Consider the following 72,089-nt stretch of genomic DNA (forward strand, 5'->3'; position numbering starts at 1 on the left):
TATTACACTGACACCACCGACATAGGTAGCTAGAGCTCCTTATGTACAATACTCTTAAAACCTCTGAGACGTTCATAGCACAGTCTCATTTTGCATACGAAAAAAAGTTGGCAAGGCCTTGTGGCTAGTTAGAAGTGAGAAAAGACAATGATGAATGGAAATACATATTGTTTTATAATGACTTTTCTGTTCACTGGAAGAAAACAGCATGTTAATTACTGAATTGAATGTGAACACGAAGTTGTTTTGTAAGACGCTTGCTATGAAAAGTTTAAGAACAGAATCATCCTTGTCTATAAAATGCAAACTATGAATTCATCTAAAATCATACAACCTATGAGAAACTATCTAAAAATATTCACTTCTATAAAAGATGGGTATTCCTGGTGGGAAAGAGATTTGATAACTAAATTAATTCTACTCCATCATTTAAGCCCATGACATAATAGATGACAACATTAAATGATCAAAATGTATGATTTTTCTGTAAAAACACTCAAATAAAAAAATAAAATGATTCTGGCAAATTAACTGGAAATAGGACACATCTTCTTTTATTGCCTTTCACTTGGCAGATACTGCTTTTTTACAAAGGGAAGATTTGTGGCCATCCTGCATCCAGCAAGTCTATCAGTACCATTTTTTCAACAGCACATGCTAACTTCCGGTCTCTTTGTAACATTTTGGTGATACTCGTAATATTTCAGACTTATTCATTATAGTGATCTTTGATGTTACTATTGTAAATTTTTGGAGTACCATGATTTGTGCCTGCTAAAATCAGAAAATTTAACAAATGTGTGTGTCTGGCTGCTCCACTGACAAGCCATTCTTTCTTCTTTCTCCCTCTCCTCAAGCCTCCCTATTTCCCAAGACACGACAATATTGTATTATAATTAGGCCAATTAGTAAGTAAATAATGACCTCTAAGTGTTCAAGTGAAAGGAGGAGCTGTGTGTGTCTCATCTTAAATCAAAAGCTTGAAATGATTAAGCCTAGTGAGGAAGGCTTGTAGGAAGACAAGATAGGCTGAAGCTAAGCCTCTTGCCGCAAACAGTTAGCTAAATTATCAATACAAAGGCAAAGTTCTTGAAACGAAAAGTATTACTCAATTGAACACATGAATGATAAGAAAGTGAAATACCCTTATTGTTAATATGAAGAAACTTTTAGTGATCTGGAAAAATGGCCAAATCAGCCAGAGCATTTCTTTAAGCCAAAGCCTAATCCAGAACAAGACCATACATTTCTTTAGGTTTATGAAAGCTGAGAGAGGTTAGGAAACTGCAGAAGGAAAGTTGGAAGCTAGCAGAGGTTGGTTCATGAGGTTTAAGAAAAAAAGCCATCTGCATATGATGAAAGTACAAGATAAAGCAACAAATGCTGACGTAAAAGCCACAGCAAGTTATTCAGAAGATCTGAGATTCTCTATGAACATGGCTACACTCCAGGGACAGAATTTCAGTGTAGATAAAACAGTTTTCTAATGGAAGAAGATGCTTTCTGGAGATTTCACACCTAGAGAGGAGAAGTCAGTGCTTGGCTCCAAAGCTTCAAAGGACTGCCCTTCCCTTTCCTTCCCTTCCTTTTCTTTCCCTTCCCTTCCCTTCCCTTCCCTTCCCTTCCCTTCCCTCCCCTTCCCTCCCCTCCCCTCCCATCACCCTCTCTCCCCCTCCCTCCTCTCTCCCCCTTTCTTTCCTCTCTCCTTCATGTCTTTTTTTTTTTCTCCTTCCTTCCTTCCTTCCTTCCTTCCTTCCTTCCTTCCTTTCTTCTTTCCTTCCTTCCTCCCTCCTCCCCTCCCTCCTTCATTTCCCTTTCCCTTTCCCTTCCCTTCTCTGCTTCTTTAGTTGTGTGAACGTTGACTCTGCTGCTAGGGGCTGTTGCATCTGGGGATTTGAAGTTGAAGCCAATTTTCATTTACCATTCTGAAAATCCTAGGGCCCTTAATAATTATGCTAAATCTACTCTGCTGTCTTTTATAAATGGGATAACAAATCCTGGGTGACAGCACATCTGTTTACAACAAGGTTTAGTGAATATTTTAAGACCATTGTTGAAGCCTACTTCCCAGCAAAAAATATTTCTTTTAAAATATTATTGCCCATTAACAATGCTCCCAGTCACCCAAGAGCTCTGATGATAATGTACAAGGAGATAAATGTTTTCATGCCTGGTAACACAACATCGATTCTTCGGCCTATGAATCAAGGAGTAATTCTGACTTTCAAGTTTTATTATTTAAGAAATATATTTCATAAGGCTATTGCTGCCATAAATAATGATTCCCTTGATGGATCCAGGAAAAGTAAATTGAAAACAGTCTGGAAAATGTTCACCATTCTAGGTGCCATTAAGAACATTCATGATTCATGAGAGGAAGTCAAAATTTCAACAGTAACAGGAGTATGGAAGAAGTTGATTCCAACTCTCCTAAATGACTGCGAGAGGTTCAAGACTTCAGTGGAGGAAGTAACTGCAGATGTGGTGGAAATACCAAGAGAACTACAATTAGAAGTGGAACCTAGAACCTGAAGAAGTGACTGAATAGCAGCAACCTCACGATAAAACTTGAAAAGATGAGGAGTTACTTCTTACAGAGGAGCAAAGTAAGTGCTTTCTTGAACTAAAATCTTTTCCTGGTAAAGACAATTTGAACGCTGTTCCTGTTCAAATAACAACAAGGAATTTAAAACAGTACATAAACTTAGTTGATAAAGCAGCAGGAAGTTTTGGGAGGACTGACTCCAATTCTGGAGGAAGTTCTACTGGGGGTAAAATACTATCAAATAGTATCACATGCTACAGAAAAATATTTTATGAAAGGGAGAGTCAATCAATGAGAGAAACTTCATTGTCTTATTTTAAGAAATTGCCACAGATAGATAGAATTTTTTCCTGGTAAAGACACTTTGAACACTGTTAAAATAACAACAAGGTATTTAGAACAGTACATAAACTTAGATGATAAAGCAGCAGCAGGGTTTGAGGGGATTGATTCCAATTTTGGAGGAAGTTCTACTGGGGGTAAAATACTATCAAACAGTATCACATGCTACAGAAAAATATTTTATGAAAGGGAGAGTCAATCAATGAGACAAACTTCGTTGTCTTATTTAAGAAATTGCCACAGATACCTCAACCTTCAGCAACCATCACCGTTATCAGTAAGCAGCCATCAAAATCGAGATGAGGTCCTCCACCAGCAAAAAGATTGTGACTTGCTGAAGAATCAAATGATAGCATTTGCAGCAGCAACATATTTTAATTAAGTAATACACATTGTTTTGTTAGGTGTAATCATATTGCACACTTAATAGACTTAATAACACACAGTATAGTGTACACATGACTCTGATACTTACTGAGAAACCAAAACATTTGTGTGACTCACTTTTTTGCAATATTCTCTTCATTGGAGTGATCTGGAACTGAACTTGCAATATCTCTGCCGTATGCCTGTATACCAAAGGAGCTCATAATAATTTCAGAAACATCCTGCTTCAGGACTACTAAAGCAGATCCCAAGATTACTGAATTCCATAGACACACCCAGTGTTGAGTTGGCAAATCACCTTCTATATTGAGTGGCATATTTGATAACTGGAGATCATACAACTATAAAATCAAGGCAAACATTGAAGTCCTTTTTTTCCAGGCTTGTTGAAAAGAAATGAAGACTTGCTCTTTTTTTCATGTATTCTGGGTTGATGTTTAAGGATTACAAGGATTTCAGCCAACAGAATCTTGTCAAAATTCCTGAATTGATTCTTCATGGCTGTGAGTCCTCATGCTGTGCAATGTTGGTCACGCTGCAGTGCAGAGCATGGCATGCTTCCCACTGGCAACAGGGTGTTAGACCACTGGCTTCTCTCCAGTATTAACACCATCATTTCTGCTTCTGGGGATATTGTGGCACCTTTTTATGATGGATGAAGTGTCTTAAATAGGCATTCAATTTATTCATTTTAACAGTTGCCTTTGTTGAATAAATACTAACTGCTTATTAGAAACCTATTTATTGAGGATGAGAAGTTATATCATAGACACATATCAAATTTATGGTTACTAAATCTCACTTAATATGCTTTGAATATTCTATTGGTCTTTAACACACTGTACCAAGATGACTGTATTTATTCTAACCTTTCAAACAAAAATAGCTGCTATTGAATAACAATGTACAATTTTTATTCTCTCAGGCTTATTTACACAATGTTAAAAACAATGTGATAGATATCTACTCTATATTACTTGTAGTGGTTAAGAATTTCAATAAATGTGTTTGTAATATTCATTTGATTTGTAATCAACAGAAATTATCTTATTAAATGTGTGAGATATTTATAATATCTATTGTAATATGTTACCCCAAATTCCTCCTAATCTATTACTAACTCTCTGGGGAAGAAGTGCAATCTCTGTTATTAGAAAAAGGATTACTTAATTTCTTCCACAGCAAAGCCCCGTAACAGGGCTAAACTATCTGGTTGGTGATTCAATTGACAAATTGGCAGCTAGGATTCTCACCCAAGTAACAATGAATGAGAAAGTTTGTTTTTTTCAAAAGTGACATGTTCTCTCATTCAAAAAGCTGACAGCAGTTTTACATGCTTCTGGTATACTGAATAATTGAATTCGGCCATTTTCAGAATACTACACTAGTGTTTTGTTATTATTATTTTGTACTATTGGTTATGAGATGAGTATAGTCTCTCTTCACTGAGGCTGATGAGGCTTTCAGTTGGCAGCTGACATTTCTAAACCTTTCATCAAAAGAAAGGGCTACCTAACATCTGGCATTTCCTATTAAAAAGACTGTGAATTGAGATATCTGTAATTTGAATTGTTTTCTACTGATTTTTTTTTTATTTTCTGATTTGTAAAAATGTTAAAAGACTTTTTTATAAATTTAATCCATCTTGCTGGATTCCTTTTAAACAAATGAGTTGTAAGAACAAGCAGCAAAATTTATAACTGTAGAATATATAGATTCCTGCTGTCAGAAACCATGTTATCTATTTGGGGAGTGCTTTAATATCTCAAAAAACAAACTTCTATACAAGATTGGTATTTTAAAATGTAAATTGGAATTGAATAACTAACAGGAAACAAGATACTTTAGGTAAGAATAATCAAGTTAAGTTTAGAGTCCTATCTGACCCCCATAATAACCCCAGTGAAGGTAACTACTTCCCAGTGGGCATTAGGATATTTTCATGAGGTCATCAACAATAAATAAATTATTATACATGTTGTTTTAAGTGCTTCCAATGCAATTTATTTTATTATCAAATGATTTGATTGGAGTCATCTTTTATAAACATCACGAAACATTTGTTATAGTTTTTCTGTTTTTATCTTCTTCTCTAGACAAGAGAGTCAGGCATGTTGTAAGCATTATCTGGGGACTTGAGCATTTCCCGGCAAGCCATTTTACAAAGGTCAACAGAGCAAGAGATTATCCCCTATTGGTTATAGAAGCTAACCGATCCACTTCAAAAGAGCCAACAGTTTCTTGCTCTTTGTGAAATCAGTTATAATCAATAGGATGTAAAGAGTACATTTCTGCCTCTAGTCACACACCCCATTTCTTTTGCATTAGTATTGATTTAGTCAAGAGTCTATTTAACCATTAAAGGCATTACTGTATTCCCAAATCCTGCATTTAAAGAAATCCAGAGTGTCTTACTGAGAATTGAGAAAACAGATGGGTCTATCTCCCTTAAGTTATATTGGATTGGATTATATTGAAAAAAATCATCATTGGGTAGTTATTTATGCACATGGAGGAATTGTCTATGATTTTTGAATAAGCAGAATAGTTTCAATTTTGAGATAATAATGATAAAATAAATAACAACATAGTTATTGATTAAATGAGTCAGGCCTTATAGTGAGCTTTTTGTATACATTATGCATTTAGTCCTCAGAACAAAGCAGTTTATATACCACTTTGCTGATTAAAAAATGGACACAACTAAGTAATTTATGCAAAATCACACCACTATTAAGTGTTGACCCTAATACTAAAACTGGAGTCTGTCTGAAGACAAAGCCAATACTTTAACCACTATGCTATACTATTTCCAATACTTTAAAATACATTTGGTGTTCTGAAAATTTAGTTGCTTTTACATGACAATAAAAGTTGTTGAAAGTCACTTCCTGGTGTGTTACTCAGTGTCTTACAGGAATCTGGCCTTTATCCAGCTTTCTTGAAACATTGAACAGCTAAACTACTTAATTGTATTTTGCAACGATAATTTCCAGCTCATTAGAAAAATATCCATGTTAAATAATATTTATCACAATGAGTGAAACCACAGTTACTTGCTTCTCCTGTTACTATGTGTTTTTTATTTGTTTATTTAATAATAAACTCGAAATGAAATAATACAAAACGTAGGATGTGTTTATAGAAAAAGGAACGAAGGAAGGAAAAAAAGAAGGAAGGAAGGCAGGAAAGAAAAAAGGAATGAAGGAAGGAAAGAAAAAAGGAAGAAAGGAAAGAAGGAAGGAAGGAAGGAAAGAAGGAAGGAAGGAAGGAAGGAAGGAGATTGAAAGAGAAAGAGAATGAGGAAAGAAAGCAGATGAGTTTTGGAGATATTGCTGCACCCTAGCACATGTTTTAATTCTTGAGGTCATTCTTCAAATATATGACTTAACTGTTTATGGCCATTTGTCTCTATTATTGCATGTTTGCAAAAATTAGTGAAAACAGATTTTAAAATAAAAATAAGCTATTGATTCATGCCAAATATGTATTTGGTATTGACAAAGAAACACATTAAGAGCTCATTTCTTTTAATTGAATGCTTATTCCCGCTTGGCACAAATCCATCTACTAATAGGTTCAATAATTATGTGAATGCATGTGTTAAATTTATATGAATAGCTCTATTGTTGGGAACACAATTAACCAAATGTCCACAACATTGTCTTATCTGATACTTTACAGTAATTCTGAAGGAGAATCGGTAGAGACATTGAAGCAGTGAAATATCTGAATATTAACAATATGATTTTGCATCAAATGCATTTCAGAATCTGAGTGAATTAAGAATATCAACAAGGTAAGAAGTCTTTTTAGGTTTTGGGCAAAATGGAAATTCTGAACAAAAAGACAAAAGTATAGAAGAAAATTTATTTGGGAAGTGTATATGTAACTCAAGAGTTGACGAGCCATCTAATAGAATTTATCTTTTTTTTTTTTTACCTGAACCAGATGGCCCCTCCTTAATTAAAATGAGTGCATGGTTCCAAAGCGTTCATTGCAGTCTCCCCACAGCCCAGTTGTACCACAAATGATTCTCACTTCTGGGAAAATATATTGTCTTCCTACGTAACAGGAACTTTTGAAGCAACCTTCCTTGCAACTCAGTCTCCTTCTTTTTCTTAGTCTAATTATCTTTCAAAAATAATCAGAATTGTAATTTAAATATTATAGTACATAATTAACCACACTGGTTGACAGAGAATGAGAAATTGTGGCTCCAGGCAAGCATCAAAATTAATATATACGATTGGGAATACATCTTGTTATGAAGGAGTGTCATCTGTCTAGTATGCAGAGAGAAGCTGAGCTGAGCAATCCGGGCCCTCTTCTGACCGGACCACTATCTTGGGTAAGGTTGATGAAATCCCATGCACAGTCTGCCCAGTCCTACTCTTTCTGATGCTTTGTTTTCTGTTTTTCTAGGTGAAATTTTTCTGAAACTCCCCAACGACCACCTCTTTCATCTTCTTAGAAGTTTCTGGCTTCTTTTAGGTGTGAGCATTTGTAGGTAGTTGTTTGCTCTTATTGTTTCTATTTTAGCTTCATGACCAGTTGTGAAGGGTTCTCAGGTCTGGCTCTTTCCCAGGCATATTGCAGAAAGGTGGCTTTGCTGTATAACCTATATTTTAATGCACTGGGGAAGATGTAATGGCAAATAAGCTGTAATTAAATCTTTGTGTGCCACAGGACCAATCTAAAGGCTGCTGAGTTGTGAGACTGAGCTAAAACATTGTTGACTCTTACAAAAGAAACAGGCACCCCATGCATGGCAAGTAGGTTCTTTCTGGTTTTCACCAAAAATTGGGCTTATCAAGATTTCTGACATATTGTTGTTTTTCAATACCTTTCAGCTAACGGACCGTGTTGGGCTGTGTAAAAATGATGGATGTCAAAATGTTGCCTCTCAGTTAGGAATTACCAGGATTTGCCCTCTGAAATTAATTTTAAAGGAAAATATATCATTCTCTCTTCCTTTTTTAAGAATGCAAAAAGCAACCCTAGGCTCTAGCCCAGATTTCCACAAGAAGCCAAAGGAATCAGCTGAAGTATTAGTTGAATAAAGGAGGATAATAAGACAAGGAAAGAAATAGAGAATTAGTGATGATTTCACAATCAAGTAGAGTCTTTTGGTTGGCCTCATTGTTAACTTCGTGAACTTTATGATAACATTTTGCCCACATTTGCAGTTTCCCTGCTGGTACAGCATGCTTACTCTTGTGGTCTCTATTCTTTTTGGTGGTGGTTGTTATTTTGTAATTCCCTTGTGTTGGTTTTTTCCTCCAGAAGAGGCATAATCACATGGATCCATTCACCAACTTTTTTAATTGGGTCCATTGCTTCTACCATGAAAGAAAAGCTGAATGCTGACATTTTTCATCGAAATCTTGTGTGCCTTTACTGAAAGGGAAAAAAAAGATAATGGCTCTGGCAGCTATTTTCTAATAAGGTCTTCCCCTTAATAGCCTTAGAAAGTAAATTAGAAAACATGGCTGTAGTTGGTGTTTCTTGATCGGATACATTTTTCTTGCCCAAAGGATGTAGATGCTAGGCAGCATTGCCTCAATTAGATGCCACCTTCTTTCCCAAAAATGGAAACTTTTTACGTAGCTTTCACTTGAAACTGCACAGGAACGTGGATGACTGCATCTAACTGTAAGCAAGTCTGATAATTAGCTGAGCTTATGATGGAAACAACCATTTGTTACATTTGCCTTTGATTGTAAATAGCACTAAATGTCTCTTTTCTTCCAGTGTTTTCCCAAAATTAAGATTTATGTGTTTAGAACTCAAAAAACATTTATTTATCTTTCTTTTTCTAAAACAGAAACAATGATAATAGATGAATACTTTTTCCAGTATTTAGCGACCAATTTTACAGATAATTAAATTACTCTAACAAGAAGATTAATCAACTTTTAATATGAAACTGCAATGTTGATTTCATAGTATATGTATTTTATGCTACTCTCATATATGCCAACTAGAAGTGTATGTATATTAAAATACCTATACCCACTCGCACCCATGGCTATTAAACAATTAACCCACTTTTCATGGGTAATCAACCCACAATAATTTGGTTTGGGTGTTCATTACCCAGATTAATTCAAATAAAAAAGACACAGTGAGGCAGAAATTGGATAAGTGGATACTATCTAATCCCAGCTGTCTTGATTTTCCATAGGGAAGTCTGAATTGGATTTTGACAAAATACCTCTCTTCATCACAGCCCCTCCAATCAAATACAATGTGATTTTTTTCTATTTCTTAAATTATTCTTCCATGAGTTGTATATAGTTAATAGTCTTCAAAATTCTGAAAGACTAAGTTTAAAAAAATCTCCAACTCCCCCACACCCAAATCCTACTCAATTAAAATTTACTTTATTTACATATATATTCATATACATAATATACAAAGCAATAAACATAAAACAGATAGTGAAGCCTTCTTAAAGGTAGAATGAATTGACTTTAAATTTTTAGCAAAAAAAATTATAAAATCTAGCAATGATGCTCAGTTCTTCTTTTTTTTTTTTTTTTTTTTCCATTTTTTAGCCCCCAGCTGCTGCTGCTGTCAGTTAATCAAGGGCCAAAAGAACTCAAAGTACAATATGTGTCACCTCAGGGTATTTGCTTTCTTTCATAATTTAACTACGGCTTAAAAGACCAAGACATATGTATCTTTATATGATAATCAGTACCCAGGAAGATTAGTTTTTTTTATATAATTGGATCTATCCACATTAAAAATATGACTGAAAATAACCTAAATATTCAAACTAAGGGAATTTAAAATAAATTTTGATATGCCCATGCAGTATGAGTACTCATTTAAAGTGATGTTTATGAAAACTGTTTAATAACACGGACGATGCTTATATGTTCCTTCAGTGATTCTTAACCCTGGCTACACTTTACAGTCATCTAGGGTGCACTTAAAAGAATAAATATGACTAGCGCCACCTCCAGGGATTCTGATTTAATTGGTTTTGACTGGGATCTGAGCTTAAGTGTATTTTAAAATCACAGAGGATTATTATTTTCCATAAAAATCATGATGCCAACTTGTAAATATAGTATAATTAAACTGTTTTTAAAATACTCCAAATATTCTTGTAGGCAAGAAGGAGATCTACAAATAAATGTTTTCAAATAATCTGTTGTTGAACTTAGGTAATGCAACTTTGAATAACAATTATTTTTCATTTGGATGTATTTTCACACTGGGTATGTGTTTGTTGAGCTTAAATTTATTTAAAATGAAATTAAAGGCAAATAATATTCAAATATATATTTGAAAAAGAAATTCTGTACATCCACATGCACAAGCACCCAGTCTCTTATGTTTAGACTATTCATCCACAGATCGAAGTATCACGTTACTCTTTGAAGGACTGAGCCATACCCTTTCACATATAGCTTTGTCAGAACATAGGAAGCCGCATAAGTGAGCATTATATGTAGAAAAACACTGGTGGATAAGCACTTAGATGGTTTTCAATCCTAGCTGTTCTACCTGGAGTGAATGTTACATTCTAAGACACAGAAAACAACCCCAGAAGAAAGCTTCAGAGAAATATTAGGAGAGTTTAAGGATAGCACTCAAGTCAAATCTTTTTTCTCCCATTTTAAGTTAAAGATACTTATAAAGAATTTTCTTTAAGAGTAGTGTAATGCAGATGCTTAAATATTTTGTGCATAGCATGAATATTATATTCTGTAACCACAATGAAGTCTTCTGGGTTTTATTTAGTGATTTAAAAAATAAAGCCATTTTTGTTGTGGTGGTGATTAGTTTTATGTGTCAACTTGACTGGGCCATGGGGTGCCCAGACATTTGGCCAAACATCATTCTGGATATATCTGTGAAGGTGCAGATTAAAAGTTGACTCTATGGACTGAGTAATGCAGATTGCCCTCACTGATGTGGATGGGCCTCATTCAATCAGGTGAAAACCTAAGTAGAAGGGAACTTCCCCTGCCTGATTACTTTGAGTTGGAACATAGGTCTTCTGATTTAAACCAAAACAATTCTTCTTGGGTCTCAAGTCTTTCAGTTTCCAAACCAATTTATACTATCAGTTCTTCTGGTTCTGAAATCTTTGGTCTCAGACTAGAACTACATATTAGCTCTTCCTCGTCTCCAGTTTGCCAAATTAAAATCTTGGGGATTCTCAGCCTCTGTAATCATGTGAACCAATTCCCTATTACACACACATACACACACACACACACACACACACACACCCCGTTGCCCTATTGGATTGTTTCTGCAGAGGGCTATAAACTAATGTTTAATGATTAATACAATTAGTATAGTCATGACAAATTATTTACTATGCAAATAAATAGTAAAATAGTGTGACCGGATTTTAGTTTAGTCTATGAGTTGAATATTACTCATCTTAGGCAATATGAAAGAGACTATTTCAAATAGTAAAAGCCTTACACAATTTTTACTTCTACTGAATTGCTTCATATGATGCAAAATTTTAGTTAGTTTCATATGTATACCATGGTTGTTTAGTAAATCCTTTAAAAAAAAAAAAGAAAAAAAAAACACTGGAACTTCTAATGGCTTTCACTTTTTTTTTTTTTTTCGAGACGAAGTCTCACTCCGTCACCCAGACTGGAGTGCAGTGGCGCGATCTCGGCTCACTGCAAGCTCTGCCTCCCGGGTTCACGCCATTCTCCTGCTTCAGCCTCCCGAGTAACAGGGACTACAGGTGCCCACCACCGCGCCTGGCTAATTTTTTGTATTTTTTGGTAGAGACGGGGTTTCACCGTGGTCGCGATCTCCTGTCTTCGTGATCTGCCTGCCTCGGCCTCCCAAAGTGCTGGGATTACAGGCATGAGCCACCGTGCCCTGCCTCCCTTTTTTTTTCTGTGTTTATATAATGAACACAAGTCTTCCCCAAAGCTTCAAGACTATTCACCTTTAATTGGAAATCTACTTATTTCCCGAAGACATTCTTCTCAGAGTCCCTTGAGTGTATGTTTTCTATACAAAATGATTGATTTCCAGGTTTAGTGCATAGCTACTATTCTCATGCCTCAATTTCATAGCATTCCTGAACTAGACCCACTGATCCTGAACTCAGTATCTCCAGATTTTGGATATTCTTACAATATTGATTCTACATATTCTCCAAGAACTCTTTCCCAAAGTATTTTAGGGAGATATTTTGGCAATAACATTCTTAAATAAAGCAGGCAGTGTGTTTTCTTTATCTTTATTGCTGAAATAGAATTCTGAGTGCACAGTGTTAGAATGACTTTTTAATTCTTTCTTGCCACTTTAAAGACATTGCTCTGATGCCTATTGGTTACTTACATTATAGCTGTTGAAATTCTAGTGTTTCATTCGTCATTCTCAAAGATATTTTATTTATTTATTAATCTATTTATTTTTGAGAGATGGTCTTACTCTGTTGCCCAGGCTGGGGTGCAGTGGCATGAACATGGCTCACTGCAGCCTCAACCTCCTGGGCTCAAGCAATCCTCCCACCTCAGCCTCCCCAGTAGCTGTGATAACAGGTTCATGTCACCATACATGGCTATTTTTTAAATTTTTGTAGAAACAGGATCTCTCCATGTTTCCCAGGCTGGTCTTGAACTCCTGGGCTCCAGTGATTCTCCTGCTTCAGCCTCCCAAAGTGTTGGAATGGCAAGCTGAGCCACCATGCCTCACTCTCAGAAGGATTTTAAACATTTGAGAATGGGAGCAGGGAGCTACTCTGAAGTTTACTGTGAATGAGTATTGATTTGAATTTGTTTTTACTTACTGCACTTAGAATTTGTTGGAATTTTTGAAATTGAAAGTTTATTTCTTAATTGGTTCTGAAAAATTCTCATCCATTAACTTTCTGGACATTGCCTTTTCTCCATTCTCTTTCTCTTTTCTATTCTTCTGTGACTTTGATTACAAATAAATTGTGTCTTTGGACTCGTCTCTTTGCTTCCTGTTACTTCTGCAATCTCTTTTTTATGTTTTTCATCCATTTGATTCCTTCTACTGCATTGCTGGTTTATTCTGCACATATGATAGTCACAAATTCTCTAGACAGCTGTGTCCAATCTGGTTCTTAAATCTTATACAGTGTTTCTGACCTCAATGATTATGAAATTTATTTCCAGTAGTTTTATTTGATCTTTTTTTCAAATCTGCTTAAGCATTTCCAATAGTCTCTGGTTCCTTGCTTATGTTTTGGACTCCATCATTTATTTCTTTGAATATTTTTATAAATACTTTTTTTGTGTTTGATGATTCTAATATATGAAGCCCTTGGGGATCTAAATCTAGTATTTATTGTTTCTGCTTTTAATATTTTTCTCACTCATGGTGATTTATTTCCTTGTGTACTTGATGTTTTCCTTTCTATTGTGAGTTCATACTTACCTGGACTTAATCCATAAAAACCCCATGGAGCCTAAATTGACAGGCTTCCCTCTTGAGTGTAAATGTGTTTGTTTCCATTGAAACAATATGTTTTGAATTTGATTTATTATCTTGGAGTTTCTTAGACTAGAGTCTTTTCGTGGTCACCACAATAAACAGACTCACATGAGATTAGGTCTATAATCATAATTCTCAGACCAGGCTATTACTGCCATTTCTATGATTAATTTCCCAGCTGTACCTTGGCAACTGACATGATTTCCCTTTAGTTCTCCTTGCTACAAACAGAATATATATAGCATCCTCACCTTCAATGAGAGGGGAACACTATTGAGGTATCTAACTTTGTGTGGTGAAAGGAATCCTCTCCTTCATCTCCTTCCCCTACCTTTTGGGGATCATCTAATATTTCCCAAGTGTTAAACTTAACACAAAACTGTAGCTCTCAGTATCCATTTTCGCCCAGGGATACCACACCTTCTATGTTTATTTAAAACTCTGGCTTCAGAATTCTGCTTATTTTTTTTTTTTTTTTTTTTTATTTTTAGTCCCCAAGAAATTAATTTTTTTATTTTGACATTAGCACATTTAAAGAAAGTTCATTACAATTTACCAGTATCTAAACGTTTTGGAAATGGAAGATTTTTCAAATGATTTATCTACCATAATGATGTCATATGGAATCATTAATACTCTTTCTACACACGGGTGTTCTTAAAATAACTGTTCCTTCTTCTCTAGACCGCACAGCCCTTTATGTACTTGAACGTAGCTACTGAGATTGAACCCTTTATATCTTTGTGTGTGTGTGTTAGGCATCCTCCTGACCTGTTCAAAATTTCCCATTTGACATCATTTCAAGTCCACTTAACATACTGAACTATTACCTCTGAGTGCATTTCCATTGGCACTGTCTACATTTCAATAACTGAGGAACATACTATAAGTAGGTCCTGACAAGAACAGAGCAGAGTATCATGGTCACCTCTCTCAATCTCTTTCATTAATATAGCTTAGGAGTAAGTTTACATTTTCATGTGCAGTAACATAACAGTTCTCTTGTGTTGGTGGTATTTTAAACCCATATGTCTTAGATGGTTGCTAAGCCACATTTTCCCTTCTCATACTTGTAGAATTGTTTTTACTAAACCGAATGCCGTCACTTGATATTTGTCCTCATTATTCTTCATTTTATTGGGTTAAAGTCACTGTATTAGGAGTCTAATATGGACTTATTTGTCATCTTTTCTAGCTTTAAAGAATTTGCAGTTATTCAATATTTTATATTCTTCTATATATTTTCTTCAGTTAAATTTCATGAATATATTACAACATTTAATTTTTTTATTCCAAATTTCAGTTTCCCACCACTGAAGATATTTCCTAAACCTGTGAGTGTGTGAGTGAGTGTATGTGTGTATGTGTATGCTGTCCTAGCAATCGATTATTAAAGATGAAATATTACATCAAGGTGAAGATTAGGGACTCAGAATAGAAGCGTAAAAGAAATAAGACATGCATGTAAATGTAACAGCCACAGGCTGGATTAATATGCAAATTTGCTTTAAATTTTATAACTCCCGGCAAGCATGTGCTGGGTTGGCTGGTTAAAAATTAATTTAATTACTTCTAACATACATTTAAATGTCTTTGAAAAGTATGACACAACACCGAGGATAGAAGTTGCAGAAAATTGGCTTCATCTCTACCAATCTTTGTCAAACATTCTTTTCTCTCATTACTGTAATTAATTCGGTCAATAATTTTAACTTATGAATTACAAAAAAAGATTTAAACCAAAACATAATTTTCTTTAACTGTATACATAAAATAACTTAAGAAGAAGAACCTTATTTATTCCCCTACTGCACTGGCATTTATTGAGAACATTCTGCATTGCTGACACTATTGTAAGTGGTGGAGATGCAGCATTTAAAATCCCTGTCCTCATGGGGCTTATGAGAAGGCAGATAATAAACAGTCACATACTGAATAATTAATGCAAATATATAGTATGTCAGCTTGGAGGAAATACTGTGAAGAAAGAAGGATGGGATGGTGAAATGGTAATATTTTGGGAAGAGAGGGGTTTGTAATTTTAAATTGATTGTTTAGGAAAAGCTTCATTGAAAACAAAATGGCATTTGTGCAAAGACATAATGTAGCTGAGAGAGTGGGTGTGCTTAAATGTGGGGAAACACAAGTTCAAAAGCTTTAAGGCATGAGAGTATGTGGAGTATTCCAAGGTATCTGGAATGGAGTAGGCAAGGAGGAGGTTGTTATAATATTAGATGAGGTTGCAAGGGCAGGGATGAAATATTCTCATTATATTTTGAAAGGAAAACAGAATTTATCACCAGATTGGGTTAACCACGTGAATGAAAGAGGAATCAATGATGAAACTGAAATTTTTGACCTAAGTACCTGTAATTATGGAGTGGCCATTCAATTGGATGGGGAAAATTGTAAGATACTTATGATTGTTGGTGGAATATCAGGAGTTTATATTAGAAATGCTGATTTTGGCATGTCTATTAGACATCAAGTAGAGATACCAGATGAGTAGTTGGATATCTGAGTGGGGAGTTCAGGTGACCCATGTTGTCTATTGCTGAATAACAAACTACCCCAAATTTAGTGGCTTCCAATAATAGTTTATTACTATTTCTCACAATTCCGTAGATTGTGCTCAGCTTAGTGGTTCTTGTTTTGAGTCTTTCATGGCTGCAGTTAAATGAAGGCAGAGACTGGAGTCATTTGAAGGCTTGACTAGGCAGTGAAGGACCCATTCACATGGTGTGCAGTCCACGCTAGCTGTAAGCTAGGATTCAGCCAGGGCTATTTATGGAGCATCTACATGTGATCTTTCCTTGTGACTTTGGTTTGCAAGGAGGCTGGGTTCCAAGAAAGAGATCCCAGGAGCAAGAGATTGATCCAAATGCAAGCTGTAACACTTCCTATAGCCTAACTTTGAAAGTTACACAGTCTCACATCTGCTGTATTCTACTGGTTGAGAGTAATTTCCAGGGTCGCCCCAGATTCATGGGGAATTATGCAAAAATGAGAATATCAGTGATGTGGTTCATGAAAGGCCATTTTTAAAGGTTAGCTACTACAACATGATAAACAGATTGAGTGTCATAAAACATATGGATGGCATTCTGTCATAAGACATGATGAAATCAATAAGGTGGTAATACAGAGAAAAGAATAAGATTCCAAATGGAGGGAGCCCTGAGATACTTTGATTTACAGGTTGAGGAAGAAGAAGAAACAAGCAAAGAAGATAAGAAAGAAAGGCCAGAGAAATAGGAGAAAACAAAACAAAACAAAACAAACAGGAGAGTGTAGTGCCTGGTTTCCAAAGCCACAAGGAGGATGTTACCAATGATGGCAAATGTTGCTGATAGTGCAAGAAGTTGTCAGATGAGAATCGGCCACCTCAACATGAAAGCCATCAGTATAGCTTCAGTGGAGTCATGAGGAAGACTTCAATGGAGTCATTGGGATGCTTTTATGAGCCACTTTGATGAGAAGAGCTAGAGGTAGTCAGTCTAGCTATCTTTTTAAAAAAATGTTTATATTACAAGGCAGAAGCAAAGAGAAGTATTTGGTTGAGGAGATCAGGAAGTCAAAAGATGAATTTTTCTTCATAAAAGTATGTTTATATGCTAACAGAAATGATACAATGCAGAGAGAAAAATTTAGGATCCAAATAGGTCAAGCGGAGTTGTTGCTCCTCTGTCCTTAAGTAGATGAGAGGACACTAGTGGAAGAATGACCTTGGATTTGCAGTGTGAAAAGTTCACGCAAAATAACAAGAAGGCAGGCAGGAAATACGGACCTTGATGGAGACTGGAGGATAACCAAGGTGATAGGAGATTTCGGAATTCTTTTCTGTTTGCTGGTGTTTTCTCAGTGAAATTGCCAACCAGATCATCAGCGGAGAAACAGAACGTGGAATGAAGTGTATGAGTTTGAGGGTAAGAAGAAATGTGAAATAGTTATTAGGGAGTGAGGGAGACAGTGTGATGACAGTGGACTTGGGACATGTAAGATTATAAGGCAATAGTAAGAACAGGCCTGTAATGTAATTTACAGAGACAGATTTTTTTATAGTTGTTTGGAGAGATAGAGATGGAAATGTTGGTGGGGGAAAGAGAGAAAACTTGTCACCACATTCAGTAGGGGTAACATTTTCTTTTTAAGCCGTAAAAAAAAATATGGGCAAAAAGTCTCATATCAGAACAGGGAAAATTATGTGAACTACAAGAATTGGATGGAATATCCTTTCTAAAGAATCAAAAATACGGTTGTAGAATTTTATTACTTTTATAACCTATATTCTTAAAAGCCCTCAAAAGAGGATTTGGAAAAGGAATAGCTGAAAATAAATTGAAAAAAAAAGTTATTATGGTTAAGACCTTCAGCTTTTGCCTCAAACTATGAAATCACAGACCCATGAATGAACTGCTTCTCTATATTTAATGACATACATAAGTAAGGACAATTGCTTCAGAAATACTGTGCTAGGCTATTCTTGCACTGCTACAAAGAAATACCTGAGATGGCATATTGTATAAAGAGGTTTAATTGTCTCATGGTTCTGCAGACTATACAGGAAGCATAGCAGCTTCTGCTTCTGGGGAGGTCTCAGGAAACTTCCAACCATGGCAGAAGGCAAAGAGAGAGTGAAGTATCTAACATGGTGGGAGCAACCAGGGGGTTGGTGCTACACAGTTGTAACCAAATCTTGTGAGAACTCATTCACTATCACAACAGCAGTACCAAGGGGGATGGTGCTAAACCACTCTAGAGAAACTGCCCCATGATCGAATTATCTCCCACCAGGCCTCACCTCCAATATTAAGAATTACAATTTGACACGAGATTTGTTAGGGACACATATCCATACTATATTAGACACATACTTATATAGAGACATAAACTAGTTTAAAGTTATATAATAAAACATACTAAGTATCTTACTTCAAATGGAGGTAAAAATTACTAAAAGCTTTTTGAAGCCTGGAAACATGACAGTATGAGAACATTAAAATATAAACACCAATAGCCATAGGAATTCTGCAAATGGGTTTCGTTTTTGTAGGTTTTTTTTTTTTGTCTGAAATTTTAGTGTCTATTACAATTTTTTTGAAATAAATGATTTTTACAGGTAGCTTAACATTAAATACAATATTTTTTTCAGTGTAGAAGATTCAGACAATTTCTGAATATGTTTTAATGCATTCATTAAAAAACTTATTACTAAGAGTCTATTTGTTCCAGGTACTGTGCTAGATGCCGGATATTCATGAGAAATAAAAGCAGGCTTGATTTCTCCTCTTATGAAGCTCATAAACAAAAGCACACAAAAGAGCATGAAAAATTATGTTTGCTCGCATTACTCAAGGATTAGTCAAAACAAAGAATTTGGTGTGTTTCAATAGGATAGACTGGCTCACTGTTCTGATAACGTGAATCCAGCACTTGTTAATTTCTGATTTTTGTTTTTTTTTAATTACAGCCTTTCTAGTGTATGTGTGATATTTTATTGTGGTTTTGACTTGTATTTCCCTAATGATGATCATATTGAGCATTTTTAATATTCTTACTGGCCATTTTTACGCTTCTTTGGAGAAATGTGTATTCAGTGCTTTTGCCCATTTTCAAGTTGAATTGTTTGCCTTTTTGTTGTTGAGTTGTGAGAATTCTTTATATATTCTAAATGTAAAATCTTATCAGACGTACAATTTTAAAATATTTTTTCTATTCTGTGAATTGTTTTCTCAATTTTTTGATAATGTTGTTTGATATGCCAATGTTTTTAATTTTGATGAAGTCCAGTCTATTTTTTCATTTTGTTGCTCATGTCTTTGTTGTCATATTGAAGAATTCATTGCCAATTTCAAGATCATGAAGATTACTCCAATGTTTTCTTCTAAGACTTTTATGGTTTAATTCTTACGTTTAGGTCATTGACCTATTTGAATTAATTTTTTATATAGGCCAAGATGAGGTTCCACTTCATTCTTTTATGTATGGAAATCCAGTCATCTCAGACCAGCTGTTGAAGAGACTATTTTTTCCCCATTGAGTGAAAAACAAAATCCATTGTCTATAGAAACACAGGTTTATTTTGGACTCTCAATTTTTTTTTTTTTTGATTCATATGTCTATCATTATAGCAGTACTTCCCTATTTTAATCACCATACCTTTGTAGTCAGGTTTGAAATCAAGAAGCCTAAGTCCCACAATTTAGCTTTTCTTTTTCAAGATTATTTTAGCTATTTGGAGCCCCTCACCATTCTATGTGAATTTGAAGATCAGTTTTTCCATTTATGCAGAAAAGTCTGCTAGAATTTGGAGGGAGATTGCACTGCCATTGTATATGGCTTTGGGTATTACTGATAATCTTAACACTATTAAGCCTTCTTATCCATAAGCATAAGCTATGTTTCTATTTATTAATATTTAGATATCTTTTTATTTATTTCAGCAATATCATGTAGTTTTCAGCACATGAGCTTTTCACTTTTTTGGTAAATTTATTTCTAGGTTTTTATTCTTTTAGGTGCTATTGTAAATGAAAGTGCTTTCTTAATTTTCTTTATGAATTAGTCATTGCTGGTGGGGAGAGACCAGTCATTTTCGTGTGCTGATCTTGTACTCTGAAACTTTGCTCAATTTATTTAATAGTTCTAGCAGCTTACTTGTGGATTATTTATAATTTTCTACATATAAGACATATATAAGACCATATCACATGTGAATAGAAATAGTTTTATTCTAGTTTATTTGCCTCTTATTGCTTTTTCTTATTCAGTTGCTCTGGCAAGAACTTCCAGTACAAAGTTGATGAGCAGTGGTAAAAGTGAGCATCCTTCTCTTGTTAAACTGTGGATTATTGGGATATTGTATTCACCTAGGAAAATTTTTGAAGTTTTCATAAGTACTGGTTGCGAGTATATATGTGTATGCGTGCATGTGTGTGTGTTCGTGTATAGTAAGCTAGCTGTCACAAATGACAATCCTCAAGCACTCTGTGGCTTTCTGTAATAAAAGGTGTCTTGTTTTGTTTTATTTCTGTTTTCTTTTTTTTTTTTTTTGAGCCTATAATGTTATAGGATGGAGAGCTTGATTGACCCTCTTTCAGCCTTAATCTCTGCCAATTTTGGCCTCAAAGGCTACAGAGGTAGGGGAAAAGAAAACTAGAAAATTTTGAGAGATGTTTTTACAGGTTATGACTGGATGATGTTGCATCATTTCATCGACAGAACTGTCACATAGCCTCAATCCACCTGGAAGAGAGGCTGAAAACTGTGATTGCACTATGGATAGTAATCACGGTATTGTAAACTTGTAACATTTTTTTCCTGCCACAATACAAATTAATACTATTCAGGTCCACACAATCACACAGATGTATTTTGCTGGCATACACACCCTTTATACTCTGCATGTTTTTACTGCATTAATCTCTGGAAGGCAGCTTCATGTCTTGTTAACCCTTCCCCAATGAATATATTCTCATTCTAACCACAACAGAGTACCCACTTTTCTCAACATGAAGTTCTGTCATACATTTTATATAATCTTTTTTTGCCATAAAAATTCCCTTTTTAAACTATTACATTAAGTTCAGATGTACACGTGCACGTTTGTTATACAGGCAGACTTGTGGGGGGTGGTTATATATGTAGACTCATGTCATAGGGGTTTGTTGTACAGATTTTTTCATCATCCAGGTATGAAGCCTGGTATCCAGTAGTTACTTTCCTGATCTTCTCCCTCCTCCCATCCTCCACCCTCCAGTACGCCCCAGTGTCTGTTGTTTCTTTGTGTTCATGTGTTCTCATCAAAAATGCCCTTTCTGGCCGGGCAGGGTGGTTCACGCCTGTAATCCCAGCGCTTTGAGAGACCTAGCCAGGCGGATAACGAGGTCAGGAGATCGAGACCATCCTGGCTAACGTGATGAAACCCGGTCTCTACTAAAATAATATAAAAAAATTAGCCAGGAGTGGTGGCAAGCACCTGTAGTCCCAGCTACTTGGGAGGCTGAAGCAGGAGAATGTCGTGAACCCAGGAGGCAGAGCTTGGAGTGAGCCAAGATTGCATCACTGCACTCCAGCCTGGACGACAGAGCAAGACTCTGTCTCAAAAAAAAAAAAGCCCTTTCTTTCATCTTCACTTGCAAGTACCCTATTTATCATTCTAAACTTAACTCTCATATCATATTTTCTGTTACAATTTGCCTAGACAACATAAATCACTGCCTTACATCTTCAGAGCACTTATACAACCATGAATAATAATATGTACAACATTTACCGGGCACTTACCATGTGACAGGTATAATGCTGTTATGTTTTACAGGTTCATCTGTGTTAATCCTCAAAATAGCTACATAGAATAAGTAAAATCATAATTATTTTCTCCAGTATGGAAACTGGGGTTTAGAGAGATAAGGCAATTTATTTAAGCTAAAATCTGTCCAAAGTCCTTGACCTTAACAATTATTCAACATGGACGCATATTGTTCTGTCATCGTCTTACATTTTGTTTTGTTTTGTTTTGTTTTGTTTAAACTAGGAGTGCAGTCATGAGTTGCTGGAGGGAACAGCTACATGATCCATTTTTGTGTCCCTAGATCATATTACAGGAATACCAATGCTTTTTCTTCACTACTAGAAATTAATTGCCATCTTATTATTTCTGTGACATGTACTACTAACCTTGATCTCTTTGGAAGAAAGTGTTACAAAATCAGTAACAGCTCACATTTTATGATATTTGTACAAAATTAAGGGCTCTGAAGAAAAATACGGCCAACATATTCTTATTCCTACATAGATTAACTTAATTAATTATTCCCCTATTCAGTCAAGCAGAGACTGGTCTAGCAACATATACCTAAATTCCTTGTCAGTGGCTATGTATCTAGGAAATACAAGCTAATTTAGGCATTGCCAAACAAATATAAGTAGAAAGAGAACTCTTTCAAAGATAGGAACAAATTATGTTTGAAAATTACGATGTTTTGCGTTATCTGCACCACTGCCTTCTCCATTGTAATGACTTATTGAGATCTAGTTTTACAGAGAATAACTAATCCTTATCATCAAAACGGAACTGTGTCAGAGAGGCAGGAGTCATGTCAACCTGCCACCACCAATTAGAACATATTTGTTATAGTGAGTGCTTTTTCCAACTATTATTCTGTGTCATAGCAAATCATATTTCTCAAACACAAAACTTACATTCAGTGGCCTCATAGGTACATGCAAGTATTAATTAAAAATCTTTGTATTATGTCTCTCAACTTTGATTTAGTAATTCTGTCCTAAACCAGTTACATCTCATTAAAAACAATGGAATAACAAATATTCACGTTTCTCTCATAATTCACACCTGCTGTTTTATATGTCAGTAGTTCTTAAAGGCCTGTTTGAAGATCAACTGTCACAGAATCCCTAGACAACAGTCATATTCACACATACACCACACATGCACACGCACAGATACAAATATATATGTAGTATATGTAATTTGTATAAAACTACATATACACATATATACACATATATGCATGTGTATGCATATCAAACATACGTAAACTGAATTCTGAGTTTGAGGTAGCCTTTAAGAATTTCTTTAAAAACTATATATTGAAATTCATAAACACGGCATAAAAATAATTAGTTCAAAGATCTATAGTAAAAAGCAAATGTTCTCTGATCCATGCCTCAAAAGGAAGTATCTAGTTCTCTGTCTTTTTTTTTTTTTCTTTCTTTCTTTCTTTTAAGACAGAGTCTTGCTGTGTCACCCGGGCTGGAATGCAGTGGCACAACCTCGGTTCAGCGCAATCTCGGCTTACTGCAACCACCACCCGGGTTCGAGTGAGTCTCTTGCGTCAACCTCCTGAGTAACTAGGATTATAGGTGCCTGTCACCATACCCGGCTAATTTTTGTATGTTTACTAGAGACAAAGTTTCACTGTGTTCGCCAGGCTGGTCTTGAACTCGAGACCTCAGGTGATCCACCCATCCTGGCCTCCCAAAGTGCTGGGATTACAGGCATGAGCCACTGTGCCTGACCTAGTTCTCTGCCTTTAAGTTTTAATAAGAGAGCATGATTTCTTGGTCAATTTAGTAATTTGTTTAATTTTGAATGTGACTAAAAATACTAGATCAAATTGATCTCTGGCCAACTGAATTGCAATGAATAAATCAATCTTGAGCCTTTAAAATACATCAATCTCTATATTTTAAAGAAGCAATCAGATTAATTTATACATGAATTCCTTAGTAGTGTATGCACACTCGTTTCTGAGAAACCTACTCTAATTTTATGTCTTCAAATAGTCATTAAAATTGTTTGGGACTGAATTATATGACATGTTCCATTATAGCTTTAATGGACATGTTAAAGCTTAATGATTGATACTATGATTAATGCATGGATGGTGCTATTTACACTGATGTCATATGTCACCATATACACATTAATTAATAAAGTAATTTTGAGCAATTTTTTTAAATGAGAGGTTGTAGTTTGACATATAGTTATCATTCAAAAAACATAGTCCAATTGAAGATGAAGAACGAAGTTGGATGACTGATATTACCTGACTTTAAGACTTACTATGAAGCTACAGTAATCAAGACAGTGTGACACTGGTGAAAGAATAAACACAGATTAACGTAACAGGACAGAGAGCCCAGAAGTAGAACCACACGAATTTTGTTAACAGATTTTTGACAAGAGATCAAAAAGTCCAGTTGTTTCAGCACCATTTATTAAAAATATAGGTCTTTTTAATAAGTGGTGCTGGAACAACTGCACATTCATATGTAAAAAAAATGAATCCAGGCCGGAGGCGGTGTCTCAAGCCTGTAATCCCAGCACTTTGGGAGGCCAAGACGGGTGGATCACAAGGTCAGGAGATCGAGACCATCCTGGCTAACATGGTGAAACCCCGTCTCTACTAAAAAATACAAAAAAAAAAAAAAAAATGAATCCAGATATAGACCTTACACCTTTCATGCACATTAACTCAAAATGAGTCACAGATCTAAAGGTAAAACACAATACTATATCAAACTTCAAAAGGTAATGTAGAAGAAAATCTTAGGTTTAATAATGACTTTTCAGATACAACACCAAAGGCACAATCAGTGAAAGAAATAATTGATAAACTGGATTTTATTAGAATTAAAATTGTTTGCTCTGTGAAAGACACTGTAAAGAAAGTGAAAAGACTAGCCACAGACTGGTAGGAAATATTTTCATCAGATATATCTGATAAAGGACTACTAACCAAAATATTAAAAAAACACTTAAAACTCAACAATACAAAAATGAACAACTCAATTGAAAAATGGGCAAAAGATCTGGACATATCATGAAAGAAGATATGCAGATGTAAATAAGTATATAAAATGATGTTACATATCATATGCTTTTCAAGGAAATGTAAAATAAAACAAATTAAATACAAACAAGAAACTTGAGTGCATATTGCTAAGTGATAGGAGCCAGTCTGAAAAGACTAAATACTTTATCATTCCAACTATTTGACATGGTGGAAAAAGCAAAACTATGGAAACAGTAAAAATATCTGTGGTTGTTAAAGTTTAGCAGGGAGTAATGAACAGGTGGAGCACAGATTATTTTTAGAGCACTGAAACTCTGACACTATAATTGTAAGGTCATTATATAATGTAAAGTCATTATACATTTATTCAAACCCATAGAATGTACAACATCAAGAGTAAGCACTAATGTAAACTATAGACTTTGTTGATAATGATGTGTCAGTGTAGACTCATCAATTGTAACAAATGTACCACTTTGGAGGGGGATGTTTTAAGAATAGGGGAGGCTGTGCATGTGCATGTGGGAACTCTCTGTACTTTCCTCTCAATTTTGCTGTGAACCTAAAACTTCTCTACAAAATTAAGTGCATTAACACAACAACAAAAATCCATAGCCCATTTATCAGTAATTTTTTGTTAAAATAACAAATCATGAAGTATTTCAGAATATTACTAATTTAACCATATGAATTTTATATTAAAATGTTAAGGAGGCATCTAATATGTAGGAGATATATGTGTGTGTGTGTGTACCTATATACACACATGCAAAAAAATCTTAATAGAATAGCTGATTGTTTTCAACATTATTTTCCAATACGGTGAAATAAATTTTAAAAAAGAAAACCAATTATGAGTGCAAAACATATTTCAGTAACTATTACAAAATATCAAAACGTCATCTGATCCATATAGTCAGCATTTATATAATGGCCAATGGCTGGAGTAGATGAAATGCATAATTCAGGGAAAAGAGAAACAGATTGATAGACTTTAAAAAATTATATTGTTATTACATATGCTTGCAACAATTATGCAATTCTCTGTGGCCATATTATAGTTTAGTAGTGTTAGTAAAAAAATAACCTGAAAGATCAGTTTTATTAAAATTAATTTTTTCTTTCTTAATGCATTTATTCGTTTCCTTATTTATTTACCAGAACATGTGATACATATATACACTTAATAAAACTAGCAATTTGCATCCTGAACAGATGCAATATGTAGCTCAGAATAGGTAAATAAAATAATTTTAAATAGTGCTTAAAAGTGTACAAAACAGATCTGTAGATTCCTTCTGTGCTTGAAAATATGGGTTCCTGTATTAACTTTTGTGGGGAAATCATATCAGTCCTTTGAATTTACAGTCAAGTTGTTTTTTTCTGCTGGTTAGTAGAAGGAGAAGTCCATCAGAGGAGAACTTTTTTTTTCTTGACAGATCATATGTTTATAAACTAGATGAAGATTAAAAAATGAGAAAAAAATCTAAAAATAGTGCCTGGACTTTTCACAGTGCCTAAACTTTTCACAAGTTTAGCAAACTTGTGAAAAGTTGGAATGGAAATTTTAAAAAGCAGACTAAAGAAAGATTTTAGTAAGAAATTGACGTAATTTTCTATACTTTTTTATTACACGTTAGTAACACTATTTTAGATCACTTTTCAAGATATCTAGATTCAATAGAAAAATCTAGTTTTTAAGTTTTGAGAACTGTTAAACTTAATATGCTATTGCTGTTGAAAACTTTGCTTTTATTTTTGCTTCCTTGTCCTCCTTTTTTAAGAAATCCTGTATGGGGAAAGAAGAATCCTTTCCTCATAGATTTGGTTAGAAACAAAATTTTTCCATATGTGTTTTTCCTTTTTTACGTTGGTGGACTGAATGTGAGGAACAATCTTTGTCTACATAGCAACTGAATGTGGTTTAGAGTTAGACAAACTGAACAATAACGCAATAAATTTACATTGAATAACCATTCACTGAATGTCAATAATTTGCTTCAGTGCCAGAAGTAAGAGTAGCACTAAAAGATATAATCAATAAAGGAGACAGACACTCTTTTCAAGATAGTCATATTGCAACATAAAACAGCAGGTAATGATTAATTCAAATTACTAAAATGACCTGTAAAGTCAGTCTGTTAAGTAAAGTAATATTATTGAGACAATAAAAAGTTGTATTACCGTGGTCTTTCTATTCTTTTGTTTCTAGATAAAGTTGTTCTATTACGGTAGATCTCTAGAAGGTTGGAGCTTGTATTCATATGTTCTCGCACTGCTACAAAGAAATACTGAAGACTGGATAATTTATAAAGAGGTTTAATTGGCTCAAGGTTCCACAAGCTGTACAGGAAACATAATTCTGGCATCTGCTGGGCCTCTGGGGAGGCCTCCGGAAACTTAAAATCATGGCGGAAGATGAAGGGGAAGCCAGCATGTCACATAGCTGGAGCAGCAAGAGAGAGGAGGGGGTGCCACACACTTTTAAACAACCAAATCTCATGAGAAATCACTATCACAAAAACAGCAGCAATGGAGAAATCCACCCCCATGATCCAATTACTTCCCGCTAGGCTCCAACTCCAACGCTGGGAATTACAATTTGATATGAGGTTTGATCCAAACCATATTATAGCTTATGTTTAAGATCATGTACAATTTTTTCTAGTTGTTACAAAACCATGGATTTTGAAAAGAACATAAATACAGTTCCTGGTTTTCTTTTTCAATGTAAAATTAACCAAGTCAAGATTGATATATACTTATTTTCTAAGTGGACAGAGGTATTTATGCTTGTACATGAATAGGTACATACACAATCAACATACTGTTTATCCAATTCTAAATTATTTTATTCATTTTTAGTATAGGAGGGCTATTAGGGGAGGTGGAAATGGCCAAGTAAGAAAACAATGACAGATAAAGACATGAGATAAGCAGTAAAAAATAACAGATAAAAACACGAGATAAGCAGTAAAAAACAACAAAAAAAAGTTTTTGCTTATTTGTTTCTTAGACTGAGTCTCGTTCTGTTACCAGGCTGGAGTGTAGTGGTGTGATCTCAGCTCACTGCAACCCCAGACACCCTGGTTCAAGCAATTCTTCTTCCTCAGCCTCCTGAGTAGCTGAGATTATAGGCACGTGGCACCATGACCTGCTAATTTTTGCATTTTAGTAGAGACGTAATTTCACCGTGTTGGCCAGGATGGTCTGGATCTTCTCCTGACGTCGTGATCTGCTTGCCCTGGCCTCCCAAAGTGTTGATATTACAGGCTGAGCCGCCACTCCCGTTCAAGCATGCTCATTTTTAAGTAAACAAAGATGATGTAAGTGAATGTTCTTCCTAATCTAGGCCACTTCTGGATTTAAAACTAAATAGAAAAGGAAAGATGGGATGATTGGATGGTTGCAAAGTAGGTATTAGAAGAACAAATAAGAAATTTATTTTCACAAGATGGATATGAGGTTTATTCCTTTCTTTCGGAGTTTAAACCCATGGCAAAATAGACATGTATATCAATAGTTTAATTATGAAGAAAAAAACATATTGTGTATCTTAGGTTGTATTTTCTAGAAGTTGAGCCTAAAATAGGAATTTGGATTCCTAAATTTATTGAAATAATGCTCTTTCAAGAAATATCTGGGGCATGAGTGAGGGGGAAAAAAGTGAGGAAGAGGAAGGAGCTGACCAGAATGCACTTAGGTAAATTCTGTCCTTAGCCTTATCGTGGGAGTATTCTGGAGTGTGAATGGCGTTGTGCAGGAATTCCGCCTTACAGCCAGGGGGAGTAGTTCTGGGGATGCAGCCCTTCATATCTGTGGAGAGGAGTTGACCCTGTTAGTCCAGGGCAAGGCTTCAGAAAAGGTTGTGTGTGCATTCAACAGGGGATGAGAGTATCAGCCAGTAAAGGGGATTCAAGTGGGGCATACACCAAGGTGGCTCCATTATATTAAGCAAATATACAAAATAATATGGATGGACGAGTCTAATTTCAGCTGGGAGATTTGTCAACGTCTTTATGACACGTGGCTCTGGTTTCCCTACATAACTAGAGCTTACAATTGAGATTCTCCTATGTCATTACTTTCCAGAATTCCTTGTGGGAAATGTCAGAATTCCTTTAGCAGTGATTTTTAAGCTGTATCCAGTAAAATAAGTTCAAATAACTCACTTCCGGTTTTTATAGGCATATTACCAGTGAAGGTTGCAGGTTATCTCAAAGAAATATGAAATATGAAACGAGGATATTTTATGGTCCAAACCTTTATAGTTTCTGTCATTTTTTACTACTGCACTTTTATGCAGCTTTGAGTTTATGTGTGGTTCGTTGTGAGGGGATGCATTTTTCTGTTTTGTATATCTGGAGCTAGTGTTTTAAAGATCATATTTAGGAGTGTCTGTTTTTTTCTTCTATTTACATTGTGGTTTTGTGATTTAATGACAATGGAGGGAGTTATATTGTGTTGGGAGTTTATACAATTCATATGGTTAAGACAGGCAAGTATGTGTGCATTGGAGAAGTCACAATCCACCTATCAATTACACCCAGGGACTAAAGTAGATGTGGAAGTTGAATCAACCTGAGTCTGGAATGTGTTCACACTCTGCTCAGTTGCAGAGTATGAATCTTTCAGACCATAATACAATTTTATTTTCAGTCTATAATCCTATGCCTGCATTAAACCTAGGCTTCTTAGAGGACAGTTGTGATGGCTCATATCTGTAATCTCAACACTTTAGGATGGCTGAGGTAGATAGATCACTTGAGTCCAGGAGTTTGAAACCAGCCTGAGTAACACGATGAAACCAAGTATCTACTAAAAATAATAAAAAAAAATAACAGTGTGGTGGCACATGCCTGTAGTCCCAGCTACGAAGGAGGCTCATGTGGGAGGATTACTTGAGCCTGGGAAGCAAAGATGGCGCTGAGATGGTGCTACTGCATTCGAGTCCAGGTGACAGAACAAAACTCCATGTCTAAATAAATAAATAAATAGAGGCTTATTTAACGTCCACACTCATTCTTGTAATGTGCATTAAAAATTACAAAACAATCATAGGCAAAATTCATATTTCTAGTCTACTGAAGAAAAAGTAATCCATTCAACTATTTGGAAATTTATTAAATTTTAACTGACCAAGACTGTCCTGAGAATAGCTTATTTTATTAATGATGTTATCTGTTTTGGGAAGCATTATGTCTTATTTTTTTCAAACATAGGCTATGGAATGTTGGAAGTGATCTTTGGGGAATTGTGTGAAATATTTTTGCCTAAAGGAGAGAAATTAATCTCTAGACATAGAATTTATACCTTTTTATTACGTAAGAGAATGTTTGCCATGAAGATCATAAATGAGATTTTTAGGGGCCGTGATCTCCCATTATCACACTGAGACTTGTTACTTCTCACTGTCTTATAGCTTTCCTAGCACTCCTCAGAAGTATGATGAAAGGGAGCTTTCAGATATAAGAGAGGGGACCTAATTGCTTTAGCAAACCAGTCTGAACAGGTGTTCCTTATATAGGGAAAAAGAAAGTGATTGAATGGGTATCATAGGGGTTGATTTGGAAAGAGGTAGGCTAGTGTACAGACAAATATTTCAGTAAGTTTCAGGACTCAGAATGGTCAATTGTGAAAAATCATAGAAATATAAGTGAGATCAAGGGACCTGGGACTCCCTCTTGTCTGCTGAGAACCTCAAATTTAAGCTCCAGCTTGAAGATTCCTTTCTGATAACTTGGAGCCTCCTGTGGTGGTCTAACACAGATCAAAGAACATCACTGCATCCAACTGTAAAGGCAACATGGTCTTAATACAAAGACTGGGGGTCAAAAATTTGAGTAGAACCTCATCTTGCATCTTCTGCAAAATCATCAAATGGTATCTTACAAACACAAAAGACCAGATTCATAATTTAGCATGGGGATAAAAGGATATGCTTTGGAACATGACTGATTCACATTCTAGTTTACCACTTAATGGTGGTCTAATATAGATCAAATTGCTATGTTGATCTGGTGGGCAAGTTCTTAATTTTTCTAAATTTTAATTTCTAAATAATCAATTTTCCTCAAATTTGGAATGAGAAACTTTGCTAAACTTGATTAAAACAAATATGTAATATTTACATTTCTATGTTGAATATAATAATTATAATATAATCATTTCTGTATATGGGTATAAAGGAATAGTTTTCTTTGACATGCTATCAATATTTATTAAATAATTCATTTTTTACTGAAAGGCAATGTTATATTTGCATATATACAATTTGTGTAACATTGTTATATTTGTATATTATGTACATAAATTTTTATTTCTGTATGTTCTTTAATACAGATACAATTTTGTTCTTTTGACAATACCATACAATTTTTATTATATTGAGCTTATTTTAAGTTTTGCTATTTGGTAAGGCAAATATCTCTGTACAGTCTTTTATATCATAATATTCCTATATTTATTCCCAGACATTTTTCTTTCAACTGAAATTTTAATTTAATTAAAATCAATTTTATGAAGGTTCCAAAATATCCCTCATTTGAATGATAGTTGGATTATATAGTAATTGCTTGGATCTTTGTCCCTAAGCTCCAGACTCAAGTATAACCCGCTATATTTTCATTTGGATATTTCAATATATACAGCTCACATTTAACATGCCCAACATTAAGTTTCTGCTGCAACCCTTCCTTTCTCAGTTAATGGTAATATCCTATGTATACACGAGCCAAAAATCTTGATCTCATCCTTCATTTCACTCTTTCCTTCACACCAAACAGTCAGTATCAGGGCTATAGCTTTCATACATATCCAGGATATGATCACATCTCTAAAAATCTGTGGCTACAACCTGGCCTATGCCACCTTTATTTCTCACGGGGACAGTTGCAAGAAACTGTTCTTCTGTTCTGCCTTGCTCTCCTTGGTATGGTGAATTGGACAACAAGAGTTTTCCTGTCAAAAACTCAGAGCATGTTTCTGTCTGCTTAAGGCCCTCCAGTGATTTCTATCCTACTCAGAACGAAAAAATTACTTACAATGATATGAGCTGGTTCTCCCTCACTACTCTACCCTTTGCTTACTCCACTTCATCTGTATTAGTGTCTTGCATACGCTCAACTCAGAGACGTTGTACTTTCCTCCTCTGCCTGGGAGGGTCTTTAATCAGATGCCACATGACTTGCTCTCCTATCTCCTTTAGGTCTGCATTCAGATGTCATGTTCTCACTGAAGCCTTTTCTGAATACCCTATGAGAAACTTCTATCTCTACAACAGTTTCAGTTTGCTTTTACTGGTTTATTTCTCTTCATAGCATTTTATTCTGTTTAGCATATAATGTGTTTATTTTATTTTCTGCATCCCACTTCTATCATTGCATTCTCAATATACAAAGTAACAAAAATTAATATTCATTGAATTAATGAATAATAAAACACGTACACATACAAGAAATGACATTTTCATGATACTAAGTTTTGCCATGCAGGAATACAACGTGTTTTTCCATTTACTTAGGATCTATTTCATGCCCTTATGCGTTTAAAGTTCTCTCTAAAGGGACTCTGGCCTTCTATTTTGCTCCAATACTTTTTATAGTTTCAATGTAATTTAAATGGACTATTTTCAATTTTAAGTAGCTATATCTGTTCTAGAAAAGCCTATTAATATGTATTATTGATCTTGTTTCTAGCCATTATACCAAATTATTTTATTAATTCTATTAGTTTTTGACCTGATCAGATACAAGATTATGGAATTATAGCATCTCTGCTCAATAGTCTTTAGTTGTTATTTCATAGTTTCTCACTGCTTCAGATGAAAATTATAGCGCTAATCTGATTTGCATATTGTAATATAGAACCACTTTCCCCTCATCTTAGGGGATGAGGTTTTGCCTTTGAATGTGGAACTTAGAAATTTGTATAAATTCTGCCTGAAAGTTTGTGAGTCTTTTCCACATGCAATTTCAAACTTCAGCTCAGGACTTTTTTTTTTCTTTCATTGTGAAGTTATTAATTTTCCACTTTTTTCTTTTTTTCTCCTTTTGGCATTCCTATTGTAAGTCCCTAGATATACCTTTCTTACCTTTTAGCTTTTCCTTCAAGACTTACATTCCTTTGTATTTATTTATTTTTTGAGGTAGGGTCTCACTGTGTTGCCCAGACTGGAGTGCAGAGACACAATCATGATCACAGATCACTCTAAAACCTCATACTCCTGGGCTCAAGTGGTTCTTCAACCTCAGCTTGCTGAGGAATGAGGACTGCAGGCTAGTGTCACTATGCCTGGCTAATTAACTTTTTTTTTTTTTGGTAGAGATGAGGGTCTCAGTATGCTTCCCAGGCTAGTCTCAAACTCCTGGCCTCAAGTGATCCTCCTACCTGGGCCTCCCAAAGTGCTGGGATTACATGCATGAGCCATTGTGCTCAGCTGTGTTCCTTTTTATTAGTGCTGTAAAATTATTTTTTATTTTAGTGTTGTAAAATTTTGTTTTCTACTTGATCTTCAAGGTTACAAGATCTCACCTTGACAGTGATCCTTCTAATTTCCAATTTCTGTCTTGAGTTTTTCACTCAAAATTTATATAATATGTGTTGTTGAATACATTTTGTGCTCTAATTGCTTCTCCATGTGTATTTTCATTTCTACTACTTAAAATTAAACTTGATTTTCCCTCACTCTTTTAAAATAATATATTATTTTACCTTTTAATGTTTTGTCAGCAACCACATATTTCTATAAAACAGCAGGTAAATTTTGGAATAAAGGCATAGAAATTTCTGTTCTTGCAATTTAATTGGTGACAAACTGGAGAAAATTACCCTTCTGCTGAGGAATGGGAAAGAATCCTGATGCGGCCTGATTTTCTTGTGTGTAAATCAAAGCCCTTTCTCAACTGGGGAACTGAAATGTAGCTTAATCCTGACGTTATCCTGCAGGTCAGGGGTGGTTCTCCCTGGATCATAAACAGCAAGCAGGCTGTTATTTTTTCCAGGGATTTCACTGTTTTCTGCTATCTGGATTTTCCCAAAGATCTGCTCAGTCCTAAACTTCATCTTGGTCTGAAGAAGGGCAAGTCCTCTCTCCAGCTCTTCATTGCTGACTTTCACTGATGCAAGAAGAATAAAATCTCTTACCTGCCTTCCCAGGACATCCTGAGAGAAACTGTGACTGCTGGTGTGTTCTCAAAACTCACCAACATGATTCTCCTGGTGGTTATATGACTCTAGAAAGGGAGTTTAAATCAAATGATAACAATTCACAGATACTTTTATGTAAACAACCAGTAGTGACCACTATAATAGTTGGTTTGTATTTACCAAATTCCATGTCTGAGGCCAAGAATTTATCTCTAAATCCTCTGGGACAAAAATCCAGCATCTCATCTTTTTTTCTGCCAACTGTAAAATCATTGTGGGAAGGTACTGGCTACTTTTTGTTGTTGTTTTCTCCTTTCCTTGAATCTTTGGCTTGGACAAGCATGGAATGAAAATCATATAGAGCATGGAGCTTATAGCAAAGGAGAGTGTAAAGGCAAAGAGAATAAAAATGCTGGGACAATTTCTTAAAAAATGACTTAGAGGAGGATGTCTTCTTTTTGTGTCGTATAACCTCTCACATGGTTCTTGAATGCTGCTAACCATGGCTAGAAGTGCAATTTCCAACAAGTAAACTGTAATCTAGCCAATGTTGTGGGAGTTGTATATGTCAACCAATGGTCAAATATGGCTCTACCTGTCAAGAATTGCAAAGTAAATGTAGAATCTTACCTTCCTGAGGTGTGTATAATTTAAGTTTCTTATTCTGTTCTTTACTGTGGCATTATTAAAACTTAAACCCACGCCATTTTCCTACCGAGTCATTTTCAGTGCAGAAGAACATGCTTTCAAGCTATAACTGCATCAATGCCTGCAATTGTACTTTCTATTGAGAATACGAATGCTTTTTTCTCCCCCTTCAGAGCTGTCAAAGCTTCTGATGCTGAAGAATTGATCTTGGAAAATGCAGATTCAGTCCTGCTACCAGCAGAAAGTGAAGAAAGTCCTTAATTTCACAATCGATGTCGTCCTAATGATGCCAGTGTTTTTTATAATGGTGCAGAAAACATACTTCATTGAGTTTTATCTTTTCGTATTCGGGAAGGCAAAATTAATCATTCATCTGATCTGTGACGTGACAAGTTAGATATCATATTCTGTTAAAATCAGTTAGTTGTCGATCAAAATCAACAGTGCTTTTTCTTCAGATTGATTGGCACTAAATTCTTCATAGCTTAAGAAATTTGACATTTTGTATAAGAACTCACACAGCATGGAGACACAATTTTATTGTCAATTATCACATGCCTGTAATTGACAAGTAACTAAGGAAACACCTGTTTAGTGCAATCCATTCGTCTTAATTCCATCGTGGTCCCATACTTTTGCTTTAATTTTGTGCTTGCTATCTTTTGGACCTGAAATAACTCCCCACAATCCTTTCTGTAAGCAATATTAAAAAGAGACTTCTTTGGTTAACTTTCTCCATTTCTCAGGCAAATGCTAGGATCAGATGCACAGCCACAAATTTAACTTAGTTTCTCACACCATACATGTAATATATTAATTATATAATTTACCCTATGTATATTTGGTTGTTGCCAAACTTCAATGAATCTTTGTTAGTGGATTGGATGCTTTTTCTATATGCAATGAGAGTTTGTGACGCTGATTCTGCTTGGAAAGTATGCTATAGTTAATGCATTTATTTTATTAAACACCAACGGAACTACATCTAGTTATTTCTAATTACTTGGTAGCTAATAAACATTAGCCTAATTTAATAAACCTAATTTGACGTCATGATTTTTTCCCTTTGTATTAAATGTGAGCTTTAGAATTTAGGTGGCCAGACCTTCATTAGGTTGTGCCTCTATTTTCCACAGTACTTCCATAGTATTGATTTGGTCTTGTTCAAAAAAGGCAAGTCAATATATTTAATAAAGAAACAAAAATTCTCACTATTCACAGGTTCTGTATTCTGAATTTGTAATTTTGCCTACTGGTTAAAATGTCTTTGCAGACCCAAAATTAATGCTTGTGGGCTTTTGGGTCATTTGCAGACATATACAGAATAGTCAAAAATTTGAGGCTCTTGGGCGTGTTCCTCGCTGAGGTTGAACAAAGTGAATCTGCCCTATTGTTTCAGGTCTTGGTCATATGGCAAACAAGTGTTCGTTTTGAGGCCTACGTAATGGCACATTGTTTGTATTTTTGTGATTTTTTTAGGTGATGTTTGCTGTTTAAATAGCCTCCAAGCATAGTGCTGAAGTGCTGTCTAATGTTGCTAAATGCAGGAAGGCAGTTCTGTGCCACATGGGGAGAATTTGGTTTAGGTAAGTTTTATTCAGACATGAGTTATAGTGCTGTTGGCCATGAGTTCAATGTTAATGAATCAGCAATATAGTGCATCCATAAAAAGGAAGAAGAAATTTACCAATCTGTACATGAGAATGCTCCAGAAAATGCTAAAGTAACTTCTACAATATGTGATGAAGCTATGGTAAAGATTTAAAAAGCTTAATTTTTCAATTCAACTGATTAAAAAGAAAAACACAGTGGGTAGCATTATGATGCTAAAAGCCAAATAAATTTATGATCATGTTATCCAGTATCAGGAAAATACTAAACCTTTCTCTGGTAGTGCCAACTGGCTCTCATGTTTCAAAAGGTGCTATGGTATGAAAAATACTGAAAGTATGGGTAACGTAGGTTCCACGGATCAGGGGGCTGAAAAGGAATTTAGAAAATACTGTTATGTAGGAAAAGTATTCTGTGGAAGAGTGGGTTTTCAATGCTGATGAGACTGGCTTGTTTAATATTAGTGAATGACCCATACAGCTCAAACAGTGTTTTTGTTGATGAAGTGTTGTGACAATTGTCTTCCAGGCATCTAATTCTCTAGTGCTCCTTAGAGCCATAGTTCCGTACTCACTCATTCAGTGCTTGTGGTGTATTTATAAACATACCTACATTGAATAAAGAGAATTGACTGTAAATGAATAAATATATTCCATTGTATTCAAGCGTTCTGTAGAAAAACAGAACACAAATCAATTTCTAGTCATCATGAATAACAATGTAGCTGATGGTAAAAATCTCATTTGTCTTTAATTGCTGCTCTCTATCATTTAGCTTATTTGGCAGAAACAACATAACATAGACTATATTGCTGTCTGATTAGTGAGACCAAGTAAGCTACTAAAAAATTCCCGGTCTGAAAGGAAGCATCACCACAATGACATAACCTCCTACCTCAGTGAGGATTTCCTAGATTGCTGCAGTCAGTAACAAACAGTCCAAACACTTTAGTAATTTACCATCACATTGCCATTTATGGTAAAGGAGAATGAGATTAGGTATGCCACATATTAATTCTTAAAATTTACGTTCTGTATCTGGAAGTACTTTATTTCTTCTCTTTTTCTTTTTCTTTTTTCTTTTTTTTTTAACCAAAGAAAGTCACATAACTATTCCCATGAACCACAGAGTAGGATTTTTGGTGAACAGCAAAATAATGCATTATATTCCCTTAATAATCATGAATTTAAAAACAACAGGCCGGGCGTGGTGGCTCACTCCTATAATCCCAGCACTTTTTGAGGCCAAGACAGGTGATCACTTGAGGCCAGGAGCTTGACATCAGCCTGGCCAACATGGCAAAACTCCGTTTCTACTAAAAATACAAAAATTAGCCGGGCATGGTGGTGCATGACTGTAATCCCAACTACTTGGTAGGCTGAGGCACGAGAATCGCTTGAGCCCAGGAGGCAGAGGTTGAAGTTTGCCAAGATTGCACCATTGCACTCCAGCCTGGCCTACAGAGGGAAACTATGTCTCAAAAAAAAAGACAAGACAAAACAAAACCAAACAAACCCACAAAACTAGCAATGGAAAAGGATTGAAATATGAATACCACATGTGAGCAGTTGTGTTGACTTAGATTCATAAATATCAATATTTTCTACTATGGAAATCCAATTATTATAACTTTTCTACTTAAGCCGATCCTGCAGCTGTTTGTTGCCATCAGGATAATTACCAATTCCCTAGTCTGCCATTTAATTGACTTCATAATGTGGATTTTACCATTTATATCTTTCCATTTTTTGCCTTCATTTTATGCAACTGCAATCTTGATAAGAACCAAAATATGTCATGCCTTTGTGCTTTTGATCATGCTGCCTATTCTGCCTGGAATGCAGTTTCTATCATTCCCCCTCGGTGTGGTTAATATTTTCTAATCCTTTAAAAATTCCCTCACTCTTGGCTCTATCCCATTGCAAGACAGATTATCTCCTCTTATTTTTTCTGAGAATAAACTATCATTATTGCATATTACAACACATTCCATTAAACATATACATATATATATATACATATATATATATATCCACCAGACTGTGAGCTTCTTAATGGCACAGGAACTGTGTCTTAATTATATTTGCATGCTACTGGCTCATAAGGTACCCAGAACATTTTAGATTATAAATAGTTTGTTGAATAAATCAGTCAGCATTGAGTTCAGATCAAATAGCAATTATTTGTGTGTAATTTTATGTATCAATACAAAATCATAAATCCAATAATATTCAAGCCCAATATTAGTCAATATGTCTGATAAACTTCAAGACACCTATGTATTCACAAAACTTGTATATCTGGAAAACTCTCCAAACTTTATAAATTAATATTTTCAGCTGCAGGATGAATGCTTTGTGATTTTGTTCCTGAAGCACTTACATAAGAAACCACAAAAATAACTTTCAAAACATCCTATTAAATTAGCTCAAGGGTAGGTTCTTGATAAATGTGGAAAAGCCTCTAACTTGCTCATGCATTATGCTCATGAAATGCTACGCAAAGAAGATTTTTAAATAAGAAATTAGGACCTGAATGCAGGTACTGTTGTGACACTTACACAACACTCTGTCCTGGTTTCTTGATTAATGAAAAAGTAAGAAAAGAATGCAAATGACCAATTTTTCCCTTGAAGAATGAAGGAAGAAGAATCAAATCAAAAAGTAGATCTTGCCTTGCTCCTATGACACTTTACAAAGACCTTCAAACACATTAGCCCGGTATGTTGTATTAAAATTTAAAACTGTAAAACCTTAAGATTTATTTAAAATGTCAATACATTTCTTGTCTTCCATCCTATCATTTAATGTTGCAGTTTTTCAAGACTTGGTCCTAGCTTTCTTTTTCTCTATATTATGTATTTTCATCTATGTCCACTTTTTCAATTACCACTTATAAAAAGATGGTTCTCAAATTTACATGTACTCTAAATCTTCATTGTTATCTAGACTTTATACGGAGACGCTAACGTACCATGTTTGGATCTATCAAAAACATATTACTCAATTTGTTCAAACTTATTCCTTCTTTCCAAACTAGTCCTCTTCCAGGGCGATACCAGTTAGTGATCAGCACTATCATGCATCTAGATGGGCAAGTCAGAAATTCAGGAGTCTGTTTTGTCCTTCTGTCATGCCTGTAATATCCAGTGCAACACCAAGCCCTGCATATTTTGGTTCTTAATTGGCTCTTCAATCCACTTCCCTCAACCTCCAGCACTGTTCCACTAAAACATGACATTGTGAACCCACACCTGAAATACTATAATAGCCAACATTCTTCTTGATCCACAACCAAATATTCAAATTTGTATTAGGCTTCTCCACAAAAACAGAATCAATAAGATAGTTACATATATGTATATATACACACACATATATAGTTATATATGGATACATGTATGTTTGTGTTATAATAAATAATACATTAATAAATATATTTTAATTATAAACATAAATATATTTATTTTCAGGTGTTGTCTCATGTGATTATGAAGGCAGCCAAGTCCAAAATCTCCATAGTGGGCTGGAGACTCAAAAGAGAGCTGATGTGCAATTCAAGTCTGAAGATTGCCTGTTAGTAAAATTTCTTCTTGCTCAAGGGAAGTCAGGCTTTTTGTTCTATTCAAGCCTTCCATTAAGTAGACTAGACTCATTTATATTATGGAGGGCAATTTACTTTACTTGAGGTCCACCAGCTTAAATGTTACTCTCATCCAAAGATACCTGCACAGAAACATTTGGAATACTGTCTGGCCAAAATATCTGGGCTCTATGGCCCAACCAAGTTGACACATAAAATAAACTTTCACAATATTGTACCCAGGTTTACACTTTTTTGTTACAACTCCAGTCATGTTACCCTTTTCTCTATGAGGGCAGAAATAATATATAATTTTGTCTATATTTGCATTGTTTCATCACACTATTTCAAGCACAGAGCACATCAAATGTAATAAATGTTGTTGATCAAATGGTGAGAGGCAAAAGAATGACCAAGTACCCAGGTGAATTTCTGTGATGACCTGCCATATTTTAATACCAGCCACAAGAAAGGAGAAAATTCACCAAAAAAATTATATAAGGACTACAGAATAATCTCATTAACACTCAGTAGGTATCTCCTTTTATTTATCACCTAAATTCTCTACATTCTCTTTGATACTAGCCTTCAAGATATTGAATATCTTGGTTGTTTTTTCTAAATATTTTTCACTCTCATTCTTTTAATGCATCCTCACATGTGATCTCTGTAAGAGTCATTATTATTCATTTTCTAGATGAGCAAAATCAACTCACATTAGTACGCAGGACTTGATCAGAGTCCCATTGCCATTCAAACCTGGGAAACTACTGCCATCCAAGTTTTCCCAACATCTCAGCTCTCTCTTTTTATCTAGAAATTGTCAATAAATGGGCTTTTACAGTTTGTAACTTATTGAGTATTCAGAGAGTACACAAAATCACAGGCAGGAGGACTCTAGTAAGAAACTTGGCTAGTAAATGTCAGAAAGAAAACTCTTCTGTAGATTTTAAAACTAACACAATCTGAGCAGCAGGAAGCTGTAGCAGTGAATTGTAGAAAGGGAGAATGGGAGCCAAGGAAATAAGATGAAGAGAAAGTTAAACAGCAGGAGGCTTTAAAAAGAAAACACAACTACAGTAGTCCCTCCTTTATCCCTGATGATGAGTTCCAAGACCCCCAGTGGATGTCTGAACCTGTAGATAGTACTTAATTCCCTATAATATATACTACATTTTTCCCATATGTACCTGTGATAAAGCTCATAAATTAGGCACAGGAAGAGACTAAAAACAATAATTAATAATAAATTAAAACAATTATAACAATACACTTTAATAAAAATTATGTGAGTGTGGTTCTCTCTCTTTCAAAAGATCTTACTATACTGTATTCACATACTTTGCAATGGTGATTGACTGTGGGTAACTGCAACTGCAGAACTGGAAACTGCAGATAAGAGGTGACTATTCTACCTTGCTTTAGAAACCAAAATAAGATAAAAGAACAAAAGATAGAGCAGGGAAGGGTAGTCTAAACAACAGCAATAAAGAAAAGCAGTGAATGTTAAGGAGACTATCAAGGTGAACTTAGGTACCTGCTGCCTTTCAATAGAAAACACGGGGTCATGAAACAAAATGAGGTGACTCATGAAGCAAAGGCAGAGGAAATTAAGGACAAGTATTGAGACTTTTCAGGAAGTCTCAGAGATCCCTGTCTCAGATTAGAAGAAAGACAGGAATTACTTTTACAATATAACATTGCAAATGAGAAGGGAAGATGGATGGTAGTCACAAAGCTGCTGATAATGATGCTATTCATAGAAGATTCTTTTTTATTATTACAAGTTCCCACCACTGCTACTTAGAGATGACAATAAATGGATATATCTAGTTTAGAGGAGAAAAGTATATTTTTTCTCAAACCTCATAAATTCTTGGTTGAAATAAACCTCTTTAACAAAAGACATTAACAAAATTTAAAACAACAGTTTTTTCATATACACATGGGAGATACCCAGAAAATGAATACTGGTAAAGGAGGTGGTTTTACATTCCAGTTAATGTAGCATTTTCAACAAAGAACAGTAAATGTTTAGAGAATTGTCAAGACACAGGACAACGACTTTGAGTTTCTAGGGGTGGCAATTGTAGGAAGACAAATAACTGGCAGATAAAGGCTAATGCATAAATCGGTGACTGTCAATTCCTCTGCTGCCATCTCTGGACTGTTCAGGGCTAAAGTCTTCAGTGGTCAGCCTTTGCTGTCCCTGATAGAAAGAGGGTTGGGGAAGCAGGATACCTTCTCTCTTTGTATTAATAAATATATATCCTGATTTTTAGGCAAACAGAGGAAGGGCAGAGCATTTCCTTGCACTAGCTTTTTCTTAATTGCCTTCAGCTCAACAATCTTTATGCTGAAGAAGCATATCTTGGCGGGGAATGTTCTGTCATGGGGTTGGGATTATGAAGAATAGGACAGGACGGCTTCTATCTCATAAATATTCTGTGTTCCAGGAATTACATTGCAAAACATTTCTTGGGATGAGAAATATATGTTTTAATGTAAACAGCATATTAAATAGTATTTAGGTTCCCTGATAAAATTCTAAAATATATTTTTCTTAAAATGAAACTAAGTATTCATTTTGACATGCCCTCATTAGACACTGACACAATTAGATATGGTGTCATGACATGACTTGGACTCTGGCACCACTGGACCTTGAGTTACTGTCACTTGTTTATTGTTGTTGTTATTATTATTATTATTATTATTTACTCATATGGATCACAGGTGTTTGAGGACACACATTGAATTTGAAGAGGATGAGGAGATAGATGAAAATATCTTGGCAAATTTAAGTAGAGTTTAAGTTTGAAACATTTTCAACTCAAGACTTCAGAGGTTGAAATGATTGATGTTTCATTTTTGCTTAACTTGAGAAGTTATTAATTAAAAATATTTATTAAATAATACATGTGTCTGTATTTATGCTAGATGTGAGTGATCTCAGGATGACAATACAGTACTGAGTCCCTGAGTTTAAGGAATCTAAGTCTAGTTATAATTTCTGTTTTCTCCATAGATGTATTATGAATACTTCTCTTTGGTTCTCCCTGATAGAAACAAGGTGGCAGGAGCAGGATACCCTCTCTCTTTGTAAATCCGTGTCTTGATTCTTAGGCAAATAGAGGGAGAGCAAAGCACTTTCTTGCACTTGATTCTTCTTAATTGCCTTCAGCTCAACAATACTTACGCCAAAGAAGCATATTTTGGGGGTCGTGTTCTGTTCATAGTATATAAATATCTGAAGAGATGACAAAGAAGAAACATAGTGAAAGGCAGAAAAAGTTTTATAATGTGTGAAATAGGTGAATATTGGGCTAGATGGGTAAAGAAGAAAGGGCTGATTCCATTTCCTCGCACTGCCTTAGTAAATTACCACAAATGTAGCAGCTTAAAACAACAGAAATTAATTATCTCACAGTTCTGGGAACTAGAAGTCTGAAATCAACTTGTCAACAGTGACTTATTCCCTCTGGAGACTCTAGGAGAGACTCCTTCTTTGCTTGTTCTACGTTCTGGTGGCTCTAGATATTCCCTGATTTGCGATTGTATCACTCCATATATCACTTCTTGTATCTTCCCATGGCTTTCTCCTCTTTGTCTCTGTGTCTTCTCCTCTTATAAGAACAATTGTCATTGGATTTAGGGCTAGTCTAGTTTGTCTAAGATGATCTCCTGTCAAGAGCCTTAACTTGATTGCATCTTCAAAGACTCTTTTTCCAATTAAGATGACATTCACAGATTCTGGGGATTGAGGTATGGAAACATCTTTTAGGAGGACCCCCATTCAACCCACTACAGGAATTAAAATCGGAACACTTTGTATTTGAGGAGACAATTGTTGCAGAGTGACAAGTTTAAGAAAGAAAAACACCAAGAGAAAAAGCAAAACAAGCAGAAGAATTCTGGAAAATAAGAGAGCTGTGAGGGAAAGATGAGGCAAATTCTTCCCTGTAGCTTTTACTTAGCATTACAATTGGGCACGAATATTGGTTAACCTTCAGAGGAAATAAGGAGAGGTTTTATGGGATGTTAGTGCCATACAATTACTTTAGAAAATGTGAACCTATATACAATAGGATCTTCCTCTGTATTGGACTGTATGTTTACAATCTGAATTTTACTCTTCATGCCTTGAGGTAAAACAAAGGTTTTCATAATTATCTTATTATCAACCAGAATTTCAGGAAAATAAACATTTCTGTGGGGAGACCTTATAAGTAAAGTTGCAGTTTGTATCAGCGTTGAAGACATGCTACATTAAAGTCACGTAGGGAGAAAGGCATAAGCTAAAGAAACATGTATCCTTACTGTGACCCTTTATTTCCTCTAACATTGACATTAGACTTATCCAGAGTAGAAGCATGTGCAACTACCCAGCAGGGACCTGCCTCAGTTTGCACTGCACTTGACTCAGCATTGCAGAAAACTTATGGGTTTTTATTTTTTCCCTCATATAGTGGCCATCAACTTTCAAATATGTACAATCTGTAGGCAAATAATATGTGCTTGATTTTTTTTATTATTATACTTTAACTTCTAGGGTACATGTGCATAACGTGCAGGTTTGTTACATATGTATACTTGTGCCATGTTGGTGTGCTGCACCCATCAACTCGTCAGCACCCATGAATTCGTCATTTATACCACGTATAACTCCCAATGCAATCCCTCCCCCCTCCCCCCTCCCCCCTCCCCATGATAGGCCCCGATGTGTGATGTTCCCCTTCCCGAGTCCAAGTGATGTCATTGTTCACTTCCCACCTATGAGTGAGAACATGCGGTGTTTGGTTTTCTGTTCTTGTGATAGTTTGCTAAGAATGATAGTCTCCAGCTGCATCCATGTCCCTACAAAGGACGCAAACTCATCCTTTTTTATGGCTGCATAATATTCCATGGTGTATATGTGCCATATTTTCTTCATCCAGTCTGTCACAGATGGACATTTGGGTTGATTCCAAGTCTTTGCTATTGTGAATAGTGCCGCAATGAACATACGTGTGCATGTGTCTTTGTAGTAGAGTAATTTATAATCCTTTGGGTATATACCCAGTAGTGGGATGGCTGGGTCATATGGTACATCTAGTTCTAGATCCTTGAGGAATCGCCATACTGTTTTCCATAATGGTTGAACTAGTTACAATCCCACCAACAGTGTAAAAGTGTTCCTATTTCTCCACATCCTCTCCAACACCTGTTGTTTTTGACTTTTTAATGATTGCCATTCTAACTGGTGTGAGATGGTATCTCATTGTGTTTTGATTTGCATTTCTCTGATGGCGAGTGATGATGAGCATTTTTTCATGTGTCTGTTGCTGTATGAATGTCTTCTTTTGAGAAATGTCTGTTCATATCCTTTGCCCACTTTTGATGGGGTTGTTTGTTTTTTTCTTGTAAATTTGTTTGAGTTCTTTGTAGATTCTGGATATTAGCCCTTTGTCAGATGAGTAGACTGCAAAATTTTCTCCCATTCTGTAGGTTGCCTGTTCACTCTGATGGTAGTTTCTTTTGCTGCACAGAAGCTCTTTAGTTTAATTAGATCCCATTTGTCAATTTTGGCTTTAGTTGCCGTTGCTTTTGGTGTTTTAGACATGAAGTCCTTGCCCATGCCTATGTCCTGAATGGTACTACCTAGGTTTTCTTCCAGGGTTTTAATGGTATTAGGTCTAACATTTAAGTCCCTAATCCATCTTGAATTAATTTTCATATAAGGAGTAAGGAAAGGATCCAGTTTCAGCTTTCTACTTATGGCTAGCCAGTTTTCCCAGCACCATTTATTAAATAGGGAATCCTTTCCCCATTTCTTGTTCCTCTCAGGTTTGTCAAAGATCAGATGGCTGTAGATGTGTGGTATTATTTCTGAGGACTCTGTTCTGTTCCATTGGTCTATATCTCTGTTTTGGTACCAGTACCATGCTGTTTTGGTTACTGTAGCCTTGTAGTATAGTTTGAAGTCAGGTAGCGTGACGCCTCCAGCTTTGTCCTTTGACTTAGGATTGTCTTGGCAATGTGGGCTCTTTTTTGGTTCCATATGAACCTTAAAGCCGTTTTTTCCAATTCTATGAAGAAACTCATTGGTAGTTTGATGGGGATGGCATTGAATCTATAAATAACCTTGGGCAGTATGGCAATTTTCACGATATTGATTCTTCCTATCCATGAGCATGGTATGTTCTTCCATTTGTTTGTGTCCTCTTTGATTTCACTGAGCAGTGGTTTGTAGTTCTCCTTGAAGAGGTCCTTCACATCCCTTGTAAGTTGGATTCCTATGTATTTTATTCTCTTTGGAGCAATTGTGAATGGAAGTTCATTCATGATTTGGCTCTCTGTTTGTCTGTTACTGGTGTATAAGAATGTTTGTGATTTCTGCACATTAATTTTGTATCCTGAGACTTTGCTGAAGTTGCTTATCAGCTTAAGGAGATTTTGGGCTGAGACAATGGGGTTTTCTAAATATACAATCATGTCATCTGCAAACAGGGAAAATTTGACTTCTTCTTTTCCTAACTGGATACCCTTGATTTCTTTCTCTTGCCTGATTGCCCTAGCCAGAACATCCAACACTATGTTGAATAGGAGTGGTGAGAGAGGGCATCCCTGTCTTGCACCAATTTTCAAAGGGAATTTTTCCAGTTTTTGCCCATTCAGTATGATATTGGCTGTGGGTTTGTCATAAATTGCTCTTATTATTTTGAGGTACGTTCCATCAATACCGAATTTATTGAGTGTTTTTAGCATGAAGGGCTGTTGAATTTTGTCAAAAGCCTTTTCTGCGTCTATTGAGATAATCATGTGGTTCTTGTCTTTGGTTCTGTTTATATGCTGGATTACGTTTATTGATTTGTGAATGTTGAACCAGCCTTGCATCCCAGGGATGAAGCCCACTTGATCATGGTGGATAAGCTTTTTGATGTGCTGCTGAATCCGTTTTGCCAGTATTTTATTGAGGATTTTTGCATCAATGTTCATCAGGATATTGGTCTAAAATTCTGTTTTTTTTGTGTCTCTGCCAGGCTTTGGTATCAGGATGATGTTGGCCTCATAAAATGAGTTAGGGAGGATTCCCTCTTTTTCTATTGATTGGAATAGTTTCAGAAGGAATGGTACCAGCTCCTCCTTGTACCTCTGGTAGAATTCAGCTGTGAATCCATCTGGTCCTGGACTTTTTTTGGTGGGTAGGCTATTAATTATTGCCTCAATTTCAGAGCCTGCCATTGGTCTATTCAGGGATTCAACTTCTTCCTGGTTTAGTCTTGGAAGAGTGTAAGTGTCCAGGAAATTATCAATTTCTTCTAGATTTTCTAGTTGATTTGCGTAGAGGTGTTTATAGTATTCTCTGATGGTAGTTTGTATTTCTGTGGTGTCGGTGGTGATATCCCCTTTATCATTTTTTTATCACGTCTATTTGATTCTTCTCTCTTTTCTTCTTTACTAGTCTTGCTAGCGGTCTGTCAATTTTGTTGATCTTTTCAAAAAACCAACTCCTGGATTCATTGATTTTCTGGAGGGTTTTTTGTGTCTCTATCTCCTTCAGTTCTGCTCTGATCTTATTTTCTTGCCTTCTGCTAGCTTTTGAATGTGTTTGCCCTTGCTTCTCCAGCTATTTTAATTGTGATGTTAGAGTGTCAATTTTAGATCTTTCCAGCTTTCTCTTGTGAGCATTTAGTGCTATAAATTTCCCTCTACACACTGCTTTAAATGTGTCCCAGAGATTCTGGTATGTTGTATCTTTTTTCTCATTGGTTTCAAAGAACATCTTTATTTCTGCCTTCATTTCGTTATGTACCCAGAAGTCATTCAGGAGCAGGTTGTTCAGCTTCCATGTAGTTGAGCGGTTTTGATTGAGTTTCTTAGTCCTGAGTTCTAGTTTAATTGCACTGTGGTCTGAGAGACAGTTTGTTATAATTTCTGTTCTTTTACATTTGCTGAGGAGTGCTTTACGTCCAATTATGTGGTCAATTTTGGAATAAGTGTGATGTGGTGCTGAGAAGAATGTATATTCTGTTGATTTGGGGTGGAGAGTTCTATAGATGTCTATTAGGTCCGCTTGGTGCAGAGATGAGTTCAATTCCTGGATATCCTTGTTAACTTTCTGTCTCATTGATCTGTCTAATGTTGACAGTGGAGTGTTGAAGTCTCCCATTATTATTGTATGGGAGTCTAAGTCTCTTTGTAAGTCTCTAAGGACTTGCTTTATGAATTGGGTGCTCCTGTATTGGGTGCATATATATTTAGGAGAGTTAGCTCTTCCTGTTGAATTGATCCCTTTACCATTATGTAATGGCCTTCTTTGTCTCTTTTGATCTTTGATGGTTTAAAGTCTATTTTATCAGAGACTAGGATTGCAACCCCTGCTTTTTTTTTGTTCTCCATTTGCTTGGTAGATCTTCCTCCATCCCTTTATTTTGAGCCTATGTATGTCTCTGCATGTGAGATGGGTCTCCTGAATACAGCAGACTGATGGGTCTTGACTCTTTATCCAGTTTGCCAGTCTGTGTCTTTTAATTGGAGCATTTAGTCCATTAACATTTAAGGTTAATATTGTTATGTGTGAACTTGATCCTGCCATTATGATATTAACTGGTTATTTTGCTCGTTAGTTGATGCAGTTTCTTCCTAGCCTCGATGGTCTTTACATTTTGGCATGTTTTTGCAATGGCTGGTACCGCTTGCTCCTTTCCATGTTTAAGGCTTCCTTCAGGATCTCTTGTAAGGCAGGCCTGGTGGTGACAAAATCTCTAAGCATTTGCTTATCTGTAAAGGATTTTAGTTCTCCTTCACTTATGAAACTTAGTTTGGCTGGACATGAAATTCTGGGTTTAAAATTCTTTTCTTTAAGAATGTTGAATATTGGCCACCACTCTCTTCTGGCTTGTAGAGTTTCTGCCGAGAGGTCTGCTGTTAGTCTGATGGGCTTCCCTTTGTGGGTAACCTGACCTTTCTCTCTGGCTGCCCTTAAGATTTTTTCCTTCATTTCAACTTTGGTGAATCTGGCAATTATGTGTCTTGGAGTTGCTCTTCTCGAGGAGTATCTTTGTGATGTTCTCTGTATTTCCTGAATTTGAATGTTGGCCTGCCCTACTAGGTTGGGGAAGTTCTCCTGGATGATATCCTGAAGAGTGTTTTCCAACTTGGTTCCATTTTCCTCCTCACTTTCAGGCACCCCATCAGATGTAGATTGGTCTTTTTACATAATCCCTACTTCTTGCAGGCTTTGTTCATTTCTTTTTCTTCTTTTTTCTTTTGTTTTCTCTTCTTGCTTCATTTCATTCATTTGATCCTCAATCGCTGATACTCTTTCTTCCAGTTGATCGAGTCGGTTACTGAAGCTTGTGCATTTGTCACGTATTTCTCGTGTCATGGTTTTCATCTCTGTCATTTCATTTATGACCTTCTCTGCATTAATTATTCTAGCTATCAATTCTTCCACTCTTTTTTCAAGAATTTTAGTTTCTTTGCGCTGGGTACGTAATTCCTCCTTTAGCTCTGAGAAGTTTGATGGACTGAAGCCTTCTTCCCTCATCTCATCAAAGTCATTCTCTGACCAGCTTTGATCCGTTGCTGGCGATGAGCTGCGCTCCTTTGCAGGGGGAGATGTGCTCTTATTTTTTGAATTTCCAGCTTTTCTGCCCTGCTTCTTCCCCATCTTTGTGGTTTTATCTGCCTCTGGTCTTTGATGATGGTGACGTACTGATGGGGTTTTGGTATAGGTGTTCTTCCTGTTTGATAGTTTTCCTTCTAATGTGCTTGATTTTAATTAAAACAAATTAGATATTAGTTTTATAAAAATAAACATGTGTACATAAGAGGATATTAGCATTTGCCCCAATTTGTAATGTGAGATGTGAAGTTCTTTCTTCTTTAGAATTTGACAAAGCACTCAGGGATACAGTGTGAAACTTCAAGGTAGTGCTCACCCTCTGCAGGTACCAGACCTCAGCAGGAGAACTGTCCTCAAAAGGAAGATTTGGAAGAGGACACAGAAGAATAGTTTGCTGAAAGTACCTTGAAATGGAATTCTTAATAGTATCCTTCTGTGGCCTCTTTGAAAAGACTAGATTTTTCTCTCTAATTAATAAACATCAGTATATTTGGTTAAATTGGTAATGTGTGCATCCCCCAAAGGCTTCCTCTCTGTATTATAAATCTTCTTGCTTCAAGTTATCATGGGAAGACTGAGATGAATATCTCTCTGTAATAGCCTTACCACTTGCTTGTCTTATAGAGATTATACATCAGTATCAACTGACTCAAAGAAAAAATTTGAAAAAAAGTTTGGCAGTCAACCCAACTACGTCTGCAATGAGGAAAACTTGAGGATCAGAGACAGGAAAAAGGATGGAAGTGACACTGATTAGGAGCACTATGTATGGAATGGGATTCCCTCCACTGAAATTCATATGAAGGACACTGAAACTGAACATCTTTGAACTCTAATTCTTCTAGGTTTAGTAGCCATGGAATATCACACATAAAGGAAGGTAAGATGTTCTGTTGAGTTACTACTGCCTTAGCCAAACATTAAGACACATTGCATGGCATACATACAGTTGTATGTGTATACATGAATGAATGTGGGTAATTATTTTATAAGAAGGTAATGAAAGTTTAAATGAGAAAACAAACTACATGTAGAAAAGAGATAAAAAGATTTATTTTTTTTTTTTAAAAAGAAGCATAAGTGAAAAAAAAAAGAAAGAAAACTTAAATATTTGCCAGTTTCTCTCTTCTTGACACAAAAAATCGAACCTAAATTCCAGTGTCCAATGTCCTCCTGACAACTGAATTCTGGGAGATGTCCTTTGAAAGACTTGGATGTTAATCTGAAACTAATTCAAGCCTTTTGAGCTCAAAAATTGGATTGGAAATCTTTTAAGAGCAGGCTTTCCCATGAGATTTCCATTACTTCTATTCTTACTGATAAGCCACAGGTATCAGAGAAACATCCATTTGTGTGCTATCTTTGGATCCTTCACTACAAGAGAAGAGGTACAGAAAAAAAAAAGATAGGGTTTGCTTTGATTCAAGTTTCGGAGGAAAGTTTCAATCAATTCGAATTTTGTCTGAAGCCCCTCTACTATAATAGCTTAAAGTCTTTATTAGATACTCCTATGATGTTACCTTCAGTGTAATATGCCAGCTTTAAAAGAGGGAGTTGAACTGTTCTCATGGATAAGATCTAGTACTGGCTCTGTTCCTGGCTTATGAAATAGACCTTGGATAAGTAATTAATTTACTTTGTTCATCAGTTTCCTTACCTCCATAGTGAAGCTAGTTACTTAAAGAAGGATTCTCTATAACATGACTTGAGTTACTTGGTCAAAGTTGACATTTATATATGTGGTGTTGTTATTAATAATACTTAAAAGCATTTTTGTATATGCTGACTTTGCACATTTCAAGTGGAGTAGCTTGTGCGGAGAGCTAGCTATATGATAAAGGAATATGCCTGGACTGTATATGGGTGTTTGGTTCCACATGTCCTCTGGTACATTTGCATAAGCTAATTTTAATGAACACATATGGACTTCTCCCATGAAAAGTTTAAGAAATGCATATTCTTCTTCTTCTTTTCCCCCCTCACCCTGAATATGGCTCTGTCAATGATAAGCAATTTTTTTATCAGCAGGAGAGCTTTCTTCTACTGCTGGTGTGATATATAAACCCTTGGGGCCAAATTGTGTCAAGGGTCTACCTTTTTCCCTCTCCGTGACTCAATGTCACACCTGCTCTGTGAAATTATAACAAGGAAACAGTATTTTTCTTTTGTCCACTGACATTAAAAACAGTCAGCAATACCAGAAATACTAGAGATTCACAGTAGCTTTTTATTTTAACCTCACTGAGTCCTCTTGGAGACCTCAATTAATAGGATTAAATATACTTTCTGAGAATTATCAATATACTTTAAATATAAATTTACACTGCCAAGTCAACCCTAGAGGGGAAAATGAAAAACAATTGTAAAAATCTCTATTTCTGTAATAAGACAGAACATTTCCCCCAATCGATTCCTGCATTATAGGCCATAAATAAAAATATCACTAAGGAAATATCTTTGTCAGAATGATGTACTCCCTGTGGCATGGCATAACGAGCTTGGATATGCTACAGACACTGCATAAGCAACAAGCTAATTGAGGATTCCAGTTTATTAAGCTTGAATAGCATGATTTTTAAGGACTTCTTTATATGGAAATAATACACAGTTATAGTTAACTTCCTTTGTATTTTCTTTGTAAAAACTAAAACTTAAAATACAGTCAGCTTTTATGTATGGTGTCTGCTTTATTTCAAAGACTGTTTTGCTCCTCTAACCTGACGTTCTATAGACATAAAGGAAATTAGAGTATATCATTTTAAGTTTCTCTTAAGGTCAAAATCTAACATTGACATTCTACTATGATGCTTAAGAGGTGATACATTCTTTTGTAATAGTTATAGCGTATTTGAGGCTATGTGCTAGTGGGAAATGCTATGGTTGTGTGCTAAGAGTAATGAATATATATGGAAACTGAAAGAGGCATTGGATTTTCTTTACTATATTGTTCACCCTTTCTAAGAAGTAATATATTAAAATAAAAGGCAATGCCATCTATCCCTAATTGTTGACACTGCTTTTCTGTTGTTTATGTTGTTTTAATTAAAAACATCATGGACGACTTTATTCATTTCCAATGCAGAAATAAGCAACCATGAGATGGGAAATGCTTGGTCTGGTCATGTCATCCTATAGATTACACATTAAGATCACAATATGATCCTATGCATGTATCCTACCATTTCCAGTTACATATAAATATGCTACTATATTGTGCATACACACACACACACTGACATTTGCTTTTAGAGCACATTATACTATGCCAGAAGATTCATGAGCACTATTGTAGAGTGCATAAAAATCACTGAGAAACAAAAGAGAAACAAAAGCCTAAGCTTATTTATTTACTCATTTTTAGCAAATATTTATTGAACACTTAATGTGCCCCTGGCATGTTCTAGGTACTACAAATAGGGCATTGAACAAAAAGCAGGCCCCAAATTCTGCACTTATGGAACCCATATTTCAGTGGAAGGAATTGACAACATAGTAGCACTTAAATAAAATCAGCTGGATGATGTACAGTATGAGGCATATAGGATAAGGGTAAGAATAAAAATAAATAGGAGGACTAAATTTAAACAAGACGGTCAGTGTAGACTTCATTGAGAAGATGTATTGGTTTTCTGTTGATTTATAACAAATGAGCACAAACTTAGTGGCTTAAGACAATATAAATGTATGAATATTGTTCTAGGGGGAAAAGTCTAAAATCAATGTGTTGGCAGGACTGTGTTCCATCTTAGGAGAATTAGTTTGTCTTTTCCAGCTTCTAGAAGTTGCCTGCTGGGCTTATGGTTTCTTCCTCAAGTCATTCTACCTTGTTGCTTTCACTGGCTCATCTTCTACTACTCACTGTGACCCTCCTGGCTCCTTCTTATAAGAACCCCTGTGAGTAATTTGGGCTTGACTGGATAATCCAGAATAAAATCCCATCTCAAGATCTTTAACTTAATCGCATCTACAAAAATTTTATTGCCAAATAAGGTAAAATGATCATAGGTTCTAGTGATTAGGATGTTGCCAACATATTTTGGAGGTGGGTGGTATGTATTCAATCTGCCACCGAAGGTAAAATTTGAGTAAAGACCTGAGAGAACAAGGGGGTTAGCTATGCAATATATCCAGGGGTAGACCTTTCTAGGGAAAGGAAAAAATAAACACAAAGTTATTGATTAGGAGTATTCCTAATATGTTTCAGGAACAAGAAGAAAGCTACAAGAGAGAGTAGTGAGGTCACATGGGTGACAATTTTTGTGGGAGTTACCTAGAATGTCTAGGATATGACAATACATCATATAGGAAGAGCTTTGTCTTACATGCTGAATGACATAGGGACACATTAGATGGTTTTAGGAAAAAGTGACTTTATCTGTCTAATGTTTAATGGGGATCACTCTGGATGCTAAGTTAAGAATAGTCTGAAAGAGGTCAATAGTAGAAGCAGGAGATCAACCAGAAGGGTATTGCCATAAGGCACATGAGAAATGATGATAGACTATATTAGATGATAGCAGTGGTTGCTCAGATAAGTTATCATATTCTGGATAGATTTTGAAGGTAGAATTGGCCAAAAATGAGAAGCACCAAGGACGACGCCATGATTTGAAACTAAGAAATCAAAGGAATAGAGCTTTCATTAACCGAATTGGAGAAGGCTATGAGTACAGCTGGGTTTGAAAGGAAGATCCATGGCATAGTTTGGGGTGCACTGACTGTGTGTTAGTTACATTGATGAAGAATAGAGGAGAAAGGCGATGAAGCAGGAGAGGAAGAGAGAATAGTTGCTGGAACAATGTTTTCCAGTAGAAATGGTCTCAGAGCTGGTATACAGTAGAGGCACTGGCCTTAACTAACAACACAGAAGGATCAGTCATAATAACATACTAAAAGTTGTAGTATGTGGGTCCTGACATTCAAAGTGCCGTAAGACTTCTGACACTATCTGTCTGGATTCACCACAAAAGGAAAAAAAAGTACTGTGAGAGTTAACCAACACATCCACATTTGTTCTTTTACTTATGAAGTAGGAAGGAAGATAGTCAGCTGAGAGTGAGGATAAAGAAAGACGTTAGAGATCTGAGGGGAGAAAGATAAGTATAAAATAGTTTTTTTAGGACAACAGAAGAGAGGAGCTGTAAGGAAAATACAGTGTGATTCACAAGTAGTACTGAGGGTCTACATGTGTTAAGTGATCATCAATTTAAAGTTTGTCTACTGTGTGTTTTCTCCTTCCAACCTCAGCTGGCTGCACAAGTACAGACATAAAGAACTACAGTCAGATGTAATAAGGGTTGTTTTATCAAGGGAATGTATTAAAACAGTAGATAAAGTAAAAAGAGGTGAGGTTAAAAGCAAGGTACAGTAATAATGACGTTTATGAAATGTGACTTACATAAGAAGAAAAGAGGACATAAATGGTATGAGAAATGGTGAAAGTATGGTAGAATCAAGCAATTTAAGGTATACATGGGAGTGGAGCATTGTTGGACTTGAAATAACCGGAAATAAACACAAAAGAGTCTAGAAGATGGCACAGTGCAGGATGTTTGAAATTGTACTGTGGAGGGGTGCCACTCTTGACAATAATAAGGTAACAGGATGACTGTGGGACTGAGGGGACTGAAATTGTGTAGAGAGCAAGTTAGTTGAAGGAGACAGGGATCTAAGGCACTACGGATGAAGAAATAATCTATGTAAATACTACGATCATCGAAACCAAAGAATAGTGTTGGAGAGAGTTATCAACCAACCTGGTGTTAAAATATTTGGGAAGTGAGTCTTGTTAGTACCTGCGAGATTGACAGATGGCTACAACATAGAAGACAGTGGGTGATCTGGTCTATAATGACATTGCAAACAGAGACTTTTTTTAATACATGAGGAAAATGATCTGGAAGTCGCAACATGGAGTATGAAAGAAATATACCCTATCTCCAGAAAACATGTTCTGAGAGATTTGAAAGAGAAAACAGCCACCATCTGAGAGGGATCTATAGACAACTGCATCATTAGAGAAGAACAAAACGTCAGTTAGGGAACAAAGCTGAAGAGAATATTCACAGAAAAGTTTGAGATTAATGGTGATTTTGGTAATGATGAAGCCACTTAAAATATCTTTTCCTTGAAGTGTAAAAGGCTTTAATGAATTCAAAAAGATAGAAATCATACAGAATATATTACCCAGGAATTAAATATAAAATCAATTACTTAAAAATATCTAGGTCCTGAAAACAAGGTCTTGGTGAGGTGCCGCCATTTCATCCGTCCTCGGTCTTTGCGGCTTTCGCAGAGCTTCCAGCAGCGCTATGTTGGGCCACAGCATCCGGAGGTTCACAACCTCTGTGGTCCATAGGAGCCACTATGAGGAGGGCCCTGGGAAGAATTTGCCATTTTCAGTGGAAAACAAGTGGGCGTTACTAGTTAAGATGTGTTTGTACTTTGGATCTGCATTTGCTGCACCCTTCCTTATAGTAAGACACCAACTGCTTAAATCATAAGGATGTTTCAGTTTCTTCCATTTAACAGATATGAAGAGCATTTTAAGAGATACAGCCTCTGGAAATAGATCAAACTCTAACTCATGGCATACTAGATATGTTTGTCAATAAACTTATGACATGAATGCTTAATGCCTCTTTTTTGAAATAGGGAATGTAATACTTGGCCATTTGCCTACTTTATTAATTTGGGTAACATTCCAGTATTACTCTGTGGTTTAGCTTATTTAATGGTGTTAAACTGAGGTTATATTAAATTTTTGATTCCCAGGTCAGGATTTTGTTGGTAATTTATACAATAAAAGGGAAATACAAATAAAAAAAATCTAAAAATTTCTAAATAGTTAAAAATAAACCAACACATTTATAAATAATTAGAAGAGAAATTAGAAAATATTTCAGGCCGGGCGCAGTGGCTCAAGCCTGTAATCCCAGCACTTTGGGAGGCCGAGACGGGCGGATCACGAGGTCAGGAGATCGAGACCATCCTGGCTAACATGGTGAAACCCTGTCTCTACTAAAAAAAAAAAAAAAAAAACTAGCCGGGCGAGGTGGCGGGCGCCTGTAGTCCCAGCTACTTGGGAGGCTGAGGCAGGAGAATGGCGTAAACCCGGAGGCGGAGCTTGCAGTGAGCTGAGATCTGGCCACTGCACTCCAGCCTGGGCGACAGAGCGAGACTCCGTCTCAACAAAAAAAAAAAAAAAAAAAAAAAAGAAAATATTTCAGCATTGAATAGAAATAAAAGCAAAAAGTGTCAAAATTTGTGTGATGAAGATAATCAGAGCTTGGGGGACGTTTGTGGCTTTGAATGCTTATATTAAAATAAAGAAAAATTTCACATCAATGATTTTAATTCTCAATATTGAAAGCTAGGAAAAGAAAAATAAATCAAAATAAGTAGAATAAAGGTATTAAAGAAGATCATAAAGCAATGAAATAGAGAATAGATAAGCAATAGAGAAAAGTAGCAAAGACAGAAAAATAGATATATTAAACATTTTTTTCTCTTCAACAAACATCACTAAGAAACTGATAGTAAGTTACTTTCTGGAAGAGAATTTTTCAGTACGTATATCTCGGTACTTATATATTTAGAATAAACAAAGAAGTATAAAAATTTAAAAATAAGACAAAAAATACAATGAACCAAAGATTAAGAAAATACTTCACAAAAGAAGATATATGGATGACTGGTAACCATATGCAATATGTTCAACAAATTTAGTAAATTCAAATCACAGTGAGATCCCACTGCATATCCACTGGAATAATCAAAAAGATGAACAGTGTTCAATCACTATCAAGTGTTGGCAAAACTGAATTATTGGAACTCATTGTTGAAGGCAGTATAAAATTTTGCCTACTCTGAAGAGTTGTTTAGCTGTAGTTTATAAAGTTCAACCTACACATGCCATAGGACCAAGAAATTATACAAGTAGTTATTTACCCAAGAGAAAGAAACACATTTATCCATTTAAAAAAAGACCTTGTATACAAATGTTCATAGAGGTTTGGGGTAAAGGAACCCACATGTCAACAAGACAAACTGTAGTATGGATAAACTTTAGTATGTTCATATAATGGGTCACTACTTATCTATGAAATTATATCAGTTACCAAAATATACAGCAACACGGAAGAATCACAAAAACATTCCAAGTGAAAGTAGCCAGATACAAAAGATTATCTACTGTAAATTTCATTATATGAATTACTAAACAAGTACAATTAATTTAAAGTGATGGAAATCAAATCAATGTTTGCTTGGAGAGAGGAATAGGAGTCATTTGGATTGAGAAGGGGCATGAGGGAACTTTTTGGGATGACAGAAATATTCTGTATATTGATTAGCACAATGTTTACACAGTAGATACACTTGTACAATTTGTCAAACATTAATGTTAATGTACTTAAATGAAGTTAAAAAACTAATAGCTTAACATTTATTTTCCTGCAAATCATGGAAATCAGCAAGAAAAAAACATTGTTTTAAGAAGATAAAAACGTTTTTTGCTTAGTGCTTTTAGTAATTCTTGGGTAATTTCAGATGATGAATCGCTTTGTTTAATACCTTATGGCGTTTTCACAAACAATGCAACATTATTTTTAAGGACATTTCTATTAACTTGATAAAGCAGATTAGTTTTTAATGAAAATATGTCCTTTGGTTCTAAAATATGTCCAAAGAAAAGTTTGTATTTTGTAAACTTATTTCTTATTCTCTCTTGGTGGCTAATGAGCTTTAATTAAGTTTAATTACAAAGTTTATCATGATGACAGAAAAGTATATAATCTTTTTCCTAATTCTCTCAGGAAAAAATAAAATTGGTTTCTGTTCTAAGGAGTAGGGAGTAGAGGTACATATGATGATTGAATAAAGCAACATCTGCTATATACATTTCTTTATATATATTTCAATTAAGGAGCTTTCATTATCCTTGGACCAGCAACATAATATAACCATGAATAATTATTTTTTGTTTCCGAAATTATTTCTGCTTTTAAGAAGTTTGTACTCTCATAGCTTACTTTTTATTTTTATTTTTAAACTTTCAATTTGTTGGTTGCACAAGATTATCTTATTCTGAAAGCTTTCCTTTTCTTTCTCACCAACCAATCCCACACGCATGGTGGGTGTAGTATTGGAAACGAACTTCATAGTCTTTCCGGATCTACTCAGTGTATAAGATGTCTTGTTTCCTCTGCTTGTATTCCACAAACTATCTGCCTCATCTTATTTATTGAAGCTTATCTGTCCTTAAGTAGATGAGATCATGCTTATGCTTCAGAAAGCTCTTTCTGCTCTGATTGGATGTTTGTGCTCTCATTTTAGTCTTTTCCCTTTAATCTCTCAATGTAGCTCACCCTACAAAGTATTTCCCTATTACCTTGTTTGGGCGGCGGGGGGACACCAGGTAAGAAAAGGTGTTTTTATTTAATTTAAAATAAAAATCTCTTAGGATTAATGAAACCATATTTTGCCTAATACAGTATAATTGTGTAATAACTATTCATGAGACTAAAGAAAAATTAATGTTGGAAATATTCTTTCTAAAAACAGTTATTATGTTATCTATATTGAAATGAGTTTCAATATATGGGAATAGTGAGGTCTGGAAAATTGATACTTTCAAAGAGCATCATGAAAATGACTTTTTGACACAGGGAGCAAATTCATAAAGAAATCTAGCAAGATTTGAGATAATGATGCAGGATTCTTTTTGTTCCTTAGTTCAGCTAAAATCCAGGTTCTTATCACATGACCAGGAAAAATTAGGCAGGCACCCGTAAATATTGAAAGGTAAAGAGAGTGGAACAGGCCAACAGGCTCCCACCTCACAGATTGAATACCAGGCGACCACACCCAGCTGAAGAGTCCAGGCTCCTCCCTGCTATACTAGGTGAGAATTCCAGGTGCCTCCACCCACTCTCCCAGCGCGCAGGCGGGCCGCCAGCCCTTTATGGTCGCTCAGAAACAAGGTCCTGGGCAGGTTCCCTTATCCGCACAAGAGCAACTGATGTGAACACTTGCGGGGCGGATCAGAGATTCTCCGGAGACCCTCGCTATCTGCCTCCTGCATCTATCAACAGGATCATCCTAGGAAAGAGAAATTTGTATTTTCTCCATCAACACAATGAAAACTTTTGTCAAATGGATAAATGACATTTTTTGCTTGTGGTTGTGTTATTTACAAGTTTGAAGAACGAACTAAAATATCTGCTTTTTTCTTTAGAGCTCAAGCAAAGAGAGGTCGGAATTTTATACCTCAGTGGACCCAATTTCGGCATGACATTAGAATCAGAGTAACATTTCATTAAAAAGAAGAAAAGAGGTGGGAGAACCCAACAACAGAGCAGGTCATAGCGTCCCTTTATATTTGAACAACAACAACAAAACAACAACAACAACAACAAAATGCTTTTGAAATGTTGTTTTCTTATTTTCATAGGAATATAGAAATCTCCTTTTTGGTTAAAGCCCATTTTGTAGACTCGGTAGAAAATTCGCACCTATTAATTTCAATAGCTCTGGTCTTCGGGGTTCTGATTATAACAAGTTAAAAACAAGCATATATATGTTTTGTTTTTGTTTTTGTTTTTCCTGCTGAATGCTACAGATGGATTGTGCCTCTGACAGTATATAACTCTCTGTTAAGAAAATAATTTTCAGTATCATTTATAGCAATCAGAATAGATATTCTTTGGCAGAATGGATGATCTGGAATTATGTTTGAATTAGACAATGATTATGTGTGTTTTCATCATTGCTCTTGCTCCATGTCCTGATGAGGTTACTGAAAGAAGGTTCCTATTCACCAGGTAGGAGAGTGTGACATCACTGATCACTGGAAACATCTGACTTCCGGCTATCACAACTTCTCTGGGGAAATTCTGACGTGTTTCCAGGGACATTCAAAGCCCTCCTTTGTGTGCAATCAGCCAACCTGTAAGCTTCCATGTGTAGGAACTGCACAATTAAACCATATAATATAAGAAACAAAACATGATTAGAGTAAGGTGAAGATATATAGTCCACACCCTGCCTCACATCCTGAAGGTGTCACACTGGGTCATGTAAAAATTGGGAAACCTGTGAAAAAAATTTCAGCATAGTGTTCTTTCTCATTATATTTTACAGTACTGGTAATACTCATTATCTTCACTATATTAACTAATATCAGTTGAATGTTCACTATGTGCCAAGCACTATAATAAGCACTTCCTACGAATTATCTTAAGTAATACTGACAAGAATGCTGTGTCAGCTTCCCATAAGGCTTAAAGTTGTTATTTCTCTCTCCTAGTCTGCACCTGATTTCATCATCCCTAAGAAAGCTTCCAGTCAGGGTGAGGTACAAGATGAACAATTGCTCCCTCCTGGATCGCAGTCATAGCGATTATCACTATGGCTGAATTCTCCTGTGGAACAGTGCTCATGTATGTATCTCTTTCACAGAAAGGGAAAAGTAAACTCAAGGGAACTGAGTTTACCACCAACTAGTGTATGACCTCTTTCTTAACCTTTTTCACACTCCTACTTCCTTACCTGTAAAGGGAAATACTATTTTTTATCTTATAGACCTAAACTTTTATATATTAGGAATTGAGGAATGCAAGTTAGTGCCTTCAGCTCAGAGCATTTCTTCCATTACCCAAATGAGACCATAATAAAAGAATAATTTTTGCTTAAAAATATTTTCCCTTTCAAAATCTTCTCATAAACACATATTAGAATGTTTCTTTGCCCCCAGATAATTATGACACTTTAATTTATAACTGTCTATGAACACAGTTTCCTGGGGTGATAATATTAGAGGGGCTGATAGAAGAACCAAAAAAGGGGCGAGTAGTACTGAAGAGGAAAAGTACACACACACATTTTAACTATGTAGAAAAACATTGGTGCAATGTCTATAGCACGCCTTTCTGGGTTATCTGATCCTAATTTTATGGTAGCCATTTTATAACTCTGAAAGTTATATATAACTGATAGCAATGCAAAATAATGTGTGTATGTGTATATGCAAATGAATACTGGCTAGTGGAGAGAAGAAACCCTCCCGCCAGGAACTACCATCTTTGTCTCCATTTGTACACTCATTTTAGTACTCCTATCTGTAAGTGTGTATGTCCTTGAAGTCTCCTTTGAACTGGTTATAACACCTCACCAGCTGCCTCATTAGTGAGTTATTTAAATATCTTTAACATATGATTATTTTTATATCGGTATGAAAGTCATGACTCTTACCTTGTTCGAAAATTATCCTTTAACACTCAAGTCTCAGTTCTGGTTTTATCTACCTTTGGACATGTTCGATGCATACATCTTTAATGAGCTGAGCCTCTACTTGAGCTTGCCCATGTCAGGTGCTCTGGTAGACAATAGAAACAGCAAACACATTATCCCACACAGAGAAAGAAAAATGGCTGACTCAGAAAAATAATGCATTTCCTGTAAACCTCTCAGCCTCTTTTGTTCTTTCTTCTTTGCTTGCTTGCTTTCTGTCTTATGAAGTAAGACAAATGAGATGATTATTTCATTATGATGAATGATACAAGCATAGGTAGAGTGCCTCTCATTTGTAATAAAATTGATAAAGTATTTAAGCTAAAAAGATTATTTTTCAATGCTACAAAGATTAAATATCCTTCCTTATCAAAAGGGGAGAAAAGTGACACACCACTTTGTTCTGATCGAGATTTTTACTATAAAAATCTCAAAAAGAATTCCAAGGAGACAGAGTGGAGACTGATTTGGTGACTTATTCTATGTAGACAGGAAGAGAGTAAGAATCTGAAAGTAACTATGGTACAAGACTGCCAATAATTGGTTCACTCACCATTGCCTGGGCTGACAGGTGAATTAAATTGAAAGATATGCCTGCCAGGTATTTGGAAGACTTTCGTCTTCTCACCCCATTATATGCTTTGAACTTTATGTTGTGTCATTGTGACAAAATAAAGACTCACAGAGTAAAAAGCTAGCCTTTAACTCGACAATTTAAACCATTTCTTACTTTATTGTAACACTCTATGTATTTTCTAACTATAAAGAGAGATAAAAACCATCACAGGGTGGACACATTAAATAATTTCTATTAAAAGAGGACATGACCCATTACTTTCACTGTGGCCTTTATTTTTCTGCATCTAGAGATTTAATTTTATGGGAATTGTAGAATAACTATGGTGCCATTATAAAATCTCAAGTACGAAAGCTATGACTACAAAAGCAAAGTGTAAAATTTGATACTATTATCTGAATGTTTTCTCTCCATTTATTCACATTTTCTCACTGGTATAATTAATCAAATTCAAAAAATATTTATCAAACATTTGACCCTGAGGATATGGCAATAAATAAGAGACCCATAGTCTTTGCATTCATGATTTTACATTGTAATTGAGGATTTAAGTTTAAATCTAAATATAATAGTTTTTAAGTTAAAAATAAATTTGAAATAGGCAAACAAAATTCACACATACGAGTACTTACATAAACAAAACTCTGACAGTAGGTCAGTGTTATGCAGATAATTAAGATAAGGTGATGTTTAAATAGTAATTGTTGTATATTACACCAAGCAGGAAAGGTCTCTTCAGGAGAGTCTTTCATTTAAGCTGTGATGAAAATGACAGAAAAGGACAGAGTCCAGCAAACTGAGATGACAGCTTCCTCGAAGCAAAAGGACAGCTAGGTAAAAGATAATTGAAATATGTTCAATATATTGTTCAAACTAATTGTATGTTTAATATATATTTAGATCTATATATAAAAAAATGAGAAGACTACCTCATACTCAGAATGACTACTAACAATAAAATAGAAAATAACATGTTGAAAAGGATAGAAAGAGGTTGGAACCCTTGTACAGTAAGTCCTCACTTACCATCATAGATTGTTCTTGGAAACTGTGACTTGGCACAAAACAAGATAATGAAACTAATTTTACTATGGGCTAACAGATATAAACAAGGGGTGACTTTCCTACAGCATATTTCTGGTCACAGAAACATTATGAAACTTCTAAATAAAGCCCCCAAACACTTCTCACATTAAACACTGGAATAAAATGTGGGTTATACATACATTTAAGACATTAGTACAAACAAGTAAGGTCATTATTTACCCACTTATTTCAGTTCAGTGTCGTGGGTTCAGTTTGGTATCATGAGTCCCCGAGGCTCAGAGACCAAGGCAGGAACGAGCTCTTGACAGGAGGCCATTGCATCGTAGGGTGCACTATCACACACACCCACACTCACTCACGCTGAGACCACGTAGACGCACCAATGAACCCAATGTTCATAGCTTTGGGATATGAGAGGAACCCAGAGTACCTGAGAAAAAAAAACCCAAGCAGACATGGAGGGAACGTGCAAACTTCACATGGCCCTGGCAAGGAATAGATTTTTCTGTTCTCATCTACATTATAATAAAATGACGTTGAATGAAATGCTGAGATTGGTCACACTACAAAGGGAATGATCTTAGCACTATGGAACTGTGCATTTAAAAAATAGTTAAGACAGTAAATTTTATGTGATGTATATTTTACTACAATTAAAAATTGGAAATGTCTAAAAGAGAAATATAAAGCTTTTTTTTAAGAGAAGAACATGCTGTTTAATTTAATATATGCCCATTTTTTGATTTATTGGCTTTTAATTTAGAGAGAAGCAGCTAACACAAGAGTCTTAGGAGACACAGCAACGAAAACAAAGCCATTCCCGAGAAGCTGCCTTATCACAAGGTGGACAGGGAGAACCATGCTCAGGGTTGATGTGTTCGTTCTTCTTCCCAAGAATGTCCACTACCTGAAGGCGAAGCTTTGGTTTGACGTATTCACTGTTGTGTCCCAACACCTAGCACAGAACCTGACAAATCATGGACACTCAAGAAATATTTGTTCAGTTAATTAGTCTATTAATAAAAAGAAGGTATTGCCATGGGCTCAAATACTAATCTGTTCACCTTTTTCTCTTTTTCCATTTTGAGGAATATAGCTCAGGGTTATATATAAAATGCACACAAATCAAAAGAATGAGACTTTTTTCTTTTCTTAACCTTTTTTGTCTATGAGAAGGGAGGAAAAAGTGATCATAGAGGGCTAGATGATGATAGTAAGTTAGATCAAAATGTCAAGGTGTTTTAAAAAATAGTAAGCAATAGTACTAAGAACTTAAATGAAGATAATATCTAGAGAAAATAAAGTTTAATGTTGGAACTTTTCAGCTGAGAGTATGCAGAACTTTAAGAGGACTTCTCATTGTCTAAGACTCAGCATTGAGGCCACTCCTTACTGTCAGAGCTGACAGTAAGGACTTAGATTTGGAAACCTGGAGTCTCAGGACTGAAGTGAAGAGGGTGTGGGGAAGAAGAATGGTGGGGATTAACCCTGGGGATTTTTTGAAAACTGGGACATTTTGATAGTAGCAGATATTTAGTTAGAGATAACTGATACTTCATTGAAGAACCACAAGGAAGGCTCCATTTGGTACAAAAATGCGACATTTCCCTAATCTGGATTAAAACTTTCGTATTTTTAATAGAATGGTGGTTCTCAGAGTTTACAAAGATAGGTATCTGGGAAACATCCATAAATTTCAGATCCTAGGTCTCTACCCAGACAGCGTTATCTTGAATCAATTTTTATTTTTAATTTTTTTAGATGAAGTTTGACTCTTGTTGTCCAGGCTGAAGTGCAATGGTGCAATCTTGGCTCACTGCAACCTCCGCCTCACAGGTTCAGGTGATTCTCCTTCCTCAGCCTCCTGAGTAGCTGGGATTACAGGAGTGTGCCACCACACCCAGCTAATATATGAGGTAAAATACTATGACCACAATGGTTTAATTCCCATTTGTAGACAGGTAGGTTATTTCTACATTCATCTATAGCAAAAATAGTAGATTAAAATATTTATAATACTTGTGGTATAAAACTATACTGCATATAGCACAATTTATAATTGATAAGATACAGAACCAACTTAAGTGACCATCAACCAATGAATGGATAAAGAAAATGTGGTATGTATACATCATGGGGTACTACTCAGTCATAAAAAGAAACAAAATAATGTCTTTTGCAGCAACTTGGATGGAGCTGGAGATCCTAACAGAAGTAACTCAGGAATGGAAAACCAAATATTTATGTTCTCACTTATAAGTGGGAGCTAAGCTATGAGGATTCAAAGGAGTAAGACTAATATAATGGGCTTTGGGGACTCAGGGATAAAGGTTGGCAAGTGTGTGAGGGATAAAGGACTATATACTGGTTACAGGGTACACTACTCAGGTGATGAGTGCACCAAAATCTCAGAAATCATCACTAAAGAATGTATTCATGTAACCAAACACCACCTGTTCCCCAAAAGCTACTGAAATAAAAATAAAAATTAAAAAATATATACTGCATATATTATGAATATTATATATTATGTACCTACCAATATATGAAGTATAGTTGTGAGTATATGTTGTACGGCTATATGTTACATATATATTTACAAACGTGCATATATGCTTATGTACATATATATGCTTATGTATATCTATCATGTACCTATTTCCAACAGATTTGTACTGTGAAAATATACTAGGTGCCATGTACTATGGAAACAGAAATAAAATAATAAACAAATAAACAAACATGGAGTTGACATTTTAGTGGTTTCAAAAGTCAGTAAACAGGTTTATGCTTAAATAATATGCCCGGTGATAAGTGCTATGAAGAAAAAAAAGCGCAATAAGAAAAAGAAAATTGAGGATGGTACTATTTTTAGACAAAGAGGTGTGTACAATTTAAATTTTGATAAATTCTGTCAAATTTTTCTTATTAATGCTCTAGTTTAATGTCTTCTCATTGTCACTGAAGTTCTTCAATATTATCATGAGCTGTCTGAATATAAACTCCTGCCGTCTTTCCCTCCCTCCCTCCTTCCTTCCTTCCTCCTTCCTTCCTTCCTCCTTCCTTCCTTCCTTCCTTCCTTCCTTCCTTCCTTCTTTTCCTTCCTTCCTTCCTTCCTTCCTTCCTTTCCTTCCTCCCTCTCTCCCTTCCTTCCTCCCTTCTTCCTTCCTTCCTTCCTTTTTTTCTTTCTTACTTTTCTTTCTTGTTTTGCTTCCCCATTATAGTCTCTCTTTTTTCACTTTAATGATACATTCCAAAAAATAGTAGATAAGCTAGATATCAATTTGGATTATAAACTTGTATTTATTGGGCTTTCTCTGAAGTCCTCCAATGAGACCTGAGAAGAGATATGCTTTGCTTTTACCATATATCCCTGGTTCGTGGGGACTAACTATCAAAGAAGGCTTTATGGTTAATTTCCTGATCATGGACTGCTGTGTATGTCATTGTATGTGTGTTTTCTCGAAAACTTAGACCCTAAACTCCTATGAAGGCAGATTTGGTATTACAGATTTGCAAACAAATCATTTTTTTCCTACTCAGAGCAAAGGTCAAAACAGATTAGTTTTCTTGTTATCTCTTTTGCTGGACTGCTTAGTTTTTCTGAACATCTGTCTCTGATGGTGTTGTCATTAAACTGTTTGAAATTCATGCTTGAATCTGATCCAAATCTAAACTGCAGGAGCCAAAACTTACATCCTTTCCTCATGTCTAATACAATTCTAGCTCTGGATTGCCAGGATTAGTTCAGCCATAGCATCAATGATGGTATTACTTGGTTTTGACCTCCCTTTTTGGTTTCGACCTTTTATTGTCATATGAGCTCAGCTATACACTTAAAATATATCATCATTATTAGGATTTTGTATTAGGACAATTTTCAGGATATCTAGTCTGACAATATTTGTAAGAATTGAAGTGCTAGACACTTTTCTGTATATTATACATTTTCAAAAATAGAAATAAAGTGTTGTTAGCTATGCCCATTTGTTTTACCTAAAAAATACAGTGCTTCGAAATGAAAAGCTAATTTATACTAGCAAGGTATCTAGACTGTTTTATTGACAGAAAGAAAAGGCAAAACTGCTAATACTAGACTGTAAAACCAGCTAAGGAACTGTGGTCCAATTTGCTCTTCTTATCTATTTCTCCTCAATTTTATGGTACAAAAGTCAACCAGTTTCTCATATTATTTTTTCAACAAATTCAGGTACACATAAGAGATTTCAAATATAGCTTAACTAGTGTGTCATCCAGGAACTGAGATGGTCTCTCGTTCTTTCGCTCAGGCTGGAATACGGTGCCGTGATCTGGGCTCACTGCAACCTCCACCTCCCGGGTTCAAGCAGTTCTCTGCCTCAGCCTCCCGAGTAGCTGGGATTACAGGCGCCTGCCAGTATGCCCAGCTAATTTTTTGTATTTTTAGTAGAGATGGGGTTTCACTATCCTGGCCAGGCTGTTCTTAAACTCCTGACCTGGTGATCCACCTGCCTCAGCCTCCCAAAGTGCTGGGATCACAGGCGTGAGCCACCGCCCTGGCCAAGAATTACTATTTATAGATCCCCTACATGGTTCTACTTTCATATCTTTTATTTACCAGAAAAAAAAATTTTCTCTTCTTATTTTTTATTTCTTTATTTTATTTTTTTTTTGGAGAAAGGATCTTGCTCTTTCATCTAGCCTGGAGTACAGTGGTGTGACTTCTCTGGCTCAGACAATCTTCCCACCTCAGCCTCCAAGCAGTTGGGACTACAAAATATTAAAAAACAAATACAGACTAGCTGGGCATGATCTTACTACGTTGCTCAGGCTAGTCTTGAACTCCTGGGCTCAAGGGATTCTCCTGCCTTAGCCCCCAAACTTCTAGGATTACAGGTGTGAGTCACCAGGTGTGGCACCTTACTTTTTAATGCATATGTTCTGTCTTATAAGCTGGAGAATTTTAGAACCTGTTTCATCCAAAGAAATTAATCTAATTTCTTTGCAGCCATTCGGGCAGAGCCAAAGGTGAATAAGATAGTCCAGTTGGGGCAATATGCGAATGCCCATTGATTAAGTCGTACAACTATACCTGTAAGAGATCTAGAGCCTTTAGAAATAGCCCTGGAGAGTATGGAGTGCAAATTTAGTGTTCACTATTACAAGAACTATCTGCATATGTGCCTGTGGATCTCCATGGAAGTGATGGTTGAATGAAAGTTTTCCCAGCCTAATTATGAACAAGGCGAAAAATCAAAAGCAGAAGAACATGTAGAGCTAAAGCGCAAAACAGGGAATCAAGTATAAGAAGTATCAAGGAAGGATCTGTGGGCTCATTGTTTTGAGAGGACCGTCGATAGAGAAGGCAACCAGCAAAACTGAGTGAATATGTGGTTTGCAACTGACAGTGTTTTGAGTTCCATGGCTTCAGTGTTTTGAGTTCCATGGCTTTGAATGAGCTCAATAAGGAGGCTTCAACTTTGCAGAATAATAAATTATAGGAAAAAAATGCCAGAAGGAGATGTGATTGAAGTCTTCCATGGTCACTGTTAGTTAGCATTAGGCTTATCCTTTAGTCCAGTGATTCTTAACTGGGGGCAATTTTGGCCCCCTGAGGGGTGGAAGGTCTTTCTGGTAATGTCTGGAGGGTTTCTTTGATTGTCACACCTCAGAGGTGCTTCTGGTACTGGGAAGGTGGAGGCCAGAGGTGCTGCCAAAGATCCTACAATGAACAGGACACAGCCCTTTACAACAAATAATCATGCAGTCCACAGTGTCAAATAACATTAGCTGAAATTGAGAACCCCTGCTGTAGGCAGTGATCGCTTCTTGGAGGTTTTGAGAATGGAGTGACACATGGAAAGTATTATTTTAGTCAAGGTTCCTTCATTGCCTGTGACAGAAGCCATGTTATGCCAAAAGGAGGCTTTATTATTAGAATGGAAGCGTGTCTCATGAACCTCCAGAGAAGGAATTCAGACAAGCCTTAAGGAGAAACTCAAACCACAAAAACAGAGAGCTATCAGAGAAATTTCCTTCTATTTTTCTCTCTGTCAGGCAGTCTTCATTTTTGTCACTCTCTCGACAGCCTTTACTGAAAGCTGTTTCATGAAGATGTCAGAATCTAACTAACTCATACCTCCCAAAATTAAATGCTACTTTGTCATCCACATTGATAATTTATTGTTATCACTATACTCTCTCTTGGTACGTTAAGAATAAAGATTTTTCCAGCCTAATCTGGGCTTTGAAAATCCAACTCTACTGGGTCTTTCTCTTATTATGCAGACAGGAGCTGAGAGCTCCTATTTTCTCTTTCTAGCAGGAAACTGGAAATGAATCCTGCAAAACAGCCTGTGTCCGTATGCAAATTTTTCAACTAAAAACTTTTGCATACACATTGTTTACTCACCTGTGTAGGTTTGTTCAGTGTTTTTTGCTATAAGCTACTTGAGGGCCACTATATTACCAGGGAATTATCATCTTTGATTAACCTGACATAAGCAGGCTATCTAGGGTAACTATGTACTAACAGAATCAAATTAGAATAGTTGGACACATTTTTATAAAAATGTATCTTATTCAGAAAAGATTAAATTGTGGATTGTGGATGAGTGAAATAATTCAGGAACAGGCACGAGTCTGTGAACCGGTTTGAAAGATACTGACCCAGTCTGGCAATTTCAAAGGTGTGATCTGTGGAACATAGGGCTCAGGATAGTCGTCAAAAATAAATAGTTTATGGTTGAACAGGTGTCATGGGTTAAATTGTGTTCCCCTAAAAGATATGTTGAAATTTTAACTCCAGATACCTGTGAATGTGACTTTATTTGAAAATAAGATGTTTGGATATATAATCAAGTTCAAATGGTGCCATTAGCGTGGGTCCTAATCCAACATGACTGGTGTTCTCACAAGAGAAGAGAAATTTGGACAAAGACAAGTAGAGGAGAATGCCATGACACAGACGCAGAGGGAAGATGGTCATGGAAAGATGGAGACAGAGACTGGAGTTATGCTGCCGCAGCTAAGGAATGCCTAATGCTACCAGAAGCTGGAAGAAGCAAAGCCTGCACCCACCCCAGAGGGTATGGAAGGGGCATGGCCCTGCCAATATCTTCATGTTAGACTTCTGGACTCCAGGACTGTGGGACAAGTTTCTGTTCTTTTAGGCAACCGTTTGTCATATTTTGTTATAGCAGTCCTAGGAAACTAATACAGCATGTTTAAAAAATTCTGCATGCTATTACAACCTCAACTCAGAGATTTCTCATTCATATTAGCATAAGGATTCTAAGACTTTCTACTTTATTTTTTTAAAAATTAACTTTAATTCTAAATCTGAGATTTATTTCACCATGAAACACATTATTACATGGTATTTATAATCCTAAAAGCAAGAGTTCCTTGGATTACTGTTGGGGATTTTTAATTTTTCTATTCATTTTATAAATGAACAAAAATTAGGGGGTATAGGGGTGCTAACTGTTGGTCCTAATTCTCTTTTACCTGGGTTTTACCCTGGTTTTTCACCATAACATTTTTACCATAGCATAGCATAGAGATGTAGAGAACAGACAAACGATAACAATAACAAAACCTAATTTACTTTTGAATGAATTGTTAAAATTGTGCAATTTTCTTCCAAGGACTATATCTCATATATATTTGGAATAAAAATTTAGATGGACACTTATAGATTTAGTCTTTTCATTCTTATTTTCAAACACCCTTAAAATAGTTAGGAAAAACATAATATAAAATAAAATACATATAAGGAATGAATTCCAGGTATTTTGGTTTCTATAATACTATATGAATAAAATACACAACTATGGAAATACCACAATGTCATAAAGCAGCTATTTATTCAATATCTCTGTATGGTATCAAAAATAATTTTACATGTTTGAAAAATCTGAATAAATACATAGTAAATAATTATTAAAAATCCATAGCAGTATGTATTTTTTTAAGAGCTAAAGTAGAATTTAGCACAGCACCAAGGCAATTATTTTATTTCCTCTCTGAATATGGAACCACTCAATATTAATAATAGGAAAATTAATAGTAATCCAGAGCACTAGGCTAGATGATTGTTAATTACTAAGTAAAATTAAAATCTGAAAGCACTATAGTGTTACTCTACTAAATGACATTATTTAAAACACTATCATTATAGTCAAGGGAAAACAACACTGAAATGTTGAACTCTGTTAATTTTATTTCAAATGATCAATGTCTCTTATGATCAGAGAGTTTATGTTAATACCAGGCTTCACATTTTCTTTTTCAGTGTATTAACCAAAAGGCTTCCAACTCGTTTTTAAGCACTAATGCTCCTTAGAATACAGCCTGCATTGGCAATCCAACACAGAAAAACTACAAAGGCGATGACACTTATCCTGAGAACCACAAAACTACTTGAATTAAAATAAAAATAAGATGAACCTGGGTCCTTCCTCCAACTAAGCCTAACTCAGGTTTGAAGTTGGCAAAACAACTTTGAGCTACATCAAAGTTAATTGGGAGGAGTTTTGC

At 35.7% G+C, this 72,089-nt stretch overlaps 1 protein-coding gene and 1 long non-coding RNA gene across 2 annotated transcripts; both read left to right on the forward strand.

Annotated features, from left to right (window-relative positions):
- Positions 1 to 7,465: 7,465 nt before the first annotated feature.
- Positions 7,466 to 35,163, forward strand: LOC117093838. The gene is made up of 3 exons (XR_004441269.1): positions 7,466 to 7,625; positions 20,506 to 20,553; positions 34,059 to 35,163. It is a non-coding gene; the product is annotated as an uncharacterized LOC117093838 (long non-coding RNA).
- A 20,720-nt stretch (positions 35,164 to 55,883) lies between these two features.
- Positions 55,884 to 56,289, forward strand: LOC117093839 (cytochrome c oxidase subunit 7C, mitochondrial-like). Its single transcript, XM_033229306.1, has one exon. It carries the CDS (start codon positions 55,966 to 55,968, stop codon positions 56,155 to 56,157), a length of 192 nt encoding a protein of 63 aa, XP_033085197.1. The 5' UTR covers positions 55,884 to 55,965; the 3' UTR covers positions 56,158 to 56,289.
- Positions 56,290 to 72,089: the final 15,800 nt, after the last annotated feature.

This window comes from Trachypithecus francoisi, unplaced genomic scaffold (genome assembly GCF_009764315.1).
Source record: "Trachypithecus francoisi isolate TF-2019V2 unplaced genomic scaffold, Tfra_2.0 Lachesis_group12, whole genome shotgun sequence".
NCBI classification, from domain to species: domain Eukaryota; kingdom Metazoa; phylum Chordata; class Mammalia; order Primates; family Cercopithecidae; genus Trachypithecus; species Trachypithecus francoisi.

What these genes read in the sequence shown, in the direction of transcription:
- LOC117093839 (XM_033229306.1), top strand. Translation starts at nt 55,966, where the DNA reads ATGTTGGGCCACAGCATCCGGAGGTTCACAACCTCTGTGGTCCATAGG.